The 72089-nt window shown below is 38.5% G+C and overlaps 3 protein-coding genes across 5 annotated transcripts in view; all 3 read left to right on the top strand.

Annotated features, from left to right (window-relative positions):
* Positions 1-8070, top strand: part of LOC127180566 (dynein regulatory complex protein 9) — an 8155-nt gene extending 85 nt beyond the window's left edge. The window contains exons 1-9 of the mRNA XM_051134693.1: positions 1-105; positions 3771-3903; positions 4043-4158; positions 4268-4362; positions 4623-4784; positions 5818-5892; positions 6737-6868; positions 6987-7088; positions 7951-8070. The exon at positions 1-105 is cut by the window's left edge and continues 85 nt beyond it. Coding sequence (XP_050990650.1) covers positions 9-105; positions 3771-3903; positions 4043-4158; positions 4268-4362; positions 4623-4784; positions 5818-5892; positions 6737-6868; positions 6987-7088; positions 7951-8070 — 1032 coding nt within the window. The 5' untranslated portion in view covers positions 1-8. The remainder of the gene's footprint in view (positions 106-3770; positions 3904-4042; positions 4159-4267; positions 4363-4622; positions 4785-5817; positions 5893-6736; positions 6869-6986; positions 7089-7950) is intronic.
* An 8008-nt stretch (positions 8071-16078) lies between these two features.
* LOC127180471 (NLR family CARD domain-containing protein 3) lies at positions 16079-42771 on the top strand. 3 transcript variants are annotated; one of them, XM_051134540.1, is made up of 10 exons: positions 16079-16158; positions 24570-24658; positions 24831-24928; positions 25112-25207; positions 25461-25583; positions 27714-29588; positions 30536-30709; positions 31100-31273; positions 41717-41791; positions 42654-42771. In XM_051134540.1, exons 3-9 carry the CDS (start codon positions 24849-24851, stop codon positions 41775-41777), a joined length of 2583 nt encoding a protein of 860 aa, XP_050990497.1. In that variant the 5' UTR covers positions 16079-16158; positions 24570-24658; positions 24831-24848; the 3' UTR covers positions 41778-41791; positions 42654-42771. The 3 variants fall into 3 exon arrangements, with proteins under 3 accessions (XP_050990497.1, XP_050990499.1, XP_050990498.1); XM_051134542.1 differs by lacking the exons at positions 41717-41791; positions 42654-42771 and adding an exon at positions 32602-34400; XM_051134541.1 differs by lacking the exons at positions 41717-41791; positions 42654-42771 and adding an exon at positions 32342-34400.
* LOC127180472 (dynein regulatory complex protein 9-like) lies at positions 42680-43956 on the top strand. The gene is made up of 3 exons (XM_051134543.1): positions 42680-42785; positions 42906-43007; positions 43821-43956. The coding sequence occupies exons 1-3, from the start codon at positions 42702-42704 to the stop codon at positions 43941-43943; spliced, it is 309 nt and encodes a 102-aa protein (XP_050990500.1). The 5' UTR covers positions 42680-42701; the 3' UTR covers positions 43944-43956.
* Positions 43957-72089: the final 28133 nt, after the last annotated feature.

Below are 72089 nucleotides of genomic sequence, written 5' to 3'. Positions count from 1 at the left end.
TTGCCAGGATGATGTCTGTGGAGATGCTGTGCGCGTGTAGTGTGCTGCAGGACTGCGCGGATCAGCTGGCAGTGATGGGGAACATCATAGGAGCGAACACTGTGAGTAACAGCAGCAAACTCAACCTCATTGTCCTTTACTAGTTAACGAACTACACTCTGCACTGTAATCAGTGTTGCCAACTAATTTTCAGATAAAGTTGCTAAAGGAAGGTCGATTTGTTGCTAAAAGTTGCTAAATAATTTTGTTACATCAGGACGCAAAGTTGTCACAACATCAAATCTCAACAAAAAAAAGTAAAATAATATGCATAATATAATGTCAACATATAAATAACTGTGTTTTTAAATAAACTTAATTATTGAACACTTACACGTTTTTGAATGATTACAATTTAAGTTTTTTTCTTCTAATAGTAAGCTAATAATACTACAAGTTCTCAATAATTCTGCTTTAAGCAGTGTATTAGTAGTTAGTTAGTTTGCTACACTCTAAGACAAATCTGTAAAATAGGGCACAATCTATGTTAATATGAAATAATTTTTTGTATGTTTTTTTTTTTTTTTTTTTTTTTTTTTTTTACCTGCATTTTAAATCATGCATGGTGTTTTCAGGTTATAGAGTTCCAATGGATAATGGATAATGTCCTGGAAAATTACTAGTATATTTTCCTTTTTTTTTTTTTTTTACAGTGTATTAATTGATCAACAATCACAGGTACAAGCTACTAACAAAGTGTATCATAAATGAACAATTATTATTATTATTATCAAATTGAACAATTGCAAAGAGCAGCAAACTCAATTCATGTGATGTGTGTACTGCTAGGCATCTTTGGTTTCCTCTTTTTTGTGTAATTTGGATGAAAAATGTGTGCCTTTTTATTGTCTAAGTCACTTATCAAAAGTTGCTAAAAGTTGCCAAATAAATTTTAAAAATTGCTAAATTTATTGCTAGGTGCTGTTGGAAGAGAAAGTTTGCTAGGGTAGTCTGAAAAGTTGCTAAATTTAGCAACACTGACTGTAATTATGTTGTGATTAAGTTGGCTAGATAGACAGATAGATTAGAAATATTAGGTAGAATGGAAGCTTAAAGTTTGAATGGCTTAGAAATAGTAAGTCTAGAGTTGCAGTTAAAAGAAGGTAATATACAATTTGATCTTACTGAAATAGAAAAACAGCTTTTTTCTTCATGCACTCTTAAAAAAAAGATCTCTGAATTATATGCATTGCTGTCTAATGTTGGTCATTCGACCTTTGACTCTTCAAGGATGATATGGGAAAAGGACTTGGGGTCTATTTTCAGTGATGAGGAGTGTCTATCTGTCTGCTCAAATATCTTTCCCAAAAGTGCTTCAATTTCGGTTCACGAACAAAACTTAAAATGTATTCACAGGATTTGTTTAACTCCAGTTTGCCTCCATAGAATATTTCCCAATTGTTCTCAGCTATGTTTTAAATGTAACATAGAGATTGGCACAGTGATGCATGTATTTTGGGATTTTGACAAAATCAAAATGTACTGGAAAGAGATTCACAAAGTTATTCAAAAAATAATTGGAAAGACTTTTGCTTTGTCCCCAAAAGTATACCTTCTGAACTGTACAGTGGAACTGTGTCTTGATTGTGATAAAGAATGTGTATTGAATTTCTGTATATACTTGGCCAAAAAATGTGTACTATTATTATGGTCAACTGCTCAGGTAGCTTCGGTCAAAATGTGGTTGAGTCAGGTGACCACACTTTTACCACTGGAAAAATTAACTTATGATTTACATCAAAGATCGGAGGTGTTCTGGCGAATTTGGTCCTCTCTCTGGAAATTTCTTGAGGGTACTCAGTGACTATGTCTTTCTAAATTTGGTTTATAATTTTCATTTATTTCTGTCTTTGCTCTTAAGCATTTATAGGCATTTGAATGTATAACAAAATGTTGCGTGTTGTCGAGATACCTGTACCACTACTGTTGTTTTATTGAAAAATGTAATAATAAAAAAAATAAAAATAAATAGTAAGTCAAGGAGCATGAAGTTTCTCGGCTTATTTGAACATTACCTCAGTGTAAGTCTATGGGATTTTTTCGCAATTTTAATCAAGTATTTTTTAGGAAAAAGCCAATTTACTGATATGCTATTTAAGCGTATTATTATTCCTCTGTTATTCTATAGTTAGTTGGTCCTTTCTGACTGATCGGACTTATGATTTTCCTAAAAATGATTATTCAGACTGTGAAAAATCCCATAGACTTACATTGATGTAATGTTCAAATGAGCCCAGACTCTTCAAACTCCAACTTACAGACATTTAAATGTAAACACACAGTCTATGTACTAATTCTAAGCCATTCAACTCATTCAAACTCTCATCTTCCACTAATACCTACTATTTCTAATTTATTTATCTGATAGGCTGCATTCAAACATTCAAACTTTAAGCTTTAAAACTATTTCAGACTTTCTTTCTTTTTCAAGCCAACTTAATATTTGTCTACAAACTTTTTTGTCTAGTTATTATTGTCATCTGCTAATGTTACATTGATCTGTGTGTTATATTTGGTACTGTATGTCTGTTTATGTTTATGTCTTCACCAATAAGGATTAAATTAGACAAAGAGCTAATCAAATGATTTATTTTTAAATTATAATATAATTAATTTGCTTTCTTTCAAACACAATATGTTTGAAAAGACAAATAAAGTTTGATGACATACCTTGTGCTGTCTGGCATAAAAGTATAAGATAGTTTTAAAGGCTTGAGGTGTCGGATATGAAGCAACCAGTAAAAATTATTCATATTAGACCACTTCAGACCCCATTTGTCCTCAACACACACTCCAGAAACCACATCAAACCAGTTCAGTCCTTCATAAACCTTTTCAGACCCAACTAGACCTCATAAGATCACTATACACCATCAGACCAAATAAATCTAGGCATTGCTAACATGTTAATATGTTGATATGTTGGCTAGACATTACTGACATATTGTAGTATGGTATAACATTTCGCTACCACGTTTCTAGCATGTTATTAGCACATACTACAATTCTAAGACTTTGTTTCCAATTTCTGTTTCTAGTTCAAGTGTGATCCTCTCAGATACACACTTGCAAACTTGTTCTAACCTTATGTTCTGTTATATTACAATTACAAACAGTATCATTATGTTCTTTAAAAAATGATTATTTATAGACAATTATAAACTACTGTTTACGATTAAACACTTATATTAGTGATTTAACAGTATAAAAAAGTGAGGAAGCATGACTGAAAGAAATTATATATTTTAAACATGAATTATGCTCTACTTAATTTTTTTTTTTTATCTGTTGACAGCCCTATTTTTTGTTAATGCAAATGTTTGTTACACAAGTAGCGTTGTCATAATTTCATTCAGCAGTATTGTTATTCATCATAAGGGTATCATCAAAATACAATGAAATATATTGTTTGCAGTACTGTTGGTGAGATGTGCTTAGTTGTCATGAAAATCAGATTTTGACCGGCCATGTTCTTGACCGGTTTCATAAGTGTGACCCTACATATAGCACACTTATTAGACAGTCCTCCTGTGTGTAATGTGAGGTCAAGTGTCTTGATCAAACACAGAATTAGGTTAGTTCCTTGCAGGGTTTGAACATACAACCAGTTTAATGTTTAATGTCAGTCCAGCTCTCTAACCACCACACCATGCCATCCTTCGTGTTCTATTGTGTTTTTTTTATTTTATGTTTTTTTCTTTACCACATTCTATATCACTCTCTTTATTTAGAAACAAAGGAGCGGACAGCATCTGACAACAGCTCAACTGAGGACTGTGAGCAAAGATTTACACCACTCTCTAAAAAACTTAGTATTCAGGAGAGAAAACGTGCTCCTGAAAGGGCCAAAGTGCAGAAAGACTGGTGAGTGCACATTTCTCTACACTGTATGCAGTTAACAGGTTCGGTAATTTTGCATACATGCATTTTATGGGTCTTTTGTTTGAGCTCACATTTATTGTATTTTTATTTATTGATTCTACATCTCATAATAATCCAATAGGCAGTTTGCGTCAGATGTGATAAATGGGCTGTTGGTTGAGCTGAAGGAGAAGAACACATGTCACAGTCTCTTTTCTGTAATAGAAGAGGAGCGAAAGAAGAAAGCCCAGCTTCTGACATGATACACAGGTCTTAACATGAACTGACAAATTATTTACCCCAAAATATGACGTGATCATAATATGCATATAGCCTCAAACGGTGAACGTGTCGTGCACCGTGTTGTACATAAATTGCAGGGAGGAAGAGAGCCGTCTCAGGGTTGAAGAACTGCAAAAAAAGTTACTTGACATTAAGATGGAAAGAAACGAGGAGCGTGAGGTAATCACACGTATCCTTTTACATACAAACTTTTTGTTATCTAATAGAACACTGTTTACATAATATTCCCACAGTCCTGATTTTACTGTGCTTTATATACTAAACTGACATAAAAACAGTGTCACAGTGCAAAGTATCATCGTTAACAAAATCGATACAAAAAAGCACGCCATTGTCTTCACCTATGAGCTTTGGTCTTAACTTTCAGAAGGGTATGCATGGGTCTTGCAGTGTGCCTGAAAAGACTGTTTTCTTCTCAGAGGCTTGAAAAGGAGATTGCGTACCTGAAGGACCAGTTAGACACCATCGGTGTGAAGTCAAACCGACAAAGGAAATTTGTGAAAAGCTGTGCTGAACAGCTGGTCTGCCAGGAACAGAATCTCAACAGGCACAAAGAGAAGGAACTGGAAGATGAAGTCACGGTGTGTGTTTGACAGTTTATTCTGCACCTCTATGTAGCTGCGTCAGAAATGACCTAGAACACAGAAGAACTGAATGTCACTGTCCATTGAGTTTTAGTGAGGTTGAAGGTCACTGGCAGGTCCTTTGTGTGTTGACAGGCTTTGAAGACGTGACTGAATTATATAGCATCAAATGTAGCTTTTTACACTTTCAAGGTAGTTATTTCAGACAAGCCAACATTTTCATGCAGGGTTGTGTGTAGATGTGTGTGTTAACGCAAAGGAGAAGTTCACTTCCAGAACAACAATTCACAGATAATGTACTCACCCCGTTGTCATCCAAGATGTTCATGTCTTTCTTTCTTCAGTCGTAAAGAAATTATGTTTTTTAAAGAAAACATTTCAGGATTTTTCTCCATATAATGGACTGATATGGTGCCCTGATTCTGAACTTCCAAAATACAGTTTAAATGCAGCTTCAAACGATCACAAATGTGGTTGTAAACAATCCCAGCCAAGGAAGAAGGGTCTTATCTAGTGAAACAATCATTAAAATAATACAATTTAAATACTTTTTAATGTCAAACACTCATCTTGTCTTACTCTGCCTGGACTGTTTTTGTTCTGGTTCATGTCAGTTAGTGTATGTGGAAAAACTCTCATCTCATGTTCTCCCTCAACTTCAACATCGTCCTATATCACTGTTTTACCTTTTTTGTTAAGGGTGTTTGATCTTCTTTGCATGTTCACTTTGCAAACACTGTGTCTGTTCTTCTGCAGTGATGTAGGATGATTTTGAAATGATTTTTGAAGTTGAGGGAGAAAATACGATTGGAGTTTTTCGACATACACTAACTGTCTTGAGTCAGAATACACAGAGTTCAGGGAGAGCAAGACAAGACGAGCGTTTGAGATGAAAAAGTATTTAAACTGTATTATTTTTATGAAGTGGACTTCTCCTTTAATAATGAATTATAGTATTTATAAACATTTTGACATACCCACATATCATTATGTTTTATTGTACAACTTCAACTTTTGGTTGCACACTCAGATGCTTCAAAAGAAAACCGAGGAGGAAAGGAAGGTTCACAAGGCGATGGAGGCCTTTCTAGAACGACAGCATGCAGTGAGTGGAGAACTACTTACGTGATGTAGTGTAATTCATAAAGCTTTGTTAAACGAACTAGATTTGTACTTACAGGCTTGTGTACCTGTGAGAACTGAATGTGAGAACCCCAATTAGTGTAAAACTGGGGTGTCTAGTCCTGCTTCTGGAAGGCCAATTTGCAGGACATTGGCCCTCTAGGAGCAGGACTGGATAACCCTGTTACAGAAGGTGACATAAATACTTGGAACAGCACCTATAGAAATGTGTGTTTAATTTATATTTTATTAGCTTTCATTTTACTGCTTATGGCAAACCAGGAAAGATATTCCAACCGCAACATAAGTCGCTACGTAGAATTAAATAGTAGCAGTCGTTGTAGAATTAAGTCGATTAAGTAAATGAACAATCTAGTCATGACTGTTTCCTGAAAACAGGTGAACGGCAGTGAAGTGACACAACTGCTGGTAGATTGTATGACAGTCAAAACTATATAAAACAAACTTAATTTAGTTAATGGGCGCAAAGTAAGTTTCAAACCAAATGTACTACCTACTAGACACTATGCAGTTATTATTGAAACATGTTGGTAACAGTGGAATGAGCTGTGGAAATGCATTTGGTTAACACAGTCCAGAATTCTGACAGAATAGCCGTGCTGCTTCTCAGCAAAACTTTGATAATGAAGCTAACTGGCAAGTTTCTTGTTGGTTAGCCTTGTTAAAATTCCTAGTTTATGCTCTGGTGTGAACAAACCCTTACCAGAACGTTGGAGGAGTGCTGTTTGCAGGCTTTTTAAATAAGCCTATTCTAATGCAAATCCTTCGGGATTCATTGCTGTCACTAAAATATTTGTGCCCAAAAGGACTTACAGAAGAAGTTACACTATTGGAAGCAGCGTTATGAGAAAGACATGAATACGAAGAAGCAAGAGATCACTGAGCTACAGACTAAAAGAAACGTTATCCGGGAACGAATTCAGGAGCTGTCCGTGAAGGTTTTTATATGAAACACATCTGTGTTACGTCCTGATATTCATTCTATTCAGAATTCCTTTTGAGAGAGTCCATGTTGATAAGAGCTTGCAAACTGCAAAATAACTTTGTGTACCTCAGTGCAAACACATGGAGGAGGTGATCATTGAGGACAGGATGATGAAGGAACGTTTGCGTGCGCAGCTGGAGAAGGAGCAGAGGGAGGGCGATGCAGCAACTAGGGTAAAATGTAGCTTAAGAGATTCTAGAAGGATTCAATGGATAATAGTGAACAGAAAATATGTCATTTTATTACTGCATCACTGTTGGCCAGTAGATGATGCTGTTGCCAAATTTGACATCTTTGGAATCTGGAATTGATACCTGTATTTAGAAGCATTGTGGGTTCCGAAAAGAGTCGATTTTGTGCTACTTACATGTGTGCCATTCATAATTTAATTGAGAATTTCAATTCAGTCCGTGACTTTGAGTTTAACTTGAATTGAGGTAGTAAACTGGAATTGTGGGTATAGATGTGGAAGAAAGAAGAAACACAACTGAATGAAATTCAAAGGATGTATTTGTTTACATTGTGTGTGGGTGTTCATATAATTAAAAAAAAAGTTTTTTATTTTATATTATTTTAAGTCATTTCTGCTAATTTAGATTTGTATGTTAAAATCAAAACATATTTTGATAGCGGCGTATTTTAACAGCATTGAAGAGAGAGAGAGAGAGAGAGAGAGAGAAATTTCACACATCTGGTAATAAATAGGCATAATTAGGAATAATCTTACATAATTGTAGCAAAAGATTTTGATTGGATGCCATTGATTTTATCATTCATCATTCTGATTTTTGCTCAATCCTGTTGTGGATACAAGGATACATCATAAATTTCATGTTAACACATTAACTGTATTTATATATTCAATAATTTTAAAAAGCTTTTACTTCTTAAATTAGAAAAATTAAAAGTATAAAAAAACTACAATAATTGACAAAATAATAATAATAATAATAATAATAATAATAATCAGCACATTTGCAATATGGGAGAAAATAATCCCTAATGTACTTGTTTCTCTTTTGTTTCTCCTTTCAGATCCAGGCCTGGTGGCGGGGGATTCTTGTACGCAGAGGACTACGTTCTCCTAAGAAAGCAGATAAATCCAAGTCTAAAGCTGGCAAAAAGCCAAAAAAGGCAAAAAAAAATAAGAAATAATGACTGTCACAACAGATGCTTTTAGTGGCTGCATAAATAAATAAATATATAACAAATGGAAAGCAAATAATTGTCAGAGCAAAGTCATTACTTTGTCAGAGAGTAATTTATTAATCATTACAAAATCAGGACTTTATTTTTTGTTTAAAAATAAAGATGCATGTGACGTCAGTAGGATTTCAGTAATAAGCATTCATACTTTAGTTTTTTTTTATTATTATTTCAGGAAGAATGATCATTCTGAACGTGATAAGCATGAAACAGCAAATTATATGACACTTTTTTTTTTTTTTTTTTTTGCAAACTGAGATTATCAAACTCTCAAAAGATTTGTGACTGCAGAGAAGAACTAAAATTTAATACAAGCCAAATATTGCTGTTCAAAAGTTTGGGATCAGTAAGATTTTTAATGTTTTTTTTTTAAGAAGAATTTTCTGCTCATCAAGGCTGCATTTATTTGATCACAGAAAAATACACAGTAATATTGTGAAAAAGTATTGCAATTTAAAATAGCGGTTTTCTATTTATACACTCGATGTCACCATCACTGCCCTTGCTGTCCAGAATAAAAGAGAACATCCCAATCGAGTAAAGGGATTTGTGGAAACTGTGGTTCCTAATTATTGTGATCCAACATTTGCCCTGCATTTCAGGATGAAAAGACAAACATTTCAGGTGAAGGATAATGTGTCTAAATAAATAAGAATTTTCCTGGTTTTGTAGTATATAATTTGAGATGCATTCATGTGTAATTTCTGCTGATATCTGAGGATAATGGTCATCGCACAACACAGTAGCATTGCAAGAATAAACCTTATTTATTTATTTATTTATTTATTTAACCTGCTTCAGTGATAACCTTAATTATTGTGATATCACTACAAATATTAAGATACACTTTAAAGCATATAAATAAGTAAATAATGAAGAGTATAGGATTCATCATTTCAGTGATTAATATTTCTGGCATGTGTTACGTTCAGCAACAATTATTTTAACTCTCACTGATGCATTGTGTAACTTTCTTACACTACTATACTAGAAGATGTACCCATGGCCATATTTCAGTTTGACAACAAAATAAAAATAATATATATATATATATATATATATATAGGTATTTACTTTACCCAAATATGACAACTTCCACTATGAGGAACCCAGAAATGTGAGAAAGGTCCATTGACAAAACATTGGCCCCCTAGTGCAGCCCTCACTTAGCCCCTGCACTATTTGTCACAATCGTGGTGGTGCAGGGAAGTGAGGAGTGTGACGAGGAAGTCCAGTATGCACATTTATTAAAACAATCCACACAATGAACAGGAATGGACAGGAACAATAGGGAATCCAAAATAATCACAGACGTATAATTAAACGGAGTGAAACAAGACAAACTGAGAATGACATAAACAATATCCGACAACCAAACGTGAACTCAACCAATCTTAAATACACAAACCAACCAATAGGAATAGGACAGGTGAACCAATCAAACAGTGACATCATAATAAGAGACGGAAACGGAAGGACCAAATAAGGGCATACATGGGGAAAACACACAAAACAGTCCACAGGGGTGTGACACTATTAATCTACAACAATAAATCTGTTTCACTATAAATACTTTTCAGCAAGTCTCTCTTTGGGAAAAACTGTTATTATACATCTGAAATGGATGCAGTCACCACATAACTAATGTCTGTATTGTCAAAAATTGACAGTAGTCAAAGGGATTTCAAATCAATGGACTTATTAAATACACAATAGAAAACATTCAATTCAGGTTAATACTGCTAAATTAACATTCTGAAAGGTACTATATATTGTCTATACAAATATAAAAATAATACAAATTAACAAAAAAAAAAAAAATATTCCTGTTCCAGTCCTTGTCAAGTCCTTATTAGTTAATCACCCACACCTGTCTGTATATCATTACTCTGTCTTTATAAGTTGGATTGAGTTCAGTGTTTAGTGTCCGATCTTAAGGTTACCTTTGTGGATGTTATTAAAGACTTTTTGTTATATTTCATCTTCCTACGTCTCCTTCCTCACATGTCCGTGGCAGTTTCACATTTACATTGGCCATCAAATGTTTATATATTATTATTAATCAAACAAAAGTAAACAATTGTTTTAAAAAATCAAAATGAAATTATACATTACATGTACTTACTGTAACTTACTGTATCATAGTAATAACAAACCTAAACCAATGCCTCTAACAAACCCTAACCCTATAGTAAGTTCATGTTGTTAATCAATTTTTAATTTGTACATAAATTTGTATGCATATATATGAAGAGTTCAGATGCAAAACCAGCTAAATCCATCTGACGTCTTTCTTTAAAAAATGCATTTTAATCAGGCTCAGATGTATAGGTTTCTATGTAAGTACCGGTACTTCTGATTGGGCTGAGGCTGGAATTTTAGCAAGTTTGAAGAAAAAGTATTTGATGAACGTAAAAGTATTTGATATCTCATTTTTGACAGAGATGACTTTTAGCTGGTTTTGCATCTGAACTCTTCATATATTGTAACGGAGTGAATGAAACGAGAGGCGAGCGGATCCATTTGCTAGCTTTATTAAAAGGACGAGACAGATACAAAGTCGAGCAGGCAGGGTCAAACAGGAGCAACAGGAGAAACGCAGGCAAGACCAGAAGAATAATCCTTTAACGAGCGGTAATTCACAAGGCAGGCGGCAAGACAGACGAAAACGAGAAAACCAGACGAGAGATCAAAAACCAGGAGCTAAGAACTTGGAACAGGAACTAGGGAACGCTAACTAAGGGAATACAACAATTTAACAATTTAACAATCCGTGGTTTGCAAGTGGAGGGACCGGGGCTTTTAAAGAATGCCTGATTGGTCACGGGGGCTGACGCACTCAGTGCAGTGGAGGATGGGAGATGCAGTCCGGAGTGTGGTGCAACAGTCAGAGTGTGTGGGTGAGGTGAGAGTGACATCTGGTGGTGAGCGGAGAACAGGACACCGACCAGATTCGTGACATAGCCCCCCCCCAAGGAGCGGCTTCCAGACGCTCCAACAGAAGCAACAGAAAAAACAGTCCAGGGGAGCGGTGGGGGGGCCAGGGGACTGAGGCAGAACCGGCTGGGCAAGGGCCCTCCAGAGCGGAGCCAGAGGCGGAGCAGGAGACTCGAGAGCCCTCCAGGGTGAAGCAGGAGGCGGAGCAGCTCTCCAGGGCGGAACAGGAGGCGGAGCGGCCCTCCGGGGCGGAACAGGAGGCGGAGCGGCCCTCCGGGGCGGAACAGGAGGCGGAGCGGCCCTCCGGGGGGGAACAGGAATCCGCGTCTCGGTCTGGGACCTGGAGAGAGCAGGGACAGAGGAGGCAGACAGAGTAGGGGAAGAGAGCGCAGTAACCTCCCAGGGCGGAACAGGAGGCGGAGCAGCCCTCCGGGGTGGAACAGGAGGTGGAGCAGCCCTCCGGGGCGGTTCAGGAACCTGCGTCATGGTCTGGGACCTGGGGAGAGCAGGGATAGAGGAGACAAACAGAAGAGCAGGAGGGGCAGGAGCCCTCCAGGGCTGAACAGGAACCCGTATAATGGACTGGGACCTGGGGAGAACAGGGACAGAGGAGGCAGAGAGAACAGGGAGAGAAGCAGAGAGACCACTGGATAACGCCGCCTCCATAGGAGGTTTTACAGTCAACGGCAACACCTCTGGAGGCATTGGCGCAGCTTCTCTGATGGGAAAGGCCTCTGGAGCAGACTTGAAACCAGACGGGACCTCTGGAGCAGATTTGAGACCAAACGGGACCTCTGGAGCAGACTTGAGACCAGACGGGACCTCTGGAGCAGGAAACCGCGTTATGGCCTGGGAGCTAGGAAGAGTAGAGACAGAGGGGGCAGACAGAATAAGGGGAGAAGCAGAGAGTTTGAGGCAGAACGCCGCCTCCCTAGGAGGATCTACAGCCGAAGCTGACACCTCAGGAGGCATTGGCGCGGCTTCTCCGACTGGTGAGGCCTCTGGGTCGGTCTCGTGGTCAGGCGGGACCTCTGGAGCAGACTTGAGATCAGACGGGAGCGCAGGAGTTGGCTGGCGAACAGATGTGACCTCTGGAGCCGAGTGTGCAGCCCACACACTGAGAATGGCGATCGCCAGCACACTAGCTGACATAACGTGACAAGGCTCAGGGAGGTCAGACGAGACCTCTGGCACAGACTTGACGATGGGCAGGACTTCTGGAGTTGTCGTCAAGATCTCTGGAGCGTAGCTTGCGGCCCAGATGCTGAGAATGGCGGTTGCCATCACACTGGCAGACATGATGTGACCAAGCTCTGGGCAGTCAAACGAAACGCGACTTGACTCTGGGCGCTCAGACGAGACGTGACTTGACTCTGGGCCGTCAGGCGGGACATGGTGAGGCTCTGGACAGATAGACGAGACGTGTCGGGGTTCTGGAAGGTCAGACGAGACGTGACCTGGCTCTGGAACAGCAGTAATAACTTCCTTTGGCTCATGAAGATCAGCTGTGGTTTGACTTAGTTCGTGGAGATTGGCCGTGACTTGACTTGATTCGTGAAGCTCAGTAGTGAACTGACTTGACTCTTGGAGATCAGCGGCAATTTGACTTGATGAGGATCAACGGTGACTTGACCTGGTTCGTGGTGACTGGCTGAGGCCTGACTTGGCCTGTGAAAATCAACTGTGACCTGACTAGGCTCATGGAGATCTACTGTGACTTGACTTGGCTCGTGTAGATCCATTCTGACCTTGCTTGACACAAGAACCTCAGTCTTGACCGTACTCAGCTCAGGAGCAGCAGTTTTGACATTACTTGAATCAGAAGCGGCCGCAGCTTTAAATCGGTTTAACTCAGGAACAACCGCCTTGACGTTGCTCGACGCAGGTACGACAGTCCTGACATTGCTTGGCGCAGGAACGACAGCCCTGACGTTGCTGGACTTGGAAGCTTGACTGGACTTGGAAGCTTGACTGGACTTGGAAGCTACAGCTGTAGCCTGACTTGACTCTGGAGCAGCGGCTGAAGCTTGACTTGGCTCTGGAATAACAGCAGCAGCTTGACTTGGTTCATGAGGATCTGCTGTAACCTGGCTTGGCTCATGAAGATCCGCTGTAACGGGACTTGACTCATGAACAACATGGCTTGACTCAGGAACAACAGATGTAGCGTGACTTGACTCTGGAACAACAGCTGTGACCGGGCTTGTCTCGAGGGGAACAGCTGTGACCTGGCTTGATTCATGGAGAATGGCAGCTGTGTCTTGACTTGACTCGGGGGTAGCCGCCGCGACCTGAAGGAGCACCATTTTAGCTGCCCATACCGTCATTAGGGGTGAGTCCAGCACGTGGGCCATCATGATAGGCCGTGATCTTGAGATGTCAGACGAGACCACAGCTGCGACTTTGCTTGACTCAGGAACCGCTTCAGGAAGGGCGGCCATGATGGGTGCAGACTCCGGAGCAGAAGACATGGCGTGAACAGGCTGTGACTTGACGGAGATGTCCTGAGCGGGCTGTGGTTTGGCTGACGTGGCATTAGCGGGCGCGGGCTTGACTGACGTGGCGTTAGCGGGCGCTGGCTTGACTGACGTGACGTTAGCGGGCGCTGGCTTGACTGACGTGACGTTAGCGGGCGCTGGCTTGACTGACGTGGCGTTAGCGGGCGCTGGCTTGACTGACGTGGCGTTAGCGGGCGCTGGCTTGACTGACGTGGCGTTAGCGGGCGCTGGCTTGACTGACGTGGCGTTAGCGGGCGCTGGCTTGACTGCCATCTCTGCAACAGATTCTGGCGTGACGGCCATCTTTGCAACAGGCTCTGGCGTGGCAGCCATTTTGTGCAGTGGCTCTGGCGTGGCAGCCATCTTGACAGTGCTTGGCCCGGGAATGATGGCTGTAACTTGACTTGAGACAGGAGCCACAGTGGTAGCTTGACCTGACACTGGAAACATAGCTTTAACTTGACTTGCCTTAGGAAGAGCAGCTCTGACTTGACTTGATGCAGGAAACACGGCTCCAGCTTGACTTGACATAGGAACAGCAGCTGTAATCTGACTTGACTTGGAAACTTGACTTGACTCAGGAAGCGCAGCTGCAACTTGACTTGACTTGGAGACTTGACTTGACTCAGGAAACACAGTTGCAACTTGACTTGACTCAGGAAATGTAACTGTACCTTTAAATGGCTCTTGTATGGCAGCTGTGACGTGACGGAGCTCTGTGATCGCCGCCATCTTGTGAACGGGCTCCGCCGTCGCCGCCATCTTGTGAGCGCACGCCGGCGCCGCCGCCATCTTGTGAACGGGCACCGCTGTCGCCGCCATTTTGTGAGTGCGCGCCGGCGCTGCCGCCATCTTGTGAACGGGCACCGCAGTCGCCGCCATTTTGTGAACGGGCTCCACTGTCGCCGCCATCTTGCTTGCGCACATCGGCGCGGCCGCCATCTTGTGCACGGGCTCAGCTGACGCTAAAGTAGCTTGGGCGCGCTCCGACACAGCCGCCATCTCGCGAGCAATCCAGGCGGAAAACTTGGTTTTGGCGTCGTGATCCGGCGTAGCCACCAATCTGCGAGCGGGGTGCGGGGCTGCCGTGTCCGCGTTGTCGCGTTCCCCCTTCGCGACCCTCACGGTGCACGGCGAACCCACACACAACAGCGCAAAGTTCAAAAACGCCTCCAGGGACGAGCGCGGGCCCTCGCGTCTCAATTGTATACGGAGGGGCTGATTCACGCCGTCACAATAAACCTCAATTTTGATACAGTCCGGGAGAGTGGAATAATTTGAAATTGAGAGAAACTCACGGGTGTATTGATCCAGTGTGTGTGATTTCTGTTTGATCCTGCAAAGAATTATGTCCGTGTCCATATCAGATGAAAGTCCGGGGTGAAAGCTGCTGGATCCTTTTGTGACGGATTGTTCTGTAACGGAGTGAATGAAACGAGAGGCGAGCGGATCCATTTGCTAGCTTTATTAAAAGGACGAGACAGATACAAAGTCGAGCAGGCAGGGTCAAACAGGAGCAACAGGAGAAACGCAGGCAAGACCAGAAGAATAATCCTTTAACGAGCGGTAATTCACAAGGCAGGCGGCAAGACAGACGAAGACGAGAGATCAAAAACCAGGAGCTAAGAACTTGGAACAGGAACTAGGGAACGCTAACTAAGGGAATACAACAATTTAACAATTTAACAATCCGTGGTTTGCAAGTGGAGGGACCGGGGCTTTTAAAGAATGCCTGATTGGTCACGGGGGCTGACGCACTCAGTGCAGTGGAGGATGGGAGATGCAGTCCGGAGTGTGGTGCAACAGTCAGAGTGTGTGGGTGAGGTGAGAGTGACATCTGGTGGTGAGCGGAGAACAGGACACCGACCAGATTCGTGACATATATATATATATATATACAGCATGCTACCGGATTTTGTGTTATACTGGTTTACTTTGGAAGGTGTAAAATATATATTTTACACACTATTATACAACTTTGTTCCCTACCATAAAAATAAGTGACTTAAAAACATCAATGTTGAATAAGGGTTGACTAATTATGCCATAGCTCTGTAATTAAAAAATCCTATAACAAAAAAAAAGTTACATTATCTTAATTACATTAGCTTGTATTTGTGAAGTATTGCAGTCTCTGGGGGATAATAATAATTTTGACTGCAACTGTAAACTGTTATTTTTTTTTTCCATATACTTCCCATAATTGTCTGTGAGTTGATGCATAACGATCTTCTACATGCTAAACTCATATGTAAATGACTTACAGTTAATCAGTATATGAATATTGTTCTTAAGGGGGACTTCTTCCCCCATCTTCCCCTATTATTTACTATAATAAACCACATCAATTTTTCCTTCTTAGCGTGCTGAGTTTAGCTTTTATCATATTGTGTCACTAATAAACCACAACCTAATAAAACAACTGTTTCGATGCTTGCAATAGGTCCCACTAGAGGGAGTTTGTTTGTGTGTGTGTGTGTGTGTGTGTGTGTGTGTGTGTATGGACAGTAGAAGCGAAAGTGAAAGAAGAAAAAAAACGACGCCACTTTAAAGCTGGGAACATTGGTAAACTTCGGAACTTTAAACGGCCGCATATTTTGTGGTAAGAGCAAAACTTTATATAACCTTATAAAATGGCCTGTGTTTTTGTTATTTCTTGTTACCAGAGCTTAACAAAAAGGGCAGAAACTTCGACGAAAAGACGTAGGTAGAATTAAGTAGTCGACATCGACATGGTTCTTATGACGCACCTAAAATACAAAATACAAAATAATTGCAGCATGAGACACCAATGTTTCAGGAGTTTAGGACACAGAATAGGACACATCCTTATTTGATAACTGTTTTATTCCCTATTTGGGTTTATGCTTATACTTTATTTTTTAAGATTAATTGTTTTTTTTTTCCAAGGCATTGTTGGATTCCAGTGTCATAACTATGCAAATATTTTATTTCAAAACCAGTATCATAGCTATTAAAGTATTTCTTGTTATGATTTTAAATCTATATTTAACCTCAGAATGATCTCAAAGTAAATAAGAGGTGTTAAGTCTGAATTGGAATTGGCTCTGTGGAATGCTTGATTCTGATTGGTCAGTCATAACATTCCAAGGTATGTTTTTCCCGATAACAACTGGTAAAAGCTAATAACAGACTCATCCGGGCAACTTAAGTCGGCGCTATAGCCTACTTTAATTTTTTTTTTTTTCTTGGTGGATGCTTTGCATTTGGTTAGCGAATAAAATATTAAAACTCAATTCAATATTACGTGTACAATTTCTTAATTCTGTCATCCTGGTATCTTGGACTCATGATATTGTTTCATACAAACACAGCTGCTGCTGTTTTGTTTTGTACACTCTAATGGATTATAAGATAACTAACCAACTAGTAATGCAAGTACTTAATTATGTGGTGAAATGTTGAAATAGAAGTAGTCTGACTGCACTGTATTCCTTAAATGTCTGTATAATTTGAATTTAGCAGCTGATTTCTTCATGGAAACTTTTGGTTTCAAATATTTCAACTCAGATCAGTGTTTTGTGTCTAATTATTTACTTGTGTGACAAGCCGCTGTGTAATAAGTGGGAAAATGTACATCCAGACAGTTGTTATTGCAAATAAAGATGTATATTATCCCTTAGTTATTATAATCTTAATTCAAGTTGATAAAGGATTTTGTAATCAGTGTTGAGTGCTACTGTAAAGTTGATTTAAATGTTTTAAAATAATTTACAGTTGAAAATATTATACATTTAGAAAAGTAATCAAAAAGTAATCAAATGTAATAAGTTACTTTACATTAACACTATAAATATAAATATATTAACTTGTAATCTGTATCCTATTACATTTCCAAAGTAACCTTCCCAACACTGAGTGTAGTTCATTCTGCAGTTCAGGTGATGTGTACTATGATGAACTATATATATATATATATATATATATATATATATATATATTAGGGATGTCACAATACTCTATAATATTGAACCGTTCGGTACGACATCCATGGTTCAATACGCACTTGTGAATTGTGGTTTTTCGGTTTTGCATTTAAATAATTTCCTTGTTTTATTTCTCTCGGAATTTGCTTTATTTTTGCCCGCGATTTCACGTGCTGAAATGAGGAAACGCTTCCTCGCTTATATCCGAAAAAGCAACACACGCAGAGCATCTTCCATTCTAATGACATACAGTGATAAGCCTTTCTAAACCTAAACCTGTTGTCAAACAAAAGAGTTATAAAAATAAAAGTTATAAAAACATTATAACTTGTTTTTAATTCACAACATCAGTCGAGTGTTTGACAAAACTTCCTTATGTGATCTGATGTGGATTCTCATCACAGAATGAGGCAGACAATAAATTGTATACTCATATTCTAGTATATGTATATATATGTCGATTAGCATTGGCTTATGAAAATACCCAAGATGGCTTGAAGAACACGGATAGACCATGTATTATTGCAGATGAGTGTTTATTGTTCTTACATTTCATCATTCAAAACGTTTAATGTTATATCTTGTTTTTATTCAGTTACAGCAATAGCGATGCCTTTATCCATTAGAGAAGCTGGAACGGAACGTATCAGTGATACTTCTTTGATGCATATGTGGAGTTTACGCATGAGGGCGCCTTCTGGCATCCAGTATGAATGAAACCCATTCTATTTTGCGTAAAATTTGAAAAAATAATACTTCTCTCAAAAGAAAAATTAAGCAGACATATACTAAACCACGCAGTGTACAGAGGTTTACGGGAGTATTTTGTTAATTTGTTGCAAAAAAAAAAGGCAAGATATCAGAACCGAACCGAACCGAAAACCGTGGTTAAAAACCGAGGTACGTATTGAACCGTGGACTAACTGTATTGTTAAATCCCTATATATATGATGATATACAACAGCAAATTAAGAAAATACTTTAATGCAGGGTGTCCAGTCCTGGAGGAGCAATGTCCTACAGAGTTTAGCTCCAAACACACTCGCCTAGAAGTTTCTAGTGAGTCTGAAGCAAGTATGGGCCTCTCTAGAACTATAATTTGAGTTTCTGTATCAGTGGATGAGGCCATAATGGAGGACTATGTTACCTGATTTTCTTACATCACAGTGATGGGTTTGTTTAGAGATGTGTTCAGGTAAGGGGCATTATTTTCATTGCATGTTTTAGAAACAATCAGTTTTTTTAAAAAATGCCCACAAATGTAAAAATTCCCATTTTTGTTCTATAGAGACTTTTCTGTAGTGCTTGATTAGCTGGTTTAGGTGTATTTATTTGGGATTGGAGATTGAGTTCTCAAAAGGTCTACATATATTTCTTAGCAGCACAGTCCACCATCAGCAACTGAAAATGCTTTTCAGCAAAACATGCAGTTCACCTTATATAGTTACTGAACAGACCCACTGATAACTTTCTTTTCCTATTCAGCCTTATATTTGGAGAGGCTCTTGCGTTAAACGGGCTGATGTGAACTCGGCATGTTTCAAAAAATGTGTGTTAATGTTGCATGATCTCAAGATTGTCGTCTCTCTATGCTGGAATTGGGATTTATTATGGTTTTTCAGTGTCTTTGTGTCAGATTGAACAAACTGCTCTGTAATTTATTTATTATGAAAAATTATCCAGCATTAAATATTTGTGAGTTGCAGAAGTATGTAAATCTCTAGGATTAGCAGCTAATTTGAAGGTGAAATTAGTCTATCTGTTCAGAAGTGTTTTCAGTCAATAAGATGACAATTAGGTGTCAGTTTATGCCCTGTTTTATTTAAAGAACAGGGATCTATTAAAGTCTGATCATGTTTGTGAAAGTGAATCATGGCACAAACAAAGGAGATCTCTGAGGACCTCAGAAAAAGAGTTGTTGTTGCTCATCAGGCTGGAAAAGGTTACAAAAGCATCTCTAAAGAGCTTGGACTCAACAGATCCATAGTCAGATTATTTACAAATAAAGTAAATTAAAAACCACTATTTCCCTCCCTAGGAGTGGTCGACCAACAAAGATCACTCCAAAGCAATAATAGTTTCCGAGGTTCCTAGAATAGGAACCCCAGGATAACTTCTGAGCAACTAAAGGTCTTTCTCACATTGGTTAATGTTGAAGTTCATAAGTCCAGCATCAGGAGAACGCTGAACAACCATGGTGTGCATGGCAGGGTTGCAAGGAGAAAGCCACATAAGAAGAACCTTATCCCATCTGTGAAACATGGTGGTAGTAGTATCATGGTTTGGGCCTCTTTTGCTGCATCTGGGCCAAGACGAATTGCCATCATTGATGGAACAATAAATTCTGAATTATACCAGAAAATTCTAAAGGAAAATGTCAGGAATCTGTCCATGAACTAAAATCTACCCCAAACACACAAGTCATTCTACCAAAAAATGGTTAAAGAAGAACAAGGTTAATGATTTGCAATGCCTCAGTCAAAGTCTGGACCTTCATCCAATCGAAATGTTGTGGAAGGACCTGAAGCAAGCAGTTCATAGGAGGAAACCCACCAATATCACAGGGTTTCTCAAGTGTTTCTGTACTAAAGAATGGGCTAAAACACAGGACAGCAAAACTTAAAGCCAAACTTTTAATGTTGACTTGATAAAAACACACATAGAGATTCAGAGCATATCAGAAGTTACTTTGAAGCTCGTGCCTTACCAGATAAACAGCTATTATTTATTATACCACATCAAATTATTCTAATGCCTAGTTTGTGTGTCTCACTTAAAACAACGTAACAAAACAACCACGCTCTGAATCACGTGTAATCAGTCCAATGGAAGAGCGAGATGTCACCGGCGGGACTCAAGCTGAGCCCCAGCGAAGCAAGTTAGATGTGCGCTTCCTGTGGTCTCGGCCGCCTTCAGCCTGCCGGAAACTTCCCTTCGTTCCCGATCTCCACACCGAGGTGTCGAGATCGTGGAATGTACCCTTCTCCGCTCGTTTTTTCATCCCTGCATCTTATAATTATGGCAATGTGGAGGGGATGGAGGAGCAGGGGTACAGAGCGATGCCCCGGGTGGAACAGACGCTTGCTAGCTATCTGTCCCCCGGTTCAGCATCATCTCTGAAGGGTCCGGCATTGCCCTCCAAGGCGCTGCGTGTCACCTCAGCGCTGGTGGGCAAGGGGTACACGGCTGCAGGTCAGGCTGGTGCCTGTCTGCACACCATGTCGGTGTTACAGGCGTACCAGGCTGACCTGCTTAAAGAGTTGGACGAAGAGATCAAAGAGAGGGATATCTCTGAGCTCAGGAGGGCCGCTGATTTATCTCTCCGCGCCACTAAGGAGACCGCCCGTGCCATTGGGCAGTCTATGGCAGCCCTTGTGGCCGCGGAGAGACACCTCTGGTTGACCCTGTCCGACATGAAATAAAAGGACAGGGCCTTCATTCTGGACGCCCCGCTTGCGCCTTCTGGTTTGTTCGACGACGCCGTCAACTCCGTCGTCGACAGATACCAGGAGGCTCGTAAACAAGCGGCGGCGTTCCAGCGGTTCCTCCCTCGCCGAGTTCCAACTCAAGGGGCTGCTGGGTGGCAGCAGCCCCTGTCGTGTACCAGCTCCTCACGTAGGGAGACACAAAAACAGAGTGTCGCCTCTCGCACTCCTTCGAAGGCTAGGCCCGACCTGAGGGTCGTGCTTCAGTCTAAGAAGTCCCCGACTAAGCGGTCCTGACAATTCAGGGGAGAGGTGGGGTGCACCGCATTATTCGGTGTCCGCCTCTCCTCTGTGCCCTCAGGAGGCCGTTCCGCTAACCCTGCCAGTGTTTCAGGGCGCAGCGGCCTCCAGCAAGCATCCGCCTTAGTCTCTTCCGCCCGGAAACGTATCGGAGCTGGGGAGCTCGCCACCCCCAAAGGGGGTTTCTGGGGTCGCTAGTTCAGGTGCTTCCTGCCGGGAAACTGTTTCAGGACACCGTTCTAGCAGCTCAAACAACCCTAGAGGCCAGTCTCAAGAGACTGGTTCCCTTAGTAGATCATTTGGCAGTGTGGAAACTACTGCCCAATGTGTCTGCTTGGGTCCTGCGTACTGTAGAGCAGGGTTACCGCATTCAGTTCGGCTCGCCTCCGCCGCCGTTCAACGGGGTCTGTCCCACTCTGGTGGGCCCCGAGCAGGGTCTGGTAATGGAACAGGACGTAGTCTCTCTCCTGAGGAAGGAGGCCATCGAGGTGGTCCCTCCTCATGCCAGAGAGTCCGGGTGCTACAGCCGGTACTTCATTGTTCCCAAGAAGGATGGGGGACTGTCTCCCATTTTAGATCTGCATCTTCTGAACCGCTAGGTCATGCGACTGAAGTTCAAGATGCTCACCATCAGTCAAGTCGTGTCTCAAATCAAGTCCGAGGACTGGTTTGTCACGATAGATCTAAAAGACGCATACTTCCATGTCTCCATCCTTCCACACCACAGAAAGTTCCTGAGGTTTGCTTTCAGGGGCGAAGCATACCAATATCGGGTCCTTCCATTCGGCCTAGCACTCTCCTACCGCACTTTCACGAAGTGTGTGGATGTAGCTCTGGCTCCCTTGTGACTCCAGGGCATCCGCATACTTAATTACATCGATGACTGGCTGATCCTGACCCAGTCGGAAGAGGTGGCAGTTCGGCATTGAGATGTCGTTCTCGCTCACATGAAAGAGCTGGGGTTAAGACTAAACGCCAAGAAAAGTTTGCTTTCTCCATCTCAGAGGACCACTTATCTAGGCGTGGTGTGGGATTCGACCACGATGCAGGCACGTTTGTCTCCTGCACGGATTGAGTCAATCTGCAGTTGCGAGAGTGAAGGAAGGCCGGTCACTCACTGTCAAGCAGTTCCAGCAACTGCTGGGTCTCATGGCAGCTGCGTCCAATGTGATACCTTTTGGCCTGCTGTACATGAGACCCCTATAGTGGTGGCTCAAGACCAAGGGGTTCTCTGAAGCACTTACTCCCAGACCTGAGACACCGCCATGTGTTGGTCCGCACCGACAACACAGCGGTGGTCTACTACATCAACCACCAGGGAGGTCTGCGTTTGCGCCCCTTGTACAAGCTGGCGCACCAGATCCTTGTGTGGTCCCAGGACAAACTCCTCTCGCTGAGAGCAGTTCATGTACCTGGGCATCTCAACATGGGAGCAGACATCCTGTCGAGGCAGGGGCCTAGGCCCGGGGAATGGATGCTTCACCCCCAGGACGGGGTGTGCCTTCTTCTAGTTAGCCCCGTTCTGGCCGGGCCGAGTATGGTTCTCGGACCTGATTTCTCTCCTTGACGGCTCTCCCTGGGAGATTCCCATCAGGAGAGATCTCCTCTCACAGGCAGGGGGTTCCATTCTTTACCCCCGGCCGGAGCTGTGGAAGCTTTGGGTGTGGCCTCTGAGGGGGCGCACCTCTTAGCTTTCGGTCTCTCAACCGAGGTTGCTGAGACCATCCTCCAATCTAGAGCTCCCTCCATGAGGAAACTGTACGCGTTGAAGTGGAGACTCTTCACTTCTTAGTGCGGACACCGCTTGCAGGATCCAGTTTACTGCCCAGTTGGTACAGTGCTGGAGTTCCTGCAGGATCAGTTATCTGCAGGGTTAACCTACTCCACCTTGAAGGTTTACGTGGCGGCCATTTCGGCCTACCACGCCCCTCTTGGTGGTCTTTCCGTGGGTAAAGACCCCCTTGTTACACGTTTCCTCCACGGTGCACTAAGGCTGAGGCCTCCCATACGACCTCGTGTCCCCTCGTGGGATTTGTCTGTGGTGTTAGAGGCTCTCTGTAGAAAAAGCCCCCTTTTGAGCCTATTGAGGATATTTCTGACCGTCATCTTACTATTAAGACAGTTCTCCTTCTTGCACTTTCCTCTCTTAAGAGAGTTGGGGACCTTTGCGCCAGGCCTTTCTAAAGCTTTTCTATACCCTCGTTCGGGGTATGTCCCTAAAGTCCCCTCCTCAACACAACGGCCTGTCGTACTCCAGGCCTTTTGTCCTCCTCCCTTTTGGACACATAGGTCCACAGAGCTGCAATGTGGAGAAAATCGGACCAGCTCTTTGTATACTATGGTCCGCCTAAGAAGGGTCTCCCTGCTACCAAACAGACCCTAAGTCGCTGGATCGTGGATGCTACTTTTATGAGTCCTCTGGCCTCCCTCCTCCTGTGGGGGTCAAGGCTCACTCTACCCGGAGTGTGGCTGCCTCCAAGGCCTTCCTTGCAGGCGTCCCTGTACAGGATATCTGCAATGCGGCAGGATGGTCTACGCCCCTTACTTTCGTCAGGTTCTATGACCTAGACCTGCGAGTCTCTCCTGGCTCTTCTGTCCTTCGCCCTAGCTCTTTCTAGGCAGGGACTTGGATTCTGGCGGCGTGGGCATCTCGTTCCCATAGCGTTTCGGCGCAGCTCGAGTTCCTGAAGGGGAACGTCTCAGGTTACGTATGTAACCCAGGTTACCCGAGGGAACGAGACGCCACGTCTCGGGGCCATTCTCCTGCATCCCTGCGAGCGCTGCTTCTCTTGAAGCTAATGCCGGTTCTGGCGCATGTGCTTTTAAGCTTCCTGGTCGGTGACGTCACCCGTCGGTGACATCTCGCTCTTCCATTGGACTGATTACACATGTGATTCAGAGCGCGGTCACGCTGAAGGCGTTCCCATAGCGTTTCGACATGGCGTCTCGTTCCCTCGGGGAACCTGGGTTACATACGTAACCTGAGACGTTAAACCTGTTCACTAGTAAACAAAAGTGAAAGAGGAAAAGTAAGCAATGTCATTTCAAGGCTTTAAACCTGTTAACACTCAGTATTTAAACAGCAGCATATTCTGTGGTAAAAACTTCACTAATGGATGGCATTCAAACACTGATCAATACAGATTATCATAGATCAGTGCATTCAACACAGTAAAAAAAGCTGCTGAATGCTTTACTTACATCACTTTAAATACTTAAACTGTTTTAAATGGTTGTAAAACTATATATAAATATTTTATTGAGTCCAGAATTTTCATTGCATGACTTAGAAACAATCACCAGTTTTTAAAAAAGTAGAAATTCCCACTTTTGTTCTGCAGAGACTTTTGTGAAGACCTTCATTAGCTGGTTCAGGTGTGTTCATTTGGGTTGAGCTGAACTCTACAGGACAGCGGTCTACCAGAAACAGGTTTGAGCATTTCTGCTTTAATGTATCTGTATTGTAGTGTACTAAAATACTACAGGCCAAAGCAGTTTAACTGCAATACTGTTATTCATTGCGAGACACAAAGGTGCATCTTTTAACTTTTTGTTTTTTCAAAAAGGTCTAAAATTAATCTCTTTTTAAAAAATGAATGTAGGAGGACACTGCCTCTAAAATGAGTAGATCTGCTGCATCAAGCTTTCACCAATCCATGGTAGATGGATGGGATGAGTCAAGATTGACTTCTTACAATAGGTAAGACAATACCTTGTTATCACTGGAAGATACTTCTATCCAAAGTTATTTACAATGGTTTCCAGAAGCCTGTGTGAAAGCATAAAATGAATAAATGCCAATATAAAGCCAGTTAGACAAGTGATTGACAAACAGCAAATACATCTAAAATGCAGGTTTTTTGTCTTTTGTTTGTATTACCAGGAGACAGAGCTCTCCAGAACCCAGTGTTGTGTCTTTTAGGAGTAACGCATCCATGATGACACCCCGCTCATTCAGTGAGGTACCGCTCTTTGTAAGGTAGGACACTAATTATTTCTACATTTGTCATATGCTTTTACTCAAAGTGACCTCCAGAACCCTGCATGGTATCATTACTTTCCTGAACTGTTGCTGATTGTCATTGGTGGAGTGATTTTCCCAAGCCTACTCTAAATTCCCCTGCAATTAAAAGAACTTGCACCTGAGATAAAAACAGTTTGATAAATTAAATGCATTTAAGCTCTATATAGTAAGTATGTGTAAAGTTTTTTTTTTTTTCGTCTTTTGTCAGTGACATCAGAGTGAAGAGAGAGAGATCAGAATCACAGGGACTCAGCAATTCATTTGTGCAGAGGAACAGACCCATGACGCCCAGTCCTTCATTCAGTGATGAACCAGTTACCTTTGACTTCAGGTAAAGCACTATTTTTGCATTTGTCAGAAACTTGTATTCAAAGTTGCTGTCATTAGCCAATTTCACACATACAGTCTTTATTGGTAAATTACTGTTTAGAGAACATGTGTGAAGAAGTTCCTTAGAGAAATACCAGTAAATCAGCCATATTGCAGTTTGAAAAGTTATAACATTACCAGTAATTTATCATTACGATTCTATGTGTTAACAAAGCATACGATTATTGGTACAAGCCTGTATGAGGTCAGGATGGACTGCTTTGGACCAATCTTAGTGTTCTGAGGGAGATGACGTCATTACTATGCGCTGTTTATCACTTATATTTATTTAAATGATGCTATGTCTTAACTAGACAGGATGCAGTAAGATTCCAGTAACAAGCAATTCATCTAGCAACACCAGATGCAATATGTACAAAACGTGACAAAGTCAATGAAAATTTCCAGCCAGTCAGAAAAGTGTACAGGCACACTGCAGCAACAAAAAAGATACTTAATCTAATAATTATAATTCATACTTATTAAACCATTATAACATTTTTTAAAAAATATATACATACCATATCATATAATACACTGAATTCATACATAGAATTACATAGAATTCACAGTTTTAACATTCTCGTTTTCTTTAATTTATTTTTTAAGATTTAAGAAAAAATTATCCATTGTCCTATTCAATATGGAAATAAATGCAAAATGATGTTCAAATACTCAACACTGTAATGCACTGTAACGGGACTCGTAGAAGCGTGACAGATCCAATTGCGAGCTTTATTAAACAGAACGTGGTCAGACAGGCAAGGTCGATCTGCAACAAATAGTGATATCCAGGGGCAAGACAAGAGCGTAAACCAATAAACAGGCAGAAGGTCAAAATACCAAGAGAGCAGTCCAAAGTAACAAAATAAACAAGGCAATGCCACGAGGCAAAAACTATAGCAATGAACAAGGCAAAAACTAGAACAATGAAACAATGACCATGGAAAACACTATGAAACAAGGATAATGCTTGGTACAGTCCGCACAGGCAAAACAATACTTCGCAACGCCTGTTTGGCATGACCCTCCTTATATGGCCACCAAACAAGAAGTAACCATAGAAGCAGCAGAGGGAGTGGAAACAGTAAGTACATGGGCAAGGGCTCCCTCTGCTGGCGTGGCGTTACATGCACCCAATCTGTACCTGAAGTTTATCACTGTCATGTTCTTATTTCAGCTGTCAGTTTCTAAAACAACAGTTTCCTGTTGCTCATCACATATTGCAATCGGACAGATAGTGAAAATAAAGTGTGTCTCCTCTTTTAGGCGATGCATGCATTGAATCATTTCACGTGTATAACTATAATGCATTACAATCAAACATAGTAGAAACATCTGGCTATAGTGGGATATTTACCCACAGACCATTGAAATCAAACCTGAAATGCATCCTATTAAAGATCACTTTGATAAGATTGACACCTGCATGTGCAGCTTGTGAATAGTAAAGGCATTTTCTGAATAAAATGTAAAAAAAACACAATCACAAAACACACCACTGTTGTATATCACCCCTAACTGATTTAAAATCTTTTAGGTAAATAAGCCTGTTATGCACTGCACATTTTTTAGATACATTAATACCTTGAGAGTTTGTATGATGTGACCTAAAGGAGATAGACAAGGCAGATTGTGTAATGTATATAGTTTTTAATTTCAGATTATACAATAACTTATAGCCAAGACATCTATAATTTATTTATCTATAATTTAGCATTTATAGCTGGTCACACACCAGATGAGAAGTGCTTCAGCTAGGTCATCTCACAGAAAGCTTTTCTTGTCCAGTATGAGGTTTCTTTTCTGTTGGTTCTTGTGTATGCGAGCTGTAAGAGCTGTCACACTGTATTAGTGCAACCCAGATTTTTTAAACTGCCAGAACTTCATCGGAAGCTAAGATTAATTGCAAAGACTATTATTTCACCATCTGTAAATATGTTATTAATAATAATTTAATGTAATTTTAAAAAAAGAAAATAATAAAAAAAAAAATAATTTTAAATTTTGCATCAAACTGTGTGATTTGTGGCCTTTTCTAGATATTACAAATCTTAACCCAGCCTTCAATTTTGTTCCCCTCACTTGTAAGACATGATTTACATCCCTGCCATTATCAGAACAACATCACTCAACCAGTTCTGCAGACAAAAAAGAATACAAACCTTCAGAGTGTGAAAGACCTACACAAAACCAGTATGAAGAACAGATACGAGAGGTTATTTGAGGGAATTGAACTTCAAGAAAATCTAAACTTTCTGAATGAGATCCACACACAGCTCTACATCATAGAGGGAGAGAGTAAAGGTGTGAATGAAGAACATGAGGTTTTACAGATGGAGAAAACAGCCAGAACAAAACACTCACAAGACACTCCAATTGACTGCAATGACATCTTTAAAGCCTCACATGAACCAGGATGTGAGGAGAAAGACCAAATCAAGACTGTTCTTACTAAAGGCATCGCTGGAATTGGAAAAACCGTCTCTGTGCAGAAGTTCATTCTGGACTGGGCCGAGGGAAAAGACAATCAGGATGTGGATTTCATGTTTGTGCTTCCATTTCGAGAGCTGAACTTGATCCAAGATCATCAGTACAGTCTCCACAGACTTCTGCTGGACTTTCATCCTGAACTTCAAGATCTGGACTCAACGATTTATGAGGAGTGTAAAGTTGTGTTCATCTTTGATGGTCTGGATGAAAGCAGAATCACACTGATGTTTTCAGATGCTCAGAAAGTTTGTGATGTGTTTGAGACTTCATCAGTGGGTGTGTTGATGTCAAACCTCATGAAAGGAGAGCTGCTTCCCTCTGCTCTCATCTGGATCACTTCTAGTCCAGCAGCAGCCAATCAAATCCCCTCCAAATACATCACCCGTGTGACAGAAATTCAGGGATTCAATGAGCCTCAGAAGGAGGAATATTTCAGGAAGAGAATCAGTTACCGGCATCAAGCCAGCAGAATCATCTCAAACATCAGAAGAGCAAGAAGCCTCCACATCATGTGCCACATCCCCGTCTTCTGCTGGATCTCATCCACTGTGCTTCAGAACCTTCTGAAAGAAGATCTGAGTGGAGAAATCCCTCAAACTTTGACTGAAATATACATTAGTTTCCTGCAGATTCAGATCAACATGAGGAATCAGAAGTATGAAGAGAGAGATCCAGAGAAACTCCTGCAGTCCAACAGAGAAATGATTGTAAAACTTGCTGAAGTGGCTTTCAAACAGCTGATGAAGGGCAATGTGATGTTTTATGAGGAGGACCTGACTGAGAGTGACATAGATGTCACTGACGCCTCAGCATACTCTGGGATTTGCACTGAGATCTTTAAGGAGGAATCTGTGATTCATCAGAGGACAGTCTACAGCTTCATTCATCTGAGCGTTCAAGAGTTTCTTGCTGCTTTCTATGTGTTTTACTGCTATATAACAAAGAACTTGCAGCCACTGAAGTTTTTTCTGTATAAATTAGGATTTTACAAAACTGATTATGTCTCCCTGCATAATCTACTAACATCAACTGTAGATACAGCCCTTGAGAGTGAGAATGGACAGCTGGATCTGTTCCTGCGGTTCCTGCTGGGCGTCTCACTGGAGTCCAATCAGAGACTCTTACAGAATCTACTGACACACACAGAGAACAAATCAGAGAGCATCAGGAGAACCACACGGTACATTAAAGAGAAGATCAAAGATGGACATGGATTTTCCAATGAAAGATCCATCAATCTGTTCTTCTGTCTGCTGGAAGTGAAAGATCAGACTTTGTTCAGAGAGATTCAGGAGTTTCTGAAATCAGACAAACACTCAGAGAAGAAACTCTCTCCTGCTTACTGCTCAGCAATTGCCAGTGTGCTTCAGATATCAGAGGAGGCGCTGGATGAGTTGAACCTCATGAAATACAACACATCAGATGAGGGTAGAAGACGACTGATACCAGCTGTGATGAACTGCACAAAAGCTCTGTGAGTTTTGTTTTTGCATTTCTTTAATCAGATATAATTTCTCTATTACAGATTTTACTAAGGCTGGCACTGACCAAAGATTTTCCAGTAACACTTTACATGTAGGTTCTATTTGTAAAGGGTTTATAAAGGTATTTATAAATGACTGATAACTAATACAAATGCTTTGTAAATCATTGATTAGCAGTAATGGTGTCACACTTGCGCTGTAGCAGGGATAACGCAGGAGTCTTGAATAATCTTTTACAGTCTCTAATCAACAAAATTGCACACAAACGAAAGTAACTAGAAACATAGACAGGACAAAGTAACGTGGAGCAAACAGGAACTTAAATACACAGGATAATTAGAAACACAGATGCAGGGAATAATCAATCAACTAAACAAGAACAGGAAACAGACAATATATGGAAAACTAGGAACACAGGCAGGGGTAAAACAAGGAAAAACACTGACCCGAAAGGCGCATCCCACGCTGTAACAACTACCGGGGAGTGGGGGTGGGCGCCCTGGAGGCTGGTCAGGGAGCTCAGGTGTTTGTTCACTACTCACTACTGTGTGTGTGCACTTTGGATGGGTTGCAGAGCACAAATTGCAAGTATGGGTCACCATACTTGGCTACATGTCACATCCTTTCTCTTTCCTTTTTGAACCGGCACAGTCCTACCAAAGGCTATATTATATAGAAATGAATAAATAAATATATAGCAGCCACACTAACGAATTGTCCATCACAGACTGTGTGGCTGTTACTTGGTGATGAGTTTTTTTATTTTATTTTTTTATTTTATTATTATTATTATTATTTTTTTTTTTTTCTACCAAACCAAAATTTGGTTGATTAAGCCGGTTCTCATTGATTAACAATTAGTGGACTATTAAGGGGGCAGCCCTGGATTTTACACACACACAAACACACACCAAAATTGTATTTTGCACTGTTTTAGTCTTGCTGGTTGTGATCTCTCTGGTCTGGACTGTAAAATTGTGGCATCAGCTCTACAATCTTCAAACTGTGTCCTGAGAGAACTGGATCTAAGTAACAACGACATACAGGATTCAGGAGTGAAACTGCTCTCTGATGGATTGAAGAGTCCACATTGTCAGCTAGAGATACTGAGGTATGTTACAATTGTTCTTTGATATCTTGAATGCTCAGAAATACACACTGCTCAAAGAGGGTTTGAACATTCCTAGTGGCAGTTCAAACAGTGTAAAACTGCAGTTTATTTTTATTTTTGTATTTATCTATTTATTCACGGTTAACTTTTAAATTAACTTTTAAAAATATAAATATTCATTTTGGCTAGCTAGATTTTCTGGCATTTTTAATTTTGTTTTAATGTTTAATGTTGTTAATTCTGATGGATATACGGATAAATAACCAATATTGTTGTAATAGCTGGTAGAAATGAGGGGTTATTTGTAAACAGTATTTAGGAACATATTAACAGATAAGCTGAAATAACATAAGTAATTTTCCTTATTTATCAGAATGTTAATATTTGTAGGTTGTCTGGCTGTATGGTGACAGAGGAAGGCTGTGGTTATTTGTCTTCAGCTCTGAGTTCAAACCCCTCACACCTGAGAGAGCTGGATCTGAGCTACAATCACCCAGGACATTCAGGAGTCCAGCTGCTCTCTGACAAACTGAACGATCCAAACTGCTCACTGCAGATACTCAAGTAAGTGGGGTGGGGTAGGGTAGCACAACAGTTACAGTGGGTGTGATGTCAGGCCTTGAAGAGGCATTAAAGCCAAAATCTACTCTTTTGGATTTCTTTAAACATCCTAGTTGTGTGCCTGGGTATCGGAACCATTGAATGTGGGTGGGACAGGACCCACCCACTTTTGAAGACCTATGATATCGGACCCACCCACTTTTACTGTCTCTAATTCTGCGAATGTCTGCACACTTTTTTAGAGTGCCATCAGTCAAATCCATTCCACATGACGAATGCGCTAATAGATTAAGCTCTATGCTCACGCGTATGAACAGGCAGCATCTGGGGTGGAGAAGTGGATGGCGCGGGCGCATCAGGCACAGTCATCAAACATATTTAAAAGGAAGCGGGCGCCACGGTCCTGACCGCATCGCTGTCTTTACTGGGTGTGTTTAGAGAATATTTGCATTTATTCACATGCGATTTGATTAGCTACTGGTGGACTGTCATGATTTTGACTAATACAGGATGCTACTGTATGATGCACATCAGAGGGGATTTATAAGTGGGTATAGGCTACAAAGCCGACTGATAAAGAAGTGGGTATATGCAGTATACTTGGGTATAACCTGCATTACACCACTGTATGTTAATTGAACTCCATTTTTGTGTTTTCACTAGTTATTCACGTCTGCTGCCCTTTTGAAACACAGCAAAGTAAACAAAGCTGCTCAAATACACCTAACCCTACCCGATACTTTATTCAAACTTTTCGATTATTTCCTTCATTTTTATTGAAAACAAATGCCTTTCTGATGTAAAATGAGATGTGAAAAGGTAGAAGAGCAATTTTGGCAATAGGCGGGCATGAACTCAGGTCGTTTGCGTCGAAAAACACTAATTGCTCGCTTTACCACTTACGCCACTGGAAACATGTTTAAACAGCCATCTTTTGTAGTTGTCACGTTAATTTTTTTTGGAGGGAGGACCCACCTACATTTATTTTGCTTCCGACGCCCATGGCTGTGTGTAGTCACTTAATCTTGTCGATATATACGTAATCTTTTACTGTACATTTTCTTTTTCTAGTTTGGACTATGAAAACTTTTAGAATCACGCCAGGATTGGGAAAATCTCTCTCTCTCTCTCTCTCTCTCTTTCTCTCTCTCTCTCACACACACACAAACACACACAGTTTACACATTTTATGGGTCCATTCCATGATTTTTATACTGCACAAACTGTATATTCAATCCATTAACACAAACCCTACACCTGAAGCTACCCTACACAAATCTTTCCGCATTTTTAGATTTAAAAAAAAATCTTTTTTTTATCTTTTTTTTTAGATTTATGCCTGTATAGATGCCTGCAATCTCACACTGGATCCAAACACAGGAAACACTCAACTCTTGTTCTCTTTGTCATTGTGATCTCATGAGAATTTGTATGTGTTTTACATATAAAAGAATGCATAATGTTAAACAAGACTACACTTTAAAACTTTAAGATGAGTAACATTTCTGCAATCATTTAAAAATAACTTATCATGTGATATTTTTGCTGTGGGACACAAAGCATTTTTCTCAACATGCTGTGGCTGACAATAGATCCATAAAATAAAAGGAATCAATTTTATTTGTGCGTTGTAATCCAAATCTTCAGAATCCATATGACTGCGAGGAACAGATTTAACTCATGCAGGATAAACCTTATGGCTGCGAGATGCACACACACAGCAGTCAAATAAGACTGCTGAATCACAACACAAACCTTATTAAACCCACATATCACATCATACCCAATTCTAAGGATCCATTTTTGTTAAAAAAAAAAACAAAAAAAAAACAAAAGTTGAATAAAGTTGAACCATAAAATATAGTTGAAATTACTCTTAGTAATTAACTTATTTTGATGAGGTAATGTAAAAGTTGCCATAATTTACTGATTAAATTTTTTATATAGTGTAATTTCAAATAACAAATCTGAAATGGCAACACATCATGTAGTCAAAGTCCAGGCAAAAATCCAGGACAAGTAAACAATCCGACAGCTAAACAAGGCAAGGCAATAATCCAACAATCTTAATCCATAAAAACACACAAGAAATCATATAAGTGAAGCAAAAAAAGGTACAATGAAAAAACGTATTGTAAAGCAGATTACACAGGCAATACTTTCCATTTGTGCTCGGAGTACTTCATGGCTATAATTTTTACAAACAGGAAATGGCCACAGAAGCTGTGAGTAAGATTTTCTTTGGCACTTGAATTAATGAGTGGGAAGCTAAACAGAAATTAAAATTTTGTCATCATTTACACTTCCTCAGGTTGTTCCAAAACTGTATGAATTTCTTTCCTCTGTTAAACACAAAGGAACATATTTTAAAGGGGTGATGAACTGAGAAACCAAAATTGTAGAGTTGGGGTACTCGGACTTGTACTCGGACTCGAGTCCGGTCTCGAGTACAATTTTTAGGTGACTCGGACTTGTCACGGACTTGAGTCCATCCGAGTCCAGAAAAAGTTGAAAATGTCACTGACTCGATGCATTATCACGAAAGTGATATTTAGTATTTGTATGTGATTTTAAGTCTTGTCCAGTAGGCTACTTCAAAGTTTATGTGCGCACACACTCAAAACGCGCTCACAGAACACGCCTCTCAAGCGGCTTTCACACCGAATGCGGAATGTGCTGCGCAGGCCGCTGGGTTCAGCGCAGCCCTTCAGAGCGCAGCAGCAAAAGTTCAACTAATTTGAACTTCACGCCAGTGGTGTTTGTTGCTTTGATCAATGCAGCAACAAACCGTCCTCGCGCAGTTCTCTTCGGCTTCTAATAGGTTCTGTAATTGCTACACACATGCTTGTCTTGGAGACTATTCATGTAGATAAAGTTGGTTTTGTCTTAAGTAACCCTGAACAGTTGGGAGAAATACTGATACGTCAAAATATTTAATCTGTGCGTCAGATCTTAAAGCCACAGCAGCGTAAACCTGCAGCAAAAGAAAAAGAGAGAATCACTCCCTTTTCTTAAATGAATCACGTATTAACTGTAATCATCTTTAATGTATACAGTGAAGATTTTGCAGTTTTATTTTAACATTTATTACTTCATGAAATGTCTGTAGTAGTCTATTTCTGTAGCTTTTAGAATGACCTACCTAAAAAAAATAAATAAAAATTCTATTTTCAAAAAGATTCTGTTTTTTTTTTTTGTTTATTTTTAATATTATTATTTTATTTGTATTTTGATTAATATATTTATTTATCCTTTTGCTTGTAAATAATACCTTCAGTAAGCTTGAGAATGTTTTACTTACATTAGTTGATTAGTTTTTGCTGTATTGAAATTATTATTTTTTAAACATGGTGGCAGTTTCTAGCTTCAAAGTAAAATCATTTTTGGTTAACCCAAGGTGGTCCCAAAACCACCTTGGGTGTGCATGATTTTCTAATAATACAATGGCCCATCATCAATTATTCCTTATATAATGTATTTTTTTGTAATCAATGTAACTATAACTGCATTCAAAAATAAAACAGGTGTGAGTTTGCTGTGACTTACGGAAAGTATATGTAGGGCTTTATACACAGTGTGTGTCATTGTAAAGACTAGGTTTATCCCTCACAGCCTCCTTTTCATCCAAGAAAAAAAAAATGTCATATAAAACCCAAAACACACACAGCCACAATCAGAAATAAAACAGGGGCATTTTCTGCTCGTAAGGTCCCAAGATACTTACTCCTTTACCCCCACCCATGAATTTATACATTTACTATAACAATGAATAAAGTCAAGTCCTGCCCTATAATTTTTCATATTTTAAAACCTGTTTCACTCTGAAATATGTCACATTACATTATAGGTGAGCCATAACTTCTGTTATGGACACTAATTATGAGATGTCGTGAAATCAAAAATCAAAATGGCAAGATCCACAAGATCTTTTCTTACATTTCAGTTGTGTTTTTCTAGTTGTAAAGGTTAAAAACCGGGGTGTCCAGACTTGGTCCTGGTCCTTGGTTTAGCTCCAACTTGCCTCAACACACCTGCCGGGGGGTTTCCAGTATGCCTAGTAAGAGCTTGATTAGCTGGTTCAGGTGTGTCTGATTTGGGCTGGAGCTAAATCTGTAGGACACCTCCCTCCAGGACCGAGTTTGGCCCCCCCTGGGTTAACAATGTTAAGATACTGACAAACAGTAGTGTTTCCTTGGACTCGGACTCGGCCCTCTGGGACTCGCACTTGAGTCCGACTCAACCCATTTTGGACTCGGACTCATCTCGGACTCAACTGGTTAAAGACTCGGACTCGACTCAGACTCGACTTAGGTGGACTCGAACCCAACACTACAAAATTGCATTGATCTTTTGACATATCAGAGGTCATTGTACTATAAAAACATCCTGTAAGTTTCCGAACTCAAAACTTTGTCGTTAGTCTAAAAACATCTTATACTGAAGGCAGTCTGCCAAAATGACAGCTTTTGGAATGTTCCCATGCATGATGTAATAGGTAGATTAAGCACCGCCTCCGCAGAAGATCGGTATCACTGCCTGTTTAGCACCGCCCACCAATTCGCACATAGTGTCAAAAACAGGACAGAAAATAGCCTATTCTAAATTATGATGTTTTGTGATGTAAAAATCTTGTTAACATTATAAGTGGACCTCAAAGAACAGTACAAAATAAAAGGCAGTTCATGACCCCTTTAGAGATGTTGGTACCAAAACAGTTGCTGGTAGCCATTGACTTCTAGGCTTACTCAACAAGCATGATATCCAACCACCTGTCACAAATGCACTGGTTCTCCTATATCGCTTCACTCGCTTACTGCATTTCCCAGCATTCCCTCCTGGTTCTAAGTTGCAGTGCGAACCAGTGAGCACCTGCATTGATAATCACCTCCATAATGACACTCTTAAGCCAGATTCAGAGGGTAATTGTTTCTCATGAGGACATAAGCTATTTTTAAAATTTACAGGGGGTTGGCCTGTGATTTTATTGCTGTCAGAATCCAGAATGTCTGTTTTTCGCCCATCACCCTTGCAAAAATCTATGGCCAAATTACCTACTGTTTTTGACAAACACCATGGTTGTGTGGTAATTTAATTGCCGTACAAACCCACATCTCTGAGTTTACAGGAAGAAACTGATTCAAAATTTGTCATCTAATTCTCCTTTTTGACCACCGGCAAACACAGTATGGTAACTATTGCGCTTTGTTGTAATTCAAATATCAAATATGTAATATCAAATGATGATATTTGATGGTTAAATATATATATATATATATATATATATATATATATATATGGTGCAACATAGGTAGAACAGATATTTCCTGCTTATGATTTCCCACGGTGTCTGTAAGTTGCAGAAGGTCAGTCTACATATATAGGTTTCTGTTTAATCTTTGACTTAATTTCTAGTGAGAAATGAGAATTATAGTAATAAAATATTCACTTTGTTCTCACCATTTCTTTCTTTCTTTTTATTAATTTGTTTATACCATTATGCTGCTTCAGAAGCCCGTCTCAAATTCATATGGTATCTCTGAATGCGGATGTTAAGTGTCTACTGTTTTCACACTTTTGTCACTAGGTGGCGCACAAATACCAGATTACATCACAGACCTCAAATACATTGATTAATATCCACACTGCTGTTATGAGTTGTGCTGTTATTACAATAGGCTCTAAAGTAAATTACACACAGTTTATCAGACAGAAAAATGCTATATTGTCATGTGTAATACATATTATATTATTAAATATATTTCCTGCAAACTTTGTAATTTGCAAGAACCAGTTCAAGCCATTAAATCTCTCAGTGTGACAGTCACATAGCAAACCAGTTACAAACAGACTCAAACTGAACAGACAGGAACTTAAATACACAGACCAAATGAGGATAATTAAAGGAGAAGTCCACTTCCAGAACAAAAATTCACATATAATGTACTCACCCCTTGTCATCCAAGATGTTCATGTCTTTCTTTCTTCAGTCGTAAGGAAATAGTTTTTTGAGGAAAACATTTCAGGATTTTTCTCCATATAATGGACTGATATGGTGCCCCGAGTTTGAACTTCCAAAATGTAGTTTAAATGCAGCTTCAAATGATCACAAATGCGGTTGTAAACGATCCCAGCCAAGGAAGAAGGGTCTTATCTAGCAAAACAATTGGTTATTTTCTTAAAAAAAATACATTTTAAATAATTTTTAATGTCAAACGCTCGTCTTGACTTACTCTGCCTGAACTCTGTGTATTCTGTTTCAAGAAAGTTAGTGTATGTCGAAAAATTCCAATGGACCTTTCTCACATTTCCGGGTTTTTCATAGCGGAAGTCGTCATAGTTGGGTAAAATCTGAGAGCGGTGAATGGGAGTACCACAAATATAGTTTTTGCATTCCCATTTGCTCAAATAGCAAAAGAAAACTACACGATAGTGTTTTCACGACTTTCAATCAAAGGAAAAAAAATTGTGAGAGACTGATATCGGCAGTCAGAAGAGAGAACAAAGTCAAATTTACCGTCCCTCCCATAGACGCGGCATTAGAAACACCCTCGCATTAGTGTTAACTAGCTTTTTTGTAACTTGATGAAAAGGTGATATAATACAAAGTATAGTATAGTTTTGAAAATCAAAATATAAAAAACTTTAAAGGATTTATGATGATGATGACCGTTGAAACGCATCATCACAGGCTTGTGAAAAGGGTCCATCGTATTTTCTCCCTCAACTTCAAAAATCATTTCAAAATCATCCTACATCACTGCAGAAGTACAGACACAGTGTTTGCAAAGTGAACATGCAAAGAAGATCAAACACCCTTAACAAAAAAGGTAAAACAGTGATATAGGACCATTTTGAAGTTGAGGGAGAACATGAGATGGGAGTTTTTCCACATACACTAACTGACATGAACCAGAACAAAAACAGAGTTCAGGCAGAGTAAGACAAGACGAGCGTTTGACATTAAAAAGTATAGAAATTGTATTATTTTTATGAAAATAACCGATGGTTTCACTAGATAAGACCCTTCTTCCTCGGCTGGGATTGTGTACAACCACATTTGGGATCGTTTGAAGCTGCATTTAAACTACATTTTGGAAGTTCAAACTCAGGGCACCATATCAGTCCATTATATGGAGAAAAATCCTGAAATGTTTAACTCAAAAAACATAATTTCTTTATGACTGAAGAAAGACAAGAAAGATGACAAGAGGTAAGTACATTATCTGTAAATGTTTTGTTCTGGAAGTGGACTTCTCCTTTAACAAGACACACCTGAACATAATGAAAAACTCAAATCAGAGTTTGAAAGTGTGACAACTAGTCTGGACAGGCTACACTTTTTAATTTCTGATGTTTTGCATAATGTGAGGAAAAGAATGTAATTGTATAGTTTATGTATTTCAGAAGCATTACTATCACCCAGATTGTTGTTGACATTCAGTATTCAGTCTTCTTCAACCAAGCCAAACTGTTAATTAGTTCCATTATGTTGTGCATGTGCCAGAGTCCTGTAATGGGAACATGTGAGCTGTGTTCTGATCAGCAATCCGGTGTTCCCTGACCGCAGGAAACAAAACCATCTGTCCCTCTTCTGTTTCATCTCTCTACGCCCCCACCACTGCCCCATCTGAAAGAGAGCACAGATATCACTGTAAATGTGACACAACCATAACTTTCTTATTTAAAGGCATGTTCATCATGTTGATTTTACAGAACTGTTTTTACAGGGAGTCTGCATTTTTGTTAAAGTACTTAAATGATTAAGGAATGAGAAAAAATTAAGCATAGAAGTTTGACATCAGTTCTCAGTTACATCCTCTTGTTCAGTCTGACATCACATTGCTGTTTCCAGGATCTGTTTAATGCAAATTTGACCTGCTTAATGCTACACTTACTGACTTCTTAAAATGAAATCACAGCCTTTGATTTAATAATTGTAATAAGCAATATCACAAAAAGTATAAGCTATACCATGAAACCTCCTTTGGGAAACCCTGGGCTAGAGCACATTGAAATATTTATTGACATACATGATTTCTGACATTACAGAATCCATACTGAAATACTGGTGATGTCAGGTGTGCAAAGTGAGAGGCAACCACTGCACAAGTCTACACTGTGTTCAGTTGTTTCAGAGACTTCTTTCATGGTTTCATCTGGCTCAGTGTCTGTCAGGGCCCACTGTCATGATAAAATAAATGCTCAAGGATCTCCAGTAAACAGTAAACCGGTTGCTCGTGCCGATACCATCTGAAATATGAGGCACGAACATGCCATGAATGTTAAGTTTACAGAGCAGTAGCAGTAACATGTACTTAAAATGTGCAAATTGTTAGGAAGATTTTTTTAAAGTAAAAAGTAATTTTTTTTCAGCGTTCGACTACCTTTCTAGGAGAATGAACTGGTCATATGTTACAGTACAAAAGAATGACTCGCAGCTACTCAGACGTGGCATGTTCGTGCCTCATATTTCAGATGGTATCGGCACGAGCAACCGGTTTACTGTTTACTGGAGATCCTTGAGCATTTATTTTATCATGACAGTGGGCCCTGACAGACACTGAGCCAGATGAAACCATGAAAGAAGTCTCTGAAACAACTGAACACAGTGTAGACTTGTGCAGTGGTTGCCTCTCACTTTGCACACCTGACATCACCAGTATTTCAGTATGGATTCTGTAATGTCAGAAATCATGTATGTCAATAAATATTTCAATGTGCTCTAGCCCAGGGTTTCCCAAAGGAGGTTTCATGGTATAGCTTATACTTTTTGTGATATTGCTTATTACAATTATTAAATCAAAGGCTGTGATTTCATTTTAAGAAGTCAGTAAGTGTAGCATTAAGCAGGTCAAATTTGCATTAAACAGATCCTGGAAACAGCAATGTGATGTCAGACTGAACAAGAGGATGTAACTGAGAACTGATGTCAAACTTCTATGCTTAATTTTTCTCATTCCTTAATCATTTAAGTACTTTAACAAAAATGCAGACTCCCTGTAAAAACAGTTCTGTAAAATCAACATGATGAACATGCCTTTAAATAAGAAAGTTATGGTTGTGTCACATTTACAGTGATATCTGTGCTCTCTTTCAGATGGGGCAGTGGTGGGGGCGTAGAGAGATGAAACAGAAGAGGGACAGATGGTTTTGTTTCCTGCGGTCAGGGAACACCGGATTGCTGATCAGAACACAGCTCACATGTTCCCATTACAGGACTCTGGCACATGCACAACATAATGGAACTAATTAACAGTTTGGCTTGGTTGAAGAAGACTGAATACTGAATGTCAACAACAATCTGGGTGATAGTAATGCTTCTGAAATACATAAACTATACAATTACATTCTTTTCCTCACATTATGCAAAACATCAGAAATTAAAAAGTGTAGCCTGTCCAGACTAGTTGTCACACTTTCAAACTCTGATTTGAGTTTTTCATTATGTTCAGGTGTGTCTTGTTAAAGGAGAAGTCCACTTCCAGAACAAAACATTTACAGATAATGTACTTACCTCTTGTCATCTTTCTTGTCTTTCTTCAGTCATAAAGAAATTATGTTTTTTGAGTTAAACATTTCAGGATTTTTCTCCATATAATGGACTGATATGGTGCCCTGAGTTTGAACTTCCAAAATGTAGTTTAAATGCAGCTTCAAACGATCCCAAATGTGGTTGTACACAATCCCAGCCGAGGAAGAAGGGTCTTATCTAGTGAAACCATCGGTTATTTTCATAAAAAAAATACAATTCATATACTTTTTAATGTCAAACGCTCGTCTTGTCTTACTCTGCCTGGACTGTATTTGTTCTGGTTCATGTCAGTTAGTGTATGTGGAAAAACTCCCATCTCATGTTCTCCCTCAACTTCAAAATTGTCCTATATCACTGTTTTACCTTTTTTGTTAAGGGTGTTTGATCTTCTTTGCATGTTCACTTTGTAAACACTGTGTCTGTTCTTCTGCAGCGATGTAGGATGATTTCGAAATGATTTTTGAAGTTGAGGTAGAAAATACGATTGGAGTTTTTCGACATACCCGAACTGTCTTGAGCCAGAATACACAGAGTTCAGGGAGAGAAACACAAGACGAGCATTTGACATTAAAAAGTATTTAAATTGTATTATTTTGTAAATGAAAATAACCGATCGTTTCGCTAGATAAGACCCTTCTTCCTCGGCTGGGATTTGGAAGTTTAAACTCGGGGCACCATATCAGTCCATTATATGAAGAAAAATGTTTTCCTCAAAAAACATAATTTCTTTACGACTGAAGAAAGAAAGACATGAACATCTTGGATGACAAGGGGGTGACTACATTATATGTGAATCTTTGTTTTGGAAGTGGACTTCTCCTTTAATAATGAATTATGGTATTTATAAACATTTTGACATACCCACATATCATTATGTTTTATTATACAACTTCCACTTTTGGTTGCACACTCAGATGCTTCAAAAGAAAACTGAGGAGGAAAGGAAGGTTCACAAGGCGATGGAGGCCTTCCTAGAAAGACAGCATGCAGTGAGTGAAGAACTACTTTATTTGATGTAGTGTAATTCATAAAACTGAATGTGAGAACCCCAATTAGTGTAAACAGGGGTGTCTAGTCCTGCTTCTGGAAGGCCAATTTGCAGGACATTGGTCCTCCAGGAGCAGGACTGGATAACCCTGTTACAGAAGCTGGCATAAATACTTGGAACAGCACCTATAGAAATGTGTGTTTAATTTATAATTTATATTTAATTAAATTAAATGTGTGTTTAATTGATATTTTATTTATATAATTTAAAATATATTTTATTTATAAATTAGCTTTCATTTTACTGCTTATGGCAAACCAGGAAAGATATTCCAACCGTAACGTAACTCGCTATGTAGAATTAAATAGTAGTAGTTGTAGAATTAAGTAGATTAAGTAAATGAACAATCTAGTCATGACTGTTTCCTGAAAACAGGTGAACGGCAGTGAAGTGACACAACTGCTGGTAGATTGTATGACAGTAAAAACTATATAAAACAAACTTAATTTAGTTAATGGTCGCAAAGTAAGTTTCAAACCAAATGTACTACCTACTAGACGCTATGCAGTTATTACTGCAACATGTTGGTAACAGTGGAATGTGCTGTGGCAGTGCATTTGGTTAACACAGTCCAGACTTCTGACAGAATAGCCGTGCTGCTTCTCAGCAAAACTTTGATAATGAAGCTAACTGGCAAGTTTCTTGTTGGTTAGGCTTGTTAAAATTCCTAGTTTATGCTCTGGTATGAACAAACTCTTACCAGAAAGTTTGAGGAGTGCTGTTTGCAGGCTTTTTAAATAAGCCTATTCTAATGCAAATCCTTCGGGATTCATTGCTGTCACTAAAATATTTGTGCCCAAAAGGACTTACAGAAGAAGTTACAGTATTGGAAGCAGCGTTATGAGAAAGACATGAATACGAAGAAGCAAGAGATCACTGAGCTGCAGACTAAAAGAAACGTTATCCAGGAACGAATTCAAGAGCTGTCCATGAAGGTTTTTATATGAAACACATCTGTGTTACGTCTCCTGATATTCATTCCATTCAGAATTCCTTTTGAGAGAGTCCGTGTTGATAAGAGCTTGCAAACTGCAAAATAACTTTGTGTACCTCAGTGCAAACACATGGAGGAGGTGATCATTGAGGACAGGATGACGAAGGAACGTTTGCGTGCGCAGCTGGAGAAGGAGCAGAGGGAGGGCGATGCAGCAACTAGGGTAAAATGTAGCTTCAGAGATTCTAGAAGGATTCAGTGGATAATAGTGAACAGAAATATGTAATTTTATTACTGCATCACTGTTGGCCAGTAGATGATGCTGTTGCCAAATTTGACATCTTTGGAATTTGGCTTTATGGAATTGATACCTGTATTTAGAAGCATTGTGGGTTCCGTTAAGAGTCCATTTTGTGCTACTTACACGTGTGTCATTCATAATGTAATTGTAATTGTAAGTAAACTGGAATTGTGGGTATAGATGTGTAAGAAAGAAGAAACACAACTGAATGAAATTCAAAGGATGTATTTGTTTACATTGTGTGTGGGTGTTCATATAATTAAAAAAAAAGTTTTTTATTTTATTTTAAGTCATTTTCTGCTAATTTAGATTTGCGTGTTAAAATCAAAACTTATTTTGATAGCGGTGTATTTTAACTGCATTGAAAAGAGAGAAAGAGAAAAATGTCACACATCTGGTAATAAATGTGCATAATTAGGAATAATCTTACATAATTGTAGCAAAAGATTTTGATTGGCTGCCGTTGATTTTATCATTCATCATTCTGATTTCTGCTCAGTCCTGTTGTGGCAAGGATACATAATAAATTTCATGTTAACACATTAACTGTATTTATATATTCAATAATTCTAAAAAGCTTTTACTACTTAAATTGGAAAAATTAACAGTATAAAAAAACTACAATAATTGACAAAATAATAATAATAATAATAATAATAATAATAATCAGCACATTTGCAATATGGGAGAAAAAAATCCCTAATGTACTTGTTTCTCTTTTGTTTCTCCTTTCAGATCCAGGCCTGGTGGCGGGGGATTCTTGTACGTAGAGGACTACGTTCTCCTAAGAAAGCAGATAAATCCAAGTCTAAAGCTGGCAAAAAAGCCAAAAAAGGCAAAAAAAGAAATGATGACTGATGCTTTTAGTGGCTGCATAAATAAATAAATAAATGTATAACAAATGGAAAGCAAATAATTGTCAGAGCAAAGTCATTACTTTGTCAGAGAGTAACTTATTAATCATTACAAAATCAGGACTTATAGATAATTTAAGTTTAAAAATAAAGATGCAAGTGACATCAGTTGGATTTCAGTAAAATAAGCATTCATATTTTATTTATTTATTTTTTTTTAAAGGCTGGGGGGGGGGTTGTTTTATTTCAGGAAGAATGATCTTTCTGAAGGTGATAAGCATGAAACAGTGCAACGTCTTGCAAAAGAAAACTGAACACAAAAACTGAAGATTTGTGACTGCAGAGAAGAACTAAAATTTGATACAACATGCCATATATTGGTGTTCAAAAGTTTGGGATCAGTAAGTTTTCTTAATGTAATGTTATTTTAATGTTTTTTTAATATATATATATATGTAACAATACATGTATTCGTACCGAACCGTCACGGTGCGGACATCTCGGTTCGGTGCATTGAGGTCTTACAACGAATACAGGCAATTCACCCTCAATCCAGAACGGATTGCAACGCTGTTTGATAACCGCCAGCAAAAGAACAGCGAATGCCAGGAGTTAACTGAGTATTCAGTATTTAACTGAGGAGTTACACACTTGAAAACAAAACCCACTAGACAGTGATCATGTGCTGATTCTGAACGCGTCTGTCACTGACAAAGGAGTATAACGTTATTTTAAAGGCTTGCATATTCAACTGTCTGCGAAATGGAGCTTTGTGCTCTTGTATTCTACCTCCCTTATTCGGCACAAATCAAAATATTCCATAGTATTTCCATATTTGCGATGTATCCAAATGCTAAACTATTATTTACTATGTAAATTATAGACTTTGTACTTCAGTCGTGTTCTAACGGTGACACAGTGAGACGGGCGTGCTGATGTTTGGTTCACTGTGTTTTATTTTGATAAAGTACCAACTGCGCTGTCAAGTTAGCAATGCCAGAAGCCTGGAACTGATGTGTTTTGTGTTTGTGTGCACTGGCGCGATTACTTCAACTTCCCTCATACCAGCAAAATCAACTGTAAACTGTTAATATTTTTCAATATGATTCCCATAATTGTCTGTGAGTACATAACGATCTTCTACATGCTAAACTCATATGTAAATGTCTTACAGTTAATCAGTATATTGTTACGGCCTGAATATGTCCAGGGGGGACGCAACAGAAATCAATGGTCGGTGGCGATTGGCAGTGCGACGGCAGAGAGAAACGCCGTCTCCAAACCCAGTAAAGCTACAATAAGAACCCAAACGACTACAGCCACTACCGCAAAAGAGAAGTTTTTATTTACAGATTTCAAAACCAAGACAAAACAAAAGGGCGTTGCCTTCAGAAAGGGGCAAGGCCAAAATAACAAACATAACAAAACTACCTGTTTTATAAATCGACTACCTAAGCTTCAAAAAAAAAAAAAGAAAACAAAATACAGCGGATTAAACTGACTCCCTAACTAACATAACCAGGAGAAAATATGGGCTAGAAAACAAAATGGCACCCACCTTCCTACTAAACCCAAACTTGAACTAAATTACAATATTTACAATAAGCCACTTCTCTTTCAGAAAGAGTCTCAATCATAGATGTAATCAGAGAGACAATAAACAGAGACAGTACTTCAACAATCTCAACACAGTTGAGAGAAAGATACACCAAATCACCAAGCCAAGGTTTCACAACTTTGTCAGGAGAGGACAAGACCTCAGCCGCCGCACACATCCAGCCACCACCGACTACTGGTCTGAAGGGAGCTGTAGTTTAAATACTCTCTCCTCTCCATCACCCAATCACCGCAGAGCTCTAATTAAGCACAGGTGGAGACACTGGTTCTGCAGGGAGAGAAAGAAGAAAGAGAGAGAGAGAGAGAAAAACCCAAACACAGATCATAACACACAAAGGAACCTTACGGCTCCAGACGTAACAATATGAATATTGTTCTTAAGGGGGACTTCTTCCCCCATCTTCCCCTATTTTTTACCATATTAAAGCACATCAAATTTTCCTTCTTAGTGTGCTGAGTTTAGCTTTTATCATAGTGTGTGTGTCTGTGTCACCTAATAAAACACAGCCTAATAAAACAACTGCTTTGAGGCATGCAATATGTCCCACTCCCACTACACTGTAAAAAATAAAAAACACAATTTGTTGAGTCAGCTTAAAATAATTTGTTACGCTGCTGCCTTAAAATTACTAAAGTTCAGTCAACTAAAATAAGTTTAGTCAACTTGAAATGTTAAGTTGTACTAAGTAACTAGATATTTGTGTCTGCTAAACTTAACAGATGGGTAAGTAACCCAGCTGCCTTAAAATTTTAAGTTGATTCAACTCAAATATCTAAGTTGTCACTTAGTATAACTTAACATTTCAAGTTGAAATGAGCCATTATTTTTTGAGTTGACTGAACTTAAAATTTTAAGGCAGCCAGGAAACAAATTATTTTAAGTTGACTCAACAAATTGTTTTTTACAGTGTAGAGGGAGTTTGTTTGTGAACGAAAGTGAAAGAAGGGGAAAAAAACGACGCCACCTTAAAGCTGGGAACATTGGGAACCATTGGCCCTTTAAATGGCTGCGTATTTTGTGGTAAGAGCAAATCTTTATGTAGCCTTATAAAATGGCCTGTGTTTTTGTTGTTTCTTAATATGTTACCACCAAATGGCAGAAACTTTGACGATAAAAAAGCTTAGGTAGAATTAAGTAGTAGACATAATATAAAAAAAAAATGCATATAGATTCAAATATATGTGTGTGTGTATATGTGTGTGTGTGTGTGTGTGTGGATAGGGTTCAAACATACGAAAATAAAAGAAGAAAAATAAGTGATGCCATTTTGATGGATTTAAACCTGTATTTAAATGACGAAGACAAAGTAGATTTTTTATTTTTTTATTTTTTTTATTTAACCAGACTCTGATCTTTGTTATATATATATATATATATATATATATGTGTGTGTGTGTGTGTGTGTGTGTGTGTGTGTGTAGACACTGTAACACCAACAAAATGATAAAAGTTTGACATAAACTGTGAGGGTATAAATATTTCTCTACCAGGACACATTTTGACAGAAACTTCAGAAACAACATTTATAAACAGTATTGATAATACTTAAGTTTCTTGCACAAATGCTAGAAAATGAGACATCACCATGGTTGTTATGACACACATTTATAAAAATAATTGCAGCTTTAGTAATAGTGTTATTTGACCACTGATCTAAAATAATTTACAGCATTGTTTTCATGGTTCTTCTTCATCCATGTTTCCTTCATAACCTGAAAAATAAATAAATAAATAAAACTTAAAGCCAAACTTTTAATGTTGACTTGATAAAAACATGCATAGATAGAGATTCAGAGCATATTAAAAGTTACTTTGAAGCTCGTGCCTTACCAGACAAACCGCTATTATTTATTAAACCACATCAAATTATCCTAATGGCTAGTTTGTGTCTCACTTAAAACAGCTTCATAAAGCAACCTCTTTTGAGATTTGCAATGTGTTCCACTAGAGGGAGTATGATTATTTTTTTAAAATAATTTATTTATAAAACCTGTTCACTAGTAAACAAAAGTGAAAGAAGAACAATTAGCAATGCCATTTCAAGGCTTTAAACCAGACACTCAGTATTTAAACAGCAGCATATTTTGTAGTAAAAACTGAACTTTACTAATGGATGGCATTCAAACACTGATCAAGATTATTATAGATCAGTGCATTCACACAGAAAAAAAAAAAAAAAAAAGGTAAAACTATATATAAATATTTTATTGAGCCCAGAATTTTCATTGCATTTTTTTTTTTTTTTAAGTTTTTAAAATGCCCACAAATGTAGAAATTCCCAATACAAAAATACAAAAAGTTTATCAAGTAGTCTAACTTTTTAGCTTCCCGCTCATTAATTCAACTGCCAAAGAAAATCTTACTCACAGCTTCTGTGGCCATTTCCTGTTTGTAAAATTTATAGCCATGAAGTATTTTTGACAAACACCATGGTTGTGTGGTAATTTAATTGCCGTCCAAACCCACATCTCTGAGTTCACAGGAAGAAACTGATTCAAAATGAATCATCTAATTCTCCTTTTTGACCACCGGCAAACACCATATGGTAACTACTGCACTTTGTTGTAATTCAAAAGCATATTTATTACTGAAATGCTGGATAGTGTTTACAAGCACAATATTTCATAACTGCTCCACCACAGTGTGCAAAAAGAAGAAAGAGAAGAAAAGCACGTAAACATTCAAAATGGGCCTTTATTATGGCAGCAGCAGGTATGTATACAATTTAAAAATGTGTATTATACAGGCCTACAATTATGTACATAAAAATATAAAACAACCAACTTTATGTTTACCTTATGTGAATAAGAAGTTTCTTCTAATCTCCACTTTTCTAATGGCATCCATCATTTTGAGAGATAAAATGCAAGAGAGAAAACCATTTCAGCTATAGTATGTTACAGTATGTTTATTTTACGATTTTTAAACAGAAGATTTAATAATCATATAATAAATAGTATATTATTAAATATGAATTTGCTATTATTCCAAGCATATGACATTTTATTTACAGCTTACAATCATGTGACTGGCCACGTAAGCAGGACATTCTGTGGTATGTATGATCGCAGAACTAACTTCTCCATTGTGAATAAAGTTTAATCAGTGAGGTGCCGTGGGAATTCATTTTTACAGACGTCCACATGAGAAACAATTAGTGTCCGAATAGGGCTACATAAGCACACACCACACACACCATGACCTTTGCCTGGTCTCAACTTTGATTCCCCCAAGTCTTTGGATTACCTACTCACCCGTATACTTACTGCCGTGTTGATCTTCCTTGTTCTCCACTCCTGCGATCCTGTCTTTTTGCTGCAGCTTCCAAGTCTGTTTCCCAAGGATTCCTGTAAGATAAAGTGTTATACTCATTACTAATATCAGCAACATTCAAGGTCCGTGTGTGTGTGTGTGTGTGTGTGTGGTGCTACGTAGCTGCTACATGTTTACCCACCAGTCATTACACTTTCAATAAAACAGCTTGTTGTTACTAATGATCTCCTTCGAGTCTGTGTTTCCTGACACACAAGCCTGTATGGGGACATAAGAAAAATGATGATATTTGATGGTTCCTGTTTAATCTTTGACTTAATTTCTAGTGAGAAATGAGAATTATAGTAATAAAATATTTACTTTGTTATCACTATTTATTTATTTATTTGTTTATACCATTATGCTGCTTCAGAGGCCCGTCTCAAATTCATATGGTATCTCTGAATGTGGATGTAGACCTCAAAAAATCCTAGCAATTACCAATGCAATACAACTGTGATACAACCAAATGTTAAGTGTCTACTGTTTTCACACTTTTGTCACTAGGTGGCGCACAAATACCAGATTACATCACAGACCTCAAATACATTGATTAATATCCACACTGCTGTTACGAGTTGTGCTGTTATTAGAATAGGCTCTAAAGTAAATTACACACAGTTTATCAGACAGAAAAATGCTATATTGTCATGAGTAATACATATTATATTATTAAATATATTTCCTGCAAACTCTGTAATTTGCATAAACCAGTTCAAGCCATTAAATCTCTCAGTGTGACAGTCACATAGCAAACCAGTTACAAACAGACTCAAACTGAACAAACAGGAACTTAAATACAGGGACCAAATGAGGATATTTAAAGGAGACATTCACTTCCAGAACAAAAATTCACATATAATGTAGTCACCCCCTTGTCATCCAAGATGTTCATGTCTTTCTTTCTTCAGTCGTAAAGAAATTATGTTTTTTGAGGAAAACATTTCAGGATTTTTCTCCATATAATGGACTGATATGGTGCCCCCATTTTAAACTTCCAAAATGTAGTTTAAATGCAGCTTCAAACGATCACAAATGCAATTGTAAACGATCCCAGCCGAGGAAGAAGGGTCTTATCTAGTGAAACAATGGGTTATTTTCTTAAAAAAATACATTTTAAATACATTTTAATGTCAAACGCTCGTCTTGTCTTACTCTGCCTGGACTCTGTGTATTCTGTTTCAGGAAAGTTAGGGTATGTCGAAAAACTCCAATCGACCTTTCTCACATTTTCGGGTTTTTCATAGCGGAAGTCGTCATAGTTGGGTAAAATCCAAGAGCGGTGAATGGGAGAGTACCACAAATATAGCTTTTACATTCCCATTTGTTCAAATAGCAAGAGAAAACTACACAATAGTGTTTTCACGACTTTTCACAAAGGAAAAAAAAATGTGAGAGACTGATATCGGCAGTCAGAAGAGAGAACAATGTCAAATTTACCGTCCCTCCCATAGACGCGGCATTAGAAACACCCTCACATTAGTGTTAACTATCTTTTTTGTAACTTGATGAAAAGGTGATATAATACAAAGTATAGTACTGTAAATGTACATACATATTTTTAAAAAAATCAAAATATAAAAAACTTTAAAGGATTTATGATGATGATGACCGTTGAAATGCGTCATCACACGCTTGTGAAAAGGGTCCATCGTATTTTTGTTTTGTATAATGTGAGGAAAGAATGTAATTGTATAGTTTATGTATTTCAGAAGCATTACTATCACCCAGATTGTTGTTGACATTCAGTCCTCGGTGTTCTTCAACCAAGCCAAACTGTTAATTAGTTCCATTATGTCGTGCATGTGCCAGAGTCCTGTAATGGGAACATGTGAGCTGTGTTCTGATCAGCGATCCGGTGTTCCCTGACCGCAGGAAACAAAACCATCTGTCCCTCTTCTGTTTTATCTCTCTACGCCCCCACCACTGCCCCATCTGAAAGAGAACACAGATATCACTGTAAAATGTGACAGAACCATAGTCTTCTTATTTAAAGGCATGTTCTGCATGTTGATTTTACAGAACTGTTTTTACAGGGAGTTTGCATTTTTGTAAGTACTTAAATGATTAAGGAATGAGAAAAAAATGTAAAGTGTTCTTAGTTATTAAGCACAGAAGTTTGACATCAGTTCTCAGTTACATCCTCTTGTTAAGTCTGACATCACATTGCTGTTTCCAGGATCTGTTTAATGCAAATTTGACCTGCTTAATGCTACACTTACTGACTTTTTAAAATGAAATCACAGCATTTGATTTAATAATTGTAATAAGCAATATCACAAAAAGTATAAGCTATACCATAAAACATCCTTTGGGAAACCCTGGGCTAGACCACATTGAAATATTTATTGACATAAATGAATTCTGACATTACAGAATCCATACTGAAATACCGGTGATGTCAGGTGTGCAAAGTGAGAGGCAACCACTGCACAAGTCTAAACTGCGTTCAGTTGTTTCAGAGACTTCTTTCATGGTTTCATTTGGCTCAGTGTCTGTCAGGGCCCACTGTCATGATAAAATAAATGCTCAAGGATCTCCAGTAAACAGGAAACTGGTTGCTCGTGCCGATACAGTCTGAAATATGAGGCACGAACATGCCACGTCTGAGTAGCTGCGAGTCATTCTTTTCTACTGCAACATATGACCAGTTCATTCTCCTAGAAAGGTAGTCAAGCACTGAAAAAAAAAAAAACTTTTTACTTAAAATCTTCCTAACAATTTGCACATTTTAAGTACGTTACTGCTACTGCTCTGTAAACTTAACATTCATAAAATAAATTATTACATAATGATATAGAATTTCACTTATAGAATTAAGTAAAATCTACTTAACCCAAGTTTAAAAAGTAAATTGAACAAAGAAAATAAGTAACTTTAGCTTTGTCAGTAAATGTTTGAGTAATTTTTACTTAGTCAAAGCTTACGTGGCAATCTTTTGATTTTATTTAATACAACACCTAATTAAACCACGCTTTTAAAATGTATGTTATTTAGTAAGTAAATTATACAATAGATATCATGTAGACACTATATCTACATAATCATTAAAGAGGTGCTCATCCGAACACGGAGACTTCAACTTGGTACACAACACAAATGATGACGGTAACATTCTGTGGTTCATTTTTGAGCATGAATGTCATTTTGAATAGAAAATGAACACCAGATGTAACAAAATCACAAGTTACTAAATGGAAAACAGGGGAAAAAAACGACCTTATTAATTATTCATGCCCAGTGCATGATGGGAACACCAATATCACAAAAGTTGAGTAGGTTTTACTTAATTTTATAACGTTTAAATTACGCTTCAACTTCTACAAGCTTAAAGTAAGTACCAATATAGAATTTACACTGTTTTAAAATATATATATATATATATATTGCCTGAACAAAATTTTTCATATGTAGCAATTACATTACAACATCAAGAAGTATTCAGACAACTTTATTAAATGTAAACAAACAGATGCTGTGACCTAAACCTATTTTTTGTTTCTTCTGCATACCATGGATGAGAAATCCGTCATCATGTCATGTTACCATTTATACATTTATAACATGTATGGCTTTCTTCTGTGGAACACAAAAGAAGAAGCTGGACTCCACTGAGTTGTACAAGAAAGAAAAAGAAAAGAACAGAAATGATATGAGGGTGGTAGAATTTTTCTTTTGTGTGTGTGTAAACTATAACCTTTCAACTAGGATGCTTTTCCTGGAAGATCCAGGAAGATCTATAGTGTCTCCTACCCGTGAATAATGACCAGGCATGAAGATTTTTAAAAGCTACAACACACGGCAGATGTTAAATTCAGTGATATGCCAGTACAGAAAGTTAACTTCAATATAATGCCGCTCATTTTGAGGGATTTCGCTCCACGGTGCGTTCATAAAGGTCTTCTGAGCAGAACCTCAGTGCCGTGCACTAATCAATAAAAGTGTCAGACCCAAACACAAACACAAGGTCAGTGGGAACCTAAACAAGGCTTTCAGCAGAATATATCTGCACCTCTTGCCATCCGTCCCTCTCGGTGACAGATTCTCAGGTCACGCTGTCCTGGTCTGGACTCCTAATTTACGAGCCGCTGTCACCGGCTCTCCTTCTCGCTGTTCCGTTCATTTATTTTTGATGAAACTGACCCCAGACGGGGAACATGCGCATGTGATCTTCACTCATCAAGTGCGCTTAGAAAATGTAAAGAACACAGACTAAACTAGACATTGAAAGTGAGATGCTTAATTTATCATGCAAACGATAATGCAGTAAAAAAATACTCATCAACATGATTCTTATAAGAGGATATTGATATTATATATAGACAATGATGTGGAAAAGAACGCTGTGAGCCAGAATCACACTCACATTGTCCACATGAGAACCACAGCGTTCACAGACCTACTGGAAAAGCCTCTTCATTCTACTACAGACCCAGTGTGTCAATGCAGTGCTGAAGTACTGCTGATCATTTACTGTCCCTATTAAGGTGCCACTAAGCTGTAATGATAAGGGCACTACGAGCTTGTTGACATAGTGCTCACGCTTCATGCCTGTTATCTCAAGGCCTGGTGAACATAACCTGGAAATGTTACTATGATAAGCACTAAATGAAGCAAGCCTATTAAGCGTGAAGGAGCCCCTGAGAGCCCCTAATGGTTAATATATGTGTTTGCATTGTTTAAGGATCATTTCCTTAATAACACACTTGTTTGCAGAGATTTCATATCAGTCCCATACTGAGCACACCAGCTGTTGTAGTGTGTGCGTGTGTGTGTGTGTGTGTTTAGCTCTAAAGTGGCGTGCCTTAAGGTGTGTGCCAGTATAAATTCTCGATTTTGTGGGATCCAGTCACAACATCAATGTTTTAGTGTATTCTTTACAGTTACTTGTAAAACCCATGTGAGAAATCTTATTAAATGACTGTTGTGGTAATTTGATGTTCTGCCATATACACCTAACTTAACAGTTTAGAAATATAAACTATGAATCATATCTAAATCAAGTAAGTGATTCAGGGGGAAAAAACATACAATGTAAAATAAGTTTATACTTTCTTTGTATGTAAATATTTTTAAGAATCTTCTACTGTATATATACAGTAAATATATGTTTATTTATAGATTTCTTACACATATCTGGTAGAATATATACAATTCTTGTAAAAGTGTCACTGTTACTGTTGCTCATATTTGAGGTTTAAGGAATTTTTTTTTTTCCTTAAATAAACTTGAATATACAAATATTTGTGCAAAACTTCACTGCTTCATATTTGCAGAAACAGAAATAAACAGTAAGTAAAAACAGTAAAAAAAAAAAAAATAAAATAAAAAAAAAAGGTAAAACAAAATGTCTAAAGAGATTTTCGAAAAATATGAAACACAGGAGATTATCAAATTTGCATTTAATCTAATTTCTTTCATAAAAACAATTCAAATATTAAATGCATTCTAATTTGAGATTTTGGGTTTGAACATGTCGCTTGGCCAAAGGTTTGTCTTTACCAACAAAACTGTTTTTACAATGTTTGTAAAATGTCTCTCCTTGTCCAGCAAATGGCCACATAGCCGTTGTTCTTTGCTTAAGGCAAAGAAACCCTGTGGACAGAAGAGTGTTGTTCTGAATTGATGCTTTCCTTTTCTTGCTATTGAGACCCAGTACAAACAGAAAAGGCAGAGAAATGTTTGCTTTGACAAATTGATGGTCATACGGTAATCTACATGCTATTTAATCACTGGGTAATCACTGCTGACAGATTCAGAATATTTGCTGTGTGCAGTTTCTTTATGGAAGTAACTGCTTTAATCAGATTGATATCAAACACGCACAGTTAAAACATGACATTTACAACATCAGGCCATAAAGCAGCTAAGACTGATCAATACACGAGGATGATTTACTGATGTACACTACTGCATCAGGGCCACAAGGAGAGCAAACACTCACAATGCAGCTCACTCCATGTGCGTGCTTTAAATCAAACAGCGTGGCAAACATGTAAACCTCTAATTACTTTTTAACATTGTGTGCATTTTAGCCCTGAGTCAGAGAAAGCTTAGTACTATGGGGATAAAACTGAATTGCAAAATAAATATGCATGCACTTTGTGCAGTATATTTGAAACATTTTAAACTGTGGCCACATTTATAACTGTTATTTTGTTCCAGGTGACTTGCATAGCAACATTTTCACAGGTGAACAAGCATTATTACAAGCTGTCATTCCGCTGAGCCCATATTCCAAAGAAGAAGAAAATAAGCCACCTCAGCAGTGGTGACTTAACGTAAGTCACTGTGGCAGTAGCCAAAGCACAAACCATGTTATTACAAAACACTGAAATAGCACACAATCACAAGCTATGATATGTTAGTGATGGCACTGCTGACACCTAACACAATTTTTTTCAGATAGACACTAAAATCCAGCAGCAATCACATGGTTTCTGGCACTTTGCAACACTTCGCACCCATAGAAAGTACTTGCAATGCCTGCAAAGAAATGACTGGGTTGTAAAACGTAGCAAAAATGTTCGCCATTGACAAGTTTGCACACAGTTTGCCAATGCCCAGGAGGAAGCCATTCTTCTCGTGGAATGGGCTTTCACTCCAATGGGGCACTGCAGACCTTAAGAATCACAAGCCACATTCACATCCACAATCCAATGCGGACGGCAAACATTTAGTGTGACTGTCGAAACAGCCGAAGAGTCGTTGATGGTGTTTTGTGATGATGCCTTGCAATACATTATATCGCCAAAAGAACTCCTCGTTTTTGATACAGTCGTGATATGTGACCTTCAGGATTTTGCGAAGACAGTGCTGCTGGAACACATTGAGCCTGTGAGCGATTTTCGCATTGATCTTCCATGTCTTGCTGGCATATATGGTGATTGATAGTTGATAGTTGTGTTGAACAGAGAGATTTTCAGCTTGAGGTTGCTCGCTGCTGATGACAAAATTGGGCGCATTTTCTTGAAGACTCCAGAGGCCATTATGTTCATTGTGTGGCACTTGTGTAAAGGAAAAGTCATGAAAATGGTAGACCCCACCTCCCCCATTTAAAATGTGAGAGCTTTATATATTTTCATTTACTCTATTCAGACTGAAAGTGTTTGAAGTGTTTCATGGGTTTCAATAGAGGTCTGCAGAAATGGTCCATTTATTCATGTGTGTACAGTGTTATATCAAATATATCTATTTTGAATGTTCATAACTTTCTTAAGTTTAGGAGGCTCATGTTATGTAAATGTTCACATATTGGAATGCTCAGGTAAGATAACGTTAGACCAGCTTCGCTAAACTGAACATCCAATCAGAGTCGAGTGAAACAAAGATTCATGCAAAATGTTAAAAATTTTGTTATCAGCATAACAGATTAAATAAAAAAAAGAACACAAATTTCTGAATTTTTTTTAGTATTTGGTTTGTCCTCCTTTCAAAACACCTTTTCAAAGTGGTGCAGTTGTGTTTGTTTTAAATTGTGTTTGTTTTAAGATCAGTGATCTCTATGCTATACCATGTAGATAAATCTCTCTCTCTCTCTCTCTCTCTCTCTCTCTCTCTCTCTTTCACACTCACACTCACAAATGAATACAACCTGCACATTGACCTCCCAACAGAAGGTCAGAGGTCAAGGTCTCACAGGGGTCAGAGCATGAGCCCATCTCAGCTTCTAAACTGAATGCTGCGTGCTGTGATGGAAAGCTTAACATGGAAAGTTTAACATGGATTATTATTTCATATAGTAATATTTTAATACACTACCAACTGATTTTCAGAAATACTTTATTATTGTTCTAGCTTAAACATATTTCTGCTAGGAAACATGCTTATTTCCTTATTTCTGTGATCCCTAAAAGCAGTGGTTTCAGTTTTGCCTTAGGATTGAGATTTATCTATTTTATTTTATTTATTTATTTTTTACATAATACAATAATTTTGTGAATAAATAAAACATATGCAGATATCCAGCAGACATATGATTTACCAGTCAAACATGGAATGCACAGAACACACACTGTGCTCTTAGTATTAGCTTTATTAGTGATTTGGATTGAACACACAGTATTAAAAAAATGCTGTTTTTAATTAGTTTGGTATTTTAACTCTGCATGATTAGATTCTCTGTCACAATGCTGTTCGTTGGGTTGAAATGACTTTGAATTTGAGTTGCACCATTTGAACTCTTCAGACAGTATATATTGCACTGAAAATCTGTGGAATACACCCTCTGATTTGTAGAAATGATGCAACAGGACTGTAAGATCTGCAACCACCCAGAACTAAGCAGATCTATGGTGTACCCCAGTGTTCTGTCAGGTTTCTGTAACAGGACGTCAGTTATCAGGACCACAGCGGTCAGCGTCCGGCACAGATAAAGGGCTGCAAAGGCCTGACCACACTGAGAGAACATCCACCCCCTCTGTCCATTCCTTCCTTTGTCTAGAAGTAACAAGTGGAATCATCTCCCATTCCTGACAAAGACTGAAAAACAAGTGTATTTTTTTATTTACCCAGCCCAGGGTTAAAAAATGATGAATGCTGAAACCCCCACTGTGTTCCACTAATCGAGGAGACGATTGCATACTCTTCCCAGAACGATCAGAATTCCTCTAGCGTAGTGTAATTAAGAGGGTGTTTGTGTATTATTGCTTTATGATCTTTCAGTTGTACATGAATGAGCATCACTGTAAATTCTGAAAATACTACAAGCGCCTGAGTAGCCAGATGTTCATATCAATGGCCAAAAATAGTGGGATCAGAACAATAAAGTGTGAAAATGAACAGTGTATGGAGAGAAGAATACATGCCTTTTATGAGAGAATATAAACCTTTTCTTTTCTTGAGAATATTTTATCAATATGTAATAATTTTGTACGTTTTTTTGTGAGTTGTCACTTGTTATCTTGTTGTCACAATTACTTTTTTTTTTTAATTACAGCTGTAATTTAAGTAATTCACCTTTTAAAAATTCGAGTTCAAAGGCTACTGCATAACAGTTACTCACAGTGCATTTATGAAATTCACTGGAAAAAAAACTGACTGAGAATGCCACTCATACTTGCGTTGCGTTATGAATTGCGTTTTGACTTGGAATGACAGAAAAACCATTACGCCTATGAAATGAAACCATAATGATAGGAATACCAGTGTGTGTGCGTATGTGTGAAGTTTCACTGTCATTGTCTTAAATAGGCCTACACTCTCCTTATTTTCCCTTAGTCACACCACAGAATTGCAAAGACGCATTGATCCCATCCTTGTGTCAATGAAACCGCAGAGTGATGAAACCATGTATGTGTGTGTGTGTGTGTGTGTGTGTGTGTGTGGCTGAACAAATGGTGACCAAAACAAGGCCTGATCAATCAAAGGCAGGGCTAATTGATTGGTGGGCTCTCACCATTATGCTGAAAGAGAGAGCGAAGCCGAGAAACAGAGCCAATATGCGGGAGATTGTGGCGACAGGAAGAATCACACAGCTCCAGTCTACGGTCTCAGGTAAGAGTGCTGGATGTTTATTCTTCTGTGTTTGCTGTACAAGCTTGAAGAAGTCATACTAAATGCACACTGAAACCAAAACGACTGCCGTCTACACGTGAATCAGCCAGGATTTGCAGATGCGACATGCAGTGTGTGTGTGTGTGTGTGTGAGATAACCATACTGTGATGCTGGTGAGAGGGGAGGAGCCAAATGTGCAGCTTATGAGAAAAGTGTGTGAGCAGATCAATGAATTGCCTTGTGTGTGTGTTTTTACTATTCCTGGTGTTGTATTCTTAAATACAGCACTTTTATGTACTAATTTGAGAATACAGTATTTTAGGGCACAAAAATATATATTTGATGTATTTACCCTCAAATGGTATTTGGATTTGATCACATTTACAAATGTGTTTGGATTCTGCATTCTTTTTTATAGTTTGTTCATTTTTAATATTTATTTATTATAAAAAAATAGTAGAATTGATTAAAATAGGTGCAACATTTTGTTCAGTGAAATACACAGTTTGCATCTAAAAATTCAGCACTCAAGAATATTATTATTATTAGGAAATAACAATAATTAAATAAATAAATATAGTTCAAAATATAAGAATGCTCAATGTTTTCTAAATTGATGCCTCTCATTTATATTCCTTCATACAGTGACAGAATGACTGCACTGTTAAAACACAATTACAGCGTAATTACATTTTACAAACTAACAAGCAGCACCAACAATGAACTGTACAGATGTCTAGATCAATAACAAACACTCAACTGATGCACAACACACACAGAGCTCAAGAACAGCAGTTTCAACAAATCCGTGCTGTATCTGGCAACAGAAAGGAAAAATAAAATACAATAAAATATTTTTTTTTAAAAAAGAAAAAAAAATGTTAAAAAATAAATGAATGGTATTTCATGATAATGTTTGTAATCCTCTTTATCTAAAAGCTAAAAGAGTAAAACACCAAAACAGGTGTGTGATATTTATTTATTCTTTACTAAAGAAAAGCATTTTTAAGCTCAAATCATTGCATTATTCAAAATAAATAATTAAAGAGCCAGAAAAATGTTAAATAGTCAATATAATTAGAACCAATTCATCAACAATTTTTTAAGAATAACAGAATAACTATCACACATGAGCTGACAATTTTAATTAATAAAAAATACAGTAATAACAATTATCATTATTATTATTATTATTATTATTATTCAGAAACACAGAACAAGAGGTACTTAAAATATGGAGAATGCTAAGTAAAAGAGAATAACCAGTTTCAGTGTCCAAAAATGTTTAGGTTAACACTTTACCTTTATGTATAATGCATTATAAAGGGCTATGAAAAGGTATAATGCATGATAATCATTAATAATGTGTGTTGTAATACATTATATCTTGTTGCAAATAATTAGAACCGAATTTAAAATGCATATTGTAACAATGAATTGATAAGTGTTATAATGTTTTAACTGTGGTTACAATTATTCATGATATTGTACAATGCATAATTAATGTATTAAAACTAGTTATATAATGCATACATACATAAGTTTTACTATTTTTAGTTTTCAAACGGAAGATTTAATAAGCAAAGATAGATAAATTGATTTTTGTTATTTGGCTGCATATTTCAAATCATTTGTAATTAGTCTGGTTGTACATGTTATGTAATAGATTCTAATAATTGTATTAATACATCAGAAATTGTGTTTGCGTGTGTGTGTGTCCATGACAATGACCTCCACCACCCCACGACCCTCTGTTTGTGTGTGTGTGTGTAAAAGGGGTGCCTCTCTTCAGAATAAATCACACACACACACACACACACACACACACACAATGGACGAGTGCTGGGATTTCACAGTGAACGCCTTCCTCGGTGTGTCCTATTCTCCTCACACGTGTCAGGGAAGAATAAGGAGCCCCTTCACGCAGTGTGACAAATCTCTTCTCCTCACACACATCCTTCTGTGTAAAGTTTCGGTGCGTCTGACACACGCGCGGCCCCGGGAATTCGCCGGGCCCGGCACGTGCGTGGGTGAGCGCCGCTATCTTATTTTTGTATAATAATAAGTGATACACTTGTTTAGAAGAAAGTTGGAGCTAAATCTTTTGTGCTCGGCGCTTTTCTGTCAGATCTTCTGGATTGTCTGCCGGGATGCCGCTTGAAAAGGCTTATTGTTCGAATGCTTGCAGTCCACTCCACAAGGGCTCTTGCTGTAAATACGGCAATTTGACTCCGGCTAGTGGAAAGTAGCTTTGACAGCAGCTAAATAGGACTGCACCACAAAAAGAAATCAATACTGGACTCCTGTTCATGGCAGCCTGCGTCTCTCCCCTCCCCTGATTTATACAAGAAAACCTTTGGGCTTTCCATTGGAAAGAATGCAGGCGCTCGCATTTGTGTGAAGAAAGGTTTAAACGCTTTTAAAAAACGAGTTCTCGGAAACCTTCTGCCTAAATTTCTCCTCGGGAAAACAACGCAGACCGCGGCGAAGGCTTGTGCGCTGAAAGCGTGTATGTACGAATACATACAATTTTCAAAATTGTGTGCGTCTCATTATTGATCTCACCCACCAGCACCTCAAAAAACTGAGTAAATGCATTTCGGCTCTTACATTAGTCCAAGCTTGACAGGAGATGCCTAAAACTGAAAACACACTTACAGAAAAGTGTTCTTTAAAACATATTTGCTGCATTGAAATCCTGCAGACTATTTGTGCATGATATGTGCAGTGTCGAATAATATGAATCCAACATCAAAAGAATTTCTGGAGGAAACAAATTATACAAATAAATTAAATATAAATAAATGGTCAAGCTTTTGCCAACCAACCTGAAGTTCTTTTTTTTAATGTTATATAAAAAATGTAACTATGCATTATTAACATTGATTTTTTTCTCACATTCAGTAGTTTAGAAGTCTATAATTTGTGCCTAAACTGTGGAAATGCATTTTGTGTAATAATTTGAAATTGTAGAATATATTTTATTTATTTAAAAAAAAATCTATTACTTTTGAAGTTAATTTAGAAATAAATAACCCTAGTAAAAAAGTATTATATTTAAAATAATTTATTATTTATAAGTACAGTTCAAGTCTATTAACATATTTACTGACATACATCGCTTGAGACTTCCTGACACAAAATTATATTAAAGTACTACTTGTGCACAATGCACATTGCTAAACCCTAAGCCTAAAATGTGTTTTAATGCCACTGTTGATGAGGATTGTATGATCTTTAAATAATATCAGTCTTTAAATGAAAAAATATTTAAAGTATACTTGCAATAGTTGCACTTTAGCACAATTAAATATACTTTAATATATCTATAGTTGGACTTCAGCATTACTTACACACAATTAAAGTGCATTAAATACAAAATTAGTTGTCCCAATTTAGCAAACTCTAAGTATACCAGAAATACAATTGCAGGGTATTTTTATTAGGTACATAAATATGTAAATGTATTTGTAGTATACATGGAATGAAATAAATGTATTTCAAATACAATTAGTATATTAATATTTTACTAGGGAAAACATGCTAACAATTTTAAAATTAATAAACCGTGTGACATCAATTTTTAAATAGTTATTATTATTATTATTTTACATTATGTGGATATTATGCATCAACATAAATGTAAAACATAAACATAAATCTGTTGATTTACGTGACACTGGTTTTGCCATTTTTTTTTTTTTTTTTTTGGTTTATTTATTTAGTGAGTTAGTTCGCTTACAGCTTCTGCTTTCTCCTCTGTTTCTCACACTCTATTTAAAATGATTTAAACTACATTGTACTAAATCTTTTGCAAGTACTATGCATGCAGCTTTTATTACCCAGTATTTACTGAGAGACCACATTATTTGTGCTGAACTAGACAAGGCAAAAATATAAAAAATAGAAAGAGAAAAAGGTGAAATTGTGACCAGTTATATAACCTAAGATTTTCATTATTTTCCATTGAACATTCATATAATCTTAGTGTTGGTAAAAAAGAGGTTATGTGTCAACTACTGTCAATATGTCCCTGTAATTTAATAACTAGGAACGAAATGACGATGACCACACGATTCAAATGAAATAAATAAATAAATAGACATTTTTGTGTCAAAATGGGTAAAGGATAAATTTTAGACAATGAGGTTTTGTAGATGAAGAAAGATAAGCTGAACAATGACACAAAGGTTGCAAGTTATTAAATGAAGAGAGAGATGGAGGAGTGGAACAGTATTGATTTCGAGCTGTTCCCTGAGGCTTTACAATGGCTATCAGGCCAGGGGGATGGTGTACACACACACACACACGCACACACTGCAAGAGGGTTAAAAGTGAGAGGATAATGACCCTACTGGTTAAATTGTCACTTATACTATAGTTTTGTCTTGCACACTCCACTAATAACAGAGTGAAAGACTCACAGCTTTCATACAGTGTTTCAGTGACGTCTGTCCGTCTGACGGCACACAGACGCTCCAGCAGCGTCACATCTGTGCTATTAAGATCTATATCTTTAAAATTAATTGTTACCATTTTTTGACGTGTAATGCTATGAAAAGATACAATTTGTGTGTATATTTATGAGAGTTTTAGTGTTTATAAAGCTGAATGTCATGAATTTAGTGCGTTTTTTAATTATTATTGCTTAAAACACAATTGTGCAATTATTATATAATTACACAATAATTACAATATTTATTTTTTAGATTAGTTGTAGAAGCATTTAAAATACATCCTGTTTTACCAACACACACACACACACACACACTATATGAATGAACATTAACATCAACATACAGAGAATACAAAATATCAACATGGGCTCATTTAAAAATATTTCATAATATTAACTGAACGATGATTTATAGTGTTTTTGAACATAATATAATCTCAGACAAAAATAGTGTAAATGTATTTCTAGTTATACAGTTAAATATTTTGCTGCATGTACATTTAAAAAGTGAGTTTTACCTGCATATGCATTTTCATATGTTTTCACCGTAATAAATGCATTTTATCCTGATCATTATTTTAGAGAAGAATTGAAATCTAAAATTAAGCCATATTTCAAGAAAAGGTTATGTGGATGTGCATTGTCTAGGTTATACATGTACACACTTATTTAACATGGCTGGCTAGTGTTTGTACATTTATCTGCTCATATTTGTGTGCAAATATACACTGTAATAAAACAATACAGCCATTCTAATGCCATAATTGCCCATATGTTGAATCAAGCGCATAATGATGTTACATGAACTCTGTAGTCCGCTTTCCGAAGCATGTGTGACAAAAGGTCTTTATTTTTCTATTTACAAGATTCCTCCAGCTGTTTTCCTGCTGTACGTCTTTATGAAATCAGATGCTGGATGAGCGAAGCTTCATTTGTCTTGGTTTTTAAGTGGGGTGGGGTTTTCTGAGGGGGAAGGGGGAGTCGTTCTGTCCATCTGTTCCCCCAGATATGCCGCTAAAGCAGTGACCACGCTGATCGTCCTAACTGACAAAGGTCAGGATGACCCTTGACCTTATGGCCGCTAGTTGAGTGCACTGGACATCTGGGCACAGCCATCGCTAATACACATGCACAATATGGTCCGCCACGTGCTGGGGATATTTTTCCCTTCTTCTTTTTTTTCAAGATAAAGAGTCTCATTTGAAAAAGCAGGCTCATATTTTTATGAGCAATATGTCCTTGGCAGGGTAATGGACTGTAACTGTAGACGTGATTCTTATTCTATTAACCATTACACCTATTTTAATCGCGGAGCTAATGATTTGATACATGCAACGTATGGTATAATGCAACTGCTTTACCATTACATTTTAATCTCTCATAACAGAAGTGATGTAATGTGATTTAACAGCCATTTATAAGTGCAGTGGTATCTGTTCCCCCCTAACAATTTATTCACATTTCTATTTTTAGTTATGGATTAAAAAAAAAAAAAAAATACATGAATGTAACATTCTTTAAAATACCTTATTTATTTGTTTAATAACTGGGTTTTTTTAAAACTGTAGCGGAATTTAGCAAACGTCATGGTGTGATCTGATGATAAATGCCACAGAATATGTTTTATGACAAAACTGGAGAGATCGAGTGTGACTGCTGGAGCCAGAATGTATTATTATCATTTCTGGGTTCCAGCCAGCATGTTAGCATTAGCATAGCTGGGTTACAGCCAGTTTATTAGCATTAGCATTATTGGGTCAGAGCCAGGGAGTTAGCATTAGCCTTTAAGGAGTTGGACGTTTTTTTTTACGGAGGAGCTGATGATAAATGGAGTTTTCAGAGACGAGTCTGAGGGGTGCTGACTGTCACGGTACGTGCTGGATAGATGAGTCGAGAGACGAGATACGATACAAATAACAATTTAATATAACTCTTAGTAGGAACAGGCAGGAACAGGCAGGAACCGAACGATAATCCACACACATCCAAATAACGTCAAGGACCGACAGCAAACTCAAATCACAAGCAGACTTATAAAGGGTGGTGATTAAGACACAGACAGGTGTAGTAAATAAACTAATCAGGACAAAATGAGGACAGGAAGAACCAAATATGGGCACAATGGGAAAAACAAACATAAACAGTCCAAATGGCACACAGAACTCTGACATTACTCCCCCTCCCGGAAGGCGCGACCTCGCGGCGTGGAAAGGGAGTGAAAATAATAAAGTCATTGTGGGAGGAGGCTCTGGTGGCGGACGGTCTTCCGGGAGGAGGACAATAAACAAAGTCCAGGGTGGTGACGACGGAGGGAGGAGCCAGGGAGAACTCAGGAGGGACCCGGAGCAGGAGGAGCCATGCGAGACCCAGACCACAGCCATCATGACGACCCACGGTGGAGCCGACGGAGGGAGGAGCCATGGTGGAGAAAAGGCTGACGACTCCAGGGGGCGACCGACGGAGGCGGAGCCGCTGGCGGAGGAGCTGGCGGAGGAGCCCGAGGCGGAGACGGAGAGCCGAAGATCCAGGGCGACACCGAGGATCCGGAGGGCCAAGGCGGAGCCCTAGGCTCTGGCGACCGAGGCGTAGGCGGAGATCCGAAGGTCCGCGGCGGAGCCGGAGCGACAGAGGATGGAGGCTGTGCCAGAGGGAGGAAGGAGGTCCACAGAGCCGGTGGGACGGAGTGACGAGGCGCAGCCGTAGGAACAGAGTCCTGAGGTGATGAAGGGCCGACGACCGACCAGGGCGGAGCCGGAAAGACGAGGGAGCCCGGTGGAGCTGGTGGACCGATGGGCGACGATGGAGACGAGGGCGCTGAGAGCCGTGGTGAAGCCGCAGGGTCGGAGGGCTGAGGCGGAGTTCTGGACTCTGAGGCTGGAGGCGGAGATGAGGGATCCTCCAGCCCTGACGCCGATGGAAGCTGGCAGACCCGCGGCGCACCCACTGCACAGGTGGTGGGCTGAGGGTGAGCAGAGGGGCTGTCAGGGGACAGCGGTGAGCAGACAGATGTTGACATAGGCAGAAGAGGGAGGGTGGGTGGGGATTCCATACAGGCAGGCATAACGAGACAGGTAGATACTTCTGTAAAGAAGTCTATTAAATCCCCAGAGTTATTCTCTAGATCTTCCGTAGAAAAGTCAATCAAGTCCCCAGAGTTATCCTCTAGATCTTCCGTAGAAAAGTCAATCAAGTCCCCAGAGTTATCCTCTAGATCTTCCGTAGAAAAGTCAATCAAGTCCCCAGAGTTATCATCCAGCTCACCCCCAGCAGTGGTGCAGTGGGCAGGGCTCTCCATAGCCCTCACACGCTCCATCTTGCACTCCCCGTCATGGTAGATGTAGCCGGCTCTCGCACCTGATCGGATGTGTAGGGCTCTGGCTCTGTGGCGATCTTTAGCTCTGTCGCTCGTGGCTCTGGCTCGTCATCCGCGGTGGGCTCGGGCTCAAACTCCGCGTGTCGGGGTGCTGGTTGGCTGGGCTCTGGGTCTTGAGTGGGGCTGGTGTCATCCTCCGCGGTCAACGAAGATCTACAGGACACCAGCACCCACTCCATGTAGTCGGCGAAGCTCTCTCGTGGACCCTCCCGGACAGCTGCGCTTTCGTGGCGATGTTCAGTCCTGCACGGTAAAATGTGCAAAGGCTGCTGTCCGGGAAGTGTGTGAGTGGTACGAGGTGGACAAAGTCTCTAGTGTGGTCCACGAGAGAGCGATTCCCCTGCTCCAGGAGAAGGAGGAGGACAGCCGGGTTATCCATAACGAAAAACAAAAAAAACAAACACTGAGAAAAAAAAAAAACGGAAAAAATAAAGCAGGGAAACGCCGGGGATAAACTGTAGGGTCGGTCCTTCTGTCACGGTACGTGCTGGATAGATGAGTCGAGAGACGAGATACGATACAAATAACAATTTAATATAACTCTTAGTAGGAACAGGCAGGAACAGGCAGGAACCGAACGATAATCCACACACATCCAAATAACGTCAAGGACCGACAGCAAACTCAAATCACAAGCAGACTTATAAAGGGTGGTGATTAAGACACAGACAGGTGTAGTAAATAAACTAATCAGGACAAAATGAGGACAGGAAGAACCAAATATGGGCACAATGGGAAAAACAAACATAAACAGTCCAAATGGCACACAGAACTCTGACACTGACATGCTAGCTGATAACCTAGCCGCTCCAGCGTGTGTTTGCGTGCGTCTGTGAGGGCGAGCTGGGCGACAGACTGGCTTGCTCCTTCACGATCACTGATTAATGAACAAATCTGCAAGATTTGAGATATACGCACTTAGGCAATAAAGCAGATACAGCACTGATGATCATGATACCATTCCAGCATCAGCACTAGATGGAGTTCCTCCACCGTAGTTGATACCAAAAACAACATAGTTACTGCAGATAAATTAAACTACAAGCACACTATGGTGTATCAGTGAAGACATTAGATTTATGATAATAATTCTGTGTGGATTTTACCCCTTACATTATGGATGGATACAGTAGGCTGAAGGAAGGTCAAAAATCTATCTGTCTATCTACAATGCTGGAAAAAGTTACTTTTAAAAGTAATGCATTACAATATTGCGTTACTCCCTAAAAAAGTAACTAATTGCATTATTTAGTTACTTTTTATGGAAAGTAATCCGTTACTTTTGCATTACTTTTTAAGTCAGGCCAAGACTTGCTTGTTTGTTTTTAATATAAAAAGTTATATTTTTTGCAAATGTAAAAACCTCAAGTTTAACACTCTTCAGCATTAAAAAAAAAAAAAAAAAAAAAGGATCAAATGTTAGTTTATCTTGAGTAATTGTTGCTTATTAGTATGACTGAATTGGCTCATCGAATGTCAGCAGCAAAGACACTGGTTAATAAAATGGGATTAAATACATAAAGGATATTTGCTTTATTTAACATATTTAATTATTGCAGGGTTGTGTCATATTCTGAGTAGCAGTTGCGTTTTTTTATTCATTTTGAGGAATACTGAATCTGTTTTGTGTGTGTGTGAGTGAGATGAATTAATGCATGTTCACATTAATTCTAGAACTAAAGTAACATCTTACTCCCGATTTCTCTCAACATGAGGACAAGAGAGCTTTCTATCAATAAATCGAAAAAAAGTCTATCTATCTACAATGTTGGAAAAAGTTACTTTTAAAAGTAATGCATTACAGTATTGTGTTACTCCCTAAAAAAGTAACTAATTATGTTACTTAGTTACTTTTTATGAAAAGTTATGCATTACGTTACTTTTGCGTTACTGTACTTTTTAAGTCTGGGCAGGGCTTGCTTGTTTGTTTTTCATATTAAAAGTTATATTTTTGGCAAATGTAAAAGCCCTTTCACTCCAAAAGCCTCAGGCTGAATGAAAAGTAAATTCACATCTGTACAGTAGACCACAGAAGAAAAAAGTTCAATGCTCTTCAGCAATAATAATAATAATAATAATAATAATAATAATAATAAAAACAGAAGAACAAATGTTAGTTTATATATCTATCTATCTATATCTATCTATCTATTATTGGTGTCACTATTGCTTTGAATTTGTTAGCAGATTTATTCTTTTTTGCTGCTATTATGTTTTTTAGGCCATATCTCATGTTATGATGAAAACAGTGTTAAGAAAACTACTTTTCTCTACTCATAATTTAAAATAGCTAAAATTCAGTATCTTTGTGTCTTTATTTTTTCAGTATTTTTCACATTATGCTATATATTTTTGCAGCCAGAGCTGTATTAATCTGGTACAAAATGAATTACTTTAGTGTGCTTCGAACAGAACTGTAATAGACAGCTAAGTTGTTTGGCAATTCAACCGATCTAACAAAAAATGTCTTCAGAACTTCAGCTAATAAAGTTCCAAACATACATTCCTCAAGTAATGTAAAACCTTCGTTCAGAGTTATCTGTAACTCACAGAGATGGCCGGTGGAACAATCACAATTTCAATCAATAGGGAAACCTACGTGATTTCAGCTGCAATGTAAACACAATGAGACCCATGGTAACATTTTATTTTGTACCGGGTCCACAGTTGCTTACTTTGGCTCTGTTCATGCTTCTTTAGTCGTGCATACAAACAAACAACATTCAAGCTGCTAAAGTGTGCTGCAGTATGAATAAAAAATCAACTGTATATAAAAACAACTGTGTGCTGCATTTTAGAACAAAGCCATAGAAAAGCATTTGCAGATGAACAGCAGCAAACTAAATACTTAAGTACAAAAGCATTAAAGTCATTAAACAGCAAACAGGAGTTTCTGTGCAAAGACTCAAATGAATCTGTGAATCTGTAAGTTTTCGAACAAACTAAGCTTCTGATAGTGAGAAATAGACTTAAAACTAAAAATGACTGGAACTCCAAATCGAATACTTCCAGTCTGTATGCGCCAGCCGAGCTGCAGCCATTGAGACGAGTGGACCTGCTGACAGACAGCTTTCCCTAAGTATTTCAGAACTCCTTGGATTATACATTGTGAGTTAGGCAGGTCTCAGAAACTGCTTTCATCAAGGTATGTATTTATTTGCAAGTCTCTTTCCTTTATTCTTCCTGTCCGTCTCTGATCTTATTAATACAGCGTTGAGACTGTGGGACAGAAGCTGTTGGCTTATAGCCAGAGGCTTTGCTCTAAGCACCTAGTTTCATCAACAGTAATGAAGCTCGGTGTTGAATAATGAAGCTCACGTCTCTCTTTTATAAAACCATACCTGCAATTAAAAACGCCGCTGTCCATATCAGGCCCGTCGTCTCTCCTCTTGCGACCTGTTGCATTGTAAAGAACAATCAGCGCTATCATTGTAAAGTTTGTCTTGCGTCGTCTGTCTCTGGTGATGACAGGTAGCTCCATCTCGAGAGAGGACGTAACCAGCTACCGTTCGCTTTTTAATAATAGAGCTGGCAAGGACAGGTAGGGACCCTTCATTTCTGATCATCGCTTTAATCTAGCGGCCTTGAGAAATGAGTTACACAATGATCCCACATCAGGCCTCACTCGTGTGTGTGTGTGCCGCGTTTTGTGCGGGGCTGTACGAAAAGCCTTTGAGGATGAGCGTCCTTTATAGCAACACATAAAAATGAGTGTTCCCTCCAAACCTGCGGGGCTCAGCGTCGGATCTTTCACTATTCCAGCCGTCCGTGAACCGTAACCTCGCACTCAAAGGAGCGACTGCGGTGCCATGAAACAGACGGGCCTGAAGTGTGTGGCGGAGCAGTTGTTTCTGGAATCCAAGGACAGAGTGAGATTGAAAGGATAAAGTCTAAGAAAAAGAAAGAAATAACAAGAAGATTTCTTAATGGACATTCTCAGTTGAGGGTCAAACTTCTGAAAGCAGCATTAGTGGATTGGTTTTCATTATAACCCGCTGTGTGTCGTTAAAGGCCTGTCTGTACGGACGTATGGAATTCTTTCTTTGGTTTGCATTGGCTCATGGATATATAGTAGCTGTACGGCATGAACATCCTTGTAGTTCTTAATTCAATCTTTGTGTTATAAATGTATATTTATTTCTCCAGTTGAATCTCCAGCTTCAGATCTGGTGTAGCTCTTTTGTGAATATTTCATCCTTTCGCAGTACAGTAGTAATGGTTGCCTTTGCTGATTGAGGCTTAAAGTTTGTGTTAATCAATAGTCATTTTAATTAGTTTTTATATGTAAGCTGTAAGCTAAGTGTGCGGCGCAGTGGTAACTAGTTTCAATAAAATGAGAACTAAACCACTCAGCATGAAGAACACATCATCTAACCAACTGATCATATTCAGGATTTCAGAGCCTTCATGCAACTTTTATTATTTTTCTGTCAAATGATTTATGAAGAATTTTTATAATATTCTTCTAAGAATTGGATACTCTTAATATACAAATTCTATTCGCCAACAGTCCTCATATGATCTCAATGAAATAACTGAAAAAATGCAAAGAAAAATTAAAAGTAGAACCCAGCAGAAAATGTCTGTCAAATTAAATATTTGCCTTCTGTTGATTATGCTTACAGAAAATGTAGTACTGTACTCTAAATATATTTGACCATATTTAAATTATTACACAGAATTTCCACAGAATCCTTTCCTAAAATTTACCTCAGTTCGTTTTTAACAGTCTGGACCCATGGGGGATTATAAAGGTCCATATGTGACCCTGGACCACAAAACCAGTCTTAAGTATCACGGGTATATTTGTAGCAATAGCCAAAAATACATTGTTTGGGTCAAAATGATCTTTTTTTTTTTTGACAAAAATCATTAGGATATAAAGTAAAGATCATGTTTCATGAAGATATTTTGTACATTTCCTAACCTAAATATATCAAAACTTAATTTCTCATTAGTAATATGCATTGCTAAGAACTTCATTTGGACAACTTTAAAGGTGATTTTCTCAATATTTAGATTTTTTTTGCACCCTCAGATTCCAGATTTTCAAATAGTTGTATCTTGGCCAAATATTGTCCTATAACAAACCATACATCAATGGAATTAACACTTATGACTGGTTTTGTGGTCTTGGGTCACGTATATCCATGGTATTCTTTACAAATACAAAATATACCAGGATTTGTTTGTTAATGTGGTACATTTACTGGGTTACACTGTTTAAAATTAAATAGTGAAATAAAATTTTTTAAAAATGTTTTAAAAATGTCAGTCTTTCTACTTTAACATTTTACATTTACTTTTGTTATTTTCAGTGTACATGCAGTATGTGTAGAATTACAGAAAATAATAATGTTTGTAATAATGTTTTTAACATTTTATTAAGAAAAGTTTTTATAAATGATACACAGAATATCTATCTTAAATCTAGAGGTCCCTGACAACCCGGGGTCAGTAAATATTAAATGTGATTTTACATGTTGCTGTAAGAAACACCAACAATCAGGAAGCATCAGTTTAGTACTGTCAGCGTTCAGGCGTTCATGTGTAGCGTGTTAAACAGAGATGATTTAGTTTTAACATGGGATCCTTTAATGCAGGGCAAATGAGATTTAGGGTGTATTTTTAAACTAAATTACATTGTCGAGACGCCACCTCTGTCTCTCTGACCGAGGGACCAGGATACTGTTCCATCCGTCCGCCAGAAGTAATTACATATGCACAGAGAAAGACAGAGAGACATTTGCCGCCCAAATGATGAACCTTTGCGCCGCTATGTTAAAAATGGCTGCGCGGAGGCCTGACGCAGCAGTCGGCGAACGCCTGGAATAAAAATCCGACTTGCCCAACGTGCGTAGTAATGATGAGCCAGAGTATTCTCTTTGTTATTCT

The sequence above is a fragment of the Labeo rohita genome, chromosome 18 (genome assembly GCF_022985175.1).
Source record: "Labeo rohita strain BAU-BD-2019 chromosome 18, IGBB_LRoh.1.0, whole genome shotgun sequence".
Classification (NCBI taxonomy): Eukaryota; Metazoa; Chordata; class Actinopteri; order Cypriniformes; family Cyprinidae; genus Labeo; species Labeo rohita.
This window is presented reverse-complemented; position numbering and strand designations above follow the sequence as displayed.

Bases quoted from the DNA above. Each gene is read 5' to 3' on its own strand.
- LOC127180471 (XM_051134540.1), top strand. From the start codon at position 24,849: ATGAGTAGATCTGCTGCATCAAGCTTTCACCAATCCATGGTAGATGGA. The intron at 24,929-25,111 runs GTAAGACAATAC...TTGTATTACCAG, and splicing joins AGATTGACTTCTTACAATAG to GAGACAGAGCTCTCCAGAAC. The intron at 25,584-27,713 runs GTAAAGCACTAT...CTCACTTGTAAG, and splicing joins CCAGTTACCTTTGACTTCAG to ACATGATTTACATCCCTGCC.
- LOC127180472 (XM_051134543.1), top strand. From the start codon at position 42,702: ATGAATACGAAGAAGCAAGAGATCACTGAGCTGCAGACTAAAAGAAAC. The intron at 42,786-42,905 runs GTTTTTATATGA...TGTGTACCTCAG, and splicing joins TTCAAGAGCTGTCCATGAAG to TGCAAACACATGGAGGAGGT. The intron at 43,008-43,820 runs GTAAAATGTAGC...TTCTCCTTTCAG, and splicing joins AGGGCGATGCAGCAACTAGG to ATCCAGGCCTGGTGGCGGGG.